This window comes from Chlorocebus sabaeus, chromosome 20, assembly GCF_047675955.1.
Source record: "Chlorocebus sabaeus isolate Y175 chromosome 20, mChlSab1.0.hap1, whole genome shotgun sequence".
NCBI classification, from domain to species: Eukaryota; Metazoa; Chordata; class Mammalia; order Primates; family Cercopithecidae; genus Chlorocebus; species Chlorocebus sabaeus.
This window is the reverse complement of record NC_132923.1, coordinates 35918774-35990862: the sequence shown is the minus strand read 5'-3', so window position 1 is coordinate 35990862 and position 72089 is coordinate 35918774. Positions and strand designations below refer to the sequence as shown.

The 72089-nt window shown below is 39.0% G+C and overlaps 1 long non-coding RNA gene and 1 pseudogene across 2 annotated transcripts; one reads left to right on the top strand and one right to left on the bottom strand.

Annotated features, from left to right (window-relative positions):
- Positions 1-12628: 12628 nt before the first annotated feature.
- LOC119624315 (uncharacterized) lies at positions 12629-57549 on the bottom strand. Of its 2 annotated transcripts, XR_012090017.1 has the most exons (4): positions 57481-57549; positions 56705-56920; positions 22641-22773; positions 12629-14031 (listed from the first exon to the last, which is right to left on the bottom strand). It is a non-coding gene; the product is annotated as an uncharacterized lncRNA (long non-coding RNA). The 2 variants fall into 2 exon arrangements; XR_005240366.2 differs by lacking the exon at positions 22641-22773.
- Positions 50129-50497, top strand: LOC140709428 (large ribosomal subunit protein eL42-like; annotated as a pseudogene).
- Positions 57550-72089: the final 14540 nt, after the last annotated feature.

Here is a 72089-nt window from a genome sequence, read left to right as displayed (position 1 = left end):
GTCTACAGAGACAGGCAGGTTTCCTTGAGCTGCTGTGAGCTCCACCCAGTTCGAGCTTCCCAGCAGCTTTGTTTACCTACTTAAGCCTCAGCAATGGCAGGCGCCCCTCCCCCAGCCTCGCTGCTGCCTTGCTGGTAGATCACAGACTGCTGTGCTAGCAATGAGGGAGGCTCCGTGGGTGTGGGACCCTCCCGGCCAGGTGTGGGATATGATCTCCTGGTGTGCCTGTTTGCTTAAAGCGCAGTATTGGGGTGGGAGTTACCTGATTTTCCAGGTGTTGTGTGTCTCAGTTCCCCTGGCTAGGAAAAGGGATTCCCTTCCCCCTTGCACTTTCCAGGTGAGGCAATGCCTCGCCCTGCTTCAGCTCTCACTGGTGGGGCTGCAGCAGCTGACCAGCACCGATCGTCTGGCACTCCCCAGTGAGATGAACCCAGTACCTCAGTTGAAAATGCAGAAATCACCGGTCTTCTGTGTCGCTCACGCTGGGAGTTGGAGACTGGAGCTGTTCCTATTCAGCCATCTTCCACTGTTGGTTTTATTAGGTCCATCAAGAAAATGAAAGTGAAGCATAAGGAAGACAGGGACTAATAATGGGGAGAGCTCAAAACCTGGTTCTTATTAGTCAATAGTCAAGGACTTTGGGAATTTCTCCCTCTTTTTCTACCCTCTTCCCTAGTTCTTTTCTGAAAATTGAATATTTTTTGTATCTTTTTGAACTATGAAAAATAGTTTTAAAGCCAAAATAACAGCTTTTGCTTCAGTTCTTTATATTGTGCTTCTCACAAACTAATTACAGTTACAAGAGGCTGATTCCTTAAAGTTCAGTGGTGGGACAATCCTACCATTGTTATAAAAAAAGGAAGGTAAATTTGAATTATTAATTTATGTGATTCAGTAATTTATCTTCCTTTCTCATTTGGATGCCATTTATTTCTTTTTCTTGCCTAATTTCTCTGGCTGGAACTTCTAGTACTTTGTTAAATAGAAGTGGCAAGAGTGAATATTCTTGCCTTGTCTCTGATCTTAGAGAAAAAGCTTTCAGTTTTTCGCCATGGAGTATGATGTTAGCTGTGGGGGGTGTGTGTGTATATATATATATGTGTGTGTGTGTGTGTGTGTGTGTGTGTATGCTTTATTATTTTGAGATACTTTCCTTTTATTCCTAGTTTGTTGAGAGTTTTCATCAAGAAAGGGTGGTGAATTTTGTCCAAGGCTTTTCTGCATCAATTGATGTGATCACGTGTTTTTTATTCTTTATTCTGTCGATGTGGTGTATCACCTTATTTGATTTTCATTTGTTGACCATCTTCACATTCTGGGGATAAATCCCACTTGGTCACAGTGTATGAACTTTTTAATGTGCTACTGATTTCAGTTTCCTTGTTTTTTAAGGATTTTTGCATCTATATTCCTCAGGGACATTGGTTTGTAGTTTTCTTTTCTTGTGGTGTCCTTGTCTGGCTTTGGTATCAGGGTGATATTGGCCTTGTAAAATGAGTTTGGAAATGTTCTCTCTTCTTAAATTCTCTGGAAAAGTTTGAGAAGTATTTGTGTTAATTCTCAGTTCAATGTTTGGTAGAATTCACCAGTGAAGGCATTTGGTCCTGGTCTTTTCTTTATTGGGAAGGTTTTGATCACTGATTCAATCTTCATACTACTTACAGTTCTGTTCAGATTTTCTATTTCTTCACAGCCTACTTTTGCCAGGTTGTATGTTTGTAAGAATTTATCCATTTCTTCTAGATTATTCAGTTTGTTGGCGTATAGTTGTTCATAGTAGTCTCATAATCTTTTTTATTTCTGTGGGATCAGCTGCAATGTCTCCTTTCTCAGTTTTGATTTTATTTATTTGGGCCTTCTCTATATTTTTCTTAATTAGTTTAGCTAAGGGTTTGTCATTTTTGTTTATGTTTTAAAAAAACCCAACTCTTAGAGTCATTTTTTTTCTGTTGTTTTTCTACTTTCGATTTAATTTATTTTTGTACTAATCTTTGTTATATCTTTCCTTCTGCTAACTTTGGAATTAGTTTACTTTTTTCCTAGTTTCTTGAGGTGTAAAGTTTGGTTGTATATTTGAGATCTTTCTCCTTTTAAGGGAGGCACTTATTGTGATAAAATTCCTTCCTTGTTACTACTTTTGCTGTATCTCATGAGATTTGGTATGTTGTGTTTTGTTTATCACCAGATTTTGAGGTATTTTCTGATTTTCTTTTTTTTTCACAATTTGTAGGTCTTGTTCACCTTTAAAAAATTGTTTTATTTTTAGCTTTTGTGGGTACATAGTGAGTTTATGTATTTAAGGGGTGCACGAGATATTTTGGTAGAGGCATGAATGCATCATAATCATACCATGGAGAATGGGGTATTCATCCCCTCAAGCATGCATCCTTTGTGTTACAAACAATCCAATTATACACTTTTAGTTATTTTAAAATGTACATTTAAATTATTATTTACTATAGTTTCCATTTTGTACTATCAAATACTGTATCTTATTTATTCTTTTTTAAAAACTATTTTAATTTTTGTAGGTACATAGTAGGTGTATATATTTATGAGGTACCTGAGCTGTTTTGATACAGGCATACAATGTGTATGTCATATAAAAAGGGTATATCCCCTAAAGTATTAAATCTTTGTGTAATAAAGAATCCAATTATACTCTTTTAGTTATTTTAAAATGTAGAATTCAATTATTATTGACCAGAGTCACCCTGTTTTGCTATCAAATACAAGATTTTTATTCATTTTTTCTAACTACATTTTTGTACCCATTAACCATCCCCACCTCCTCCTTACCCTCCTGACTACTTTTCCTAGCCTATGGTAACCATCCTTTTGCTCTCTCTCTCCATGAGTTCAATTGTTTTGATTTTTATATCCCACAAATAAGTGAGAACATGCAAAGTTTATATTTCTGTGTCTCACTTACGTCATTTAACATAATAACCTCTAGTCCCATCCATGTTGTTGCAAATGACAGAATCTTATTCTTTTTTAATGACTGGATGGTACTCCATTGTGTAAAAGTACCACATATTCCTTATCCATTCATCTGTTGAGAGGCACTTAGGTTGCTTCCAAATCTTGGCTACTGGGAACAGTGCTGCAACAAACATGAGAGTGCAGCTATCTCTTTGCTATACTGATTTCCCTTTTTTGATATATACTCAACAGTGGGATTGCTGGATCATGTATTTATTTTTAGTGTTTTTGCGGATTCTTCAAACTGTTTTGCATAGTGGTTGTACTCATTTACATTCCCACCAGCAGTGTATGAAGGCTCCCTTTTCTCTACATCCTCACCAGCATTTGCTATTGTCTGACTTGTGGATAAAAGCCATTTAAACTCAGTGAGGTGATATCTCATTAGTTTTGATCAACATTTCTCTGATGATTGAGATGACCTTGAGCACTTTTCATATGCCTGTTTGCCATTTGCACGTCTTCTTTTGAGAAATGTCTCTTTAGAGAAACTCTTGTTCTTTTTCCTTACTTTCTCCCAAACAGAGTCTCTCTCTCTCTCTCTCTCTCTCTCTTTCTGCTGAGCCATCTGGAACTAGGGGTGTGGGGGTCAAGCACCGCTGTGGCCGCTAGCGCTAGGACTGGGCTGGGTCAGGCCAAAGCCAGCAGAGCAAAGACCCTTCCCTTCAGCATGGTGAGTTCTCACAGGCCCCAGGTGTGTCCAGAGATACTATCTGGTGGCCAGGGATTAGAATTTAAAAAATAGCCTTTTACCCAATATTCTATTTTATTGTGGCTAAGTTGACACTCAAACCACAATACGATGTCCTTTCTGCTCTTGCCTTTCCTTTCCACAGGCAGAGTAGCCTGTCCCTGATGCCACCATCATCACTGGTCCATGGAAGTTTCTGTCAGACAGACCAGTGCTGATGCTTGTTTAAAGTCCATTGTCTCTTCTGTCAGCCTGCAGTAAATGATGCCAAGCCTGGGACTTACCCTTCCGGCCCAAAACATGTCTGGAAATGCTGACCAAGAGCCTAGGTCTCAACTTGGGGGCCCCAAGTGCCTGCTTGTTTGCTCTTCCTTACTGTGGCCAAGATGGTACCTGATTTTTGGTTCTTGTGATAGTGCTTTTCTATGTGCAGATAGTTGTTAAAATTTGGTGTTCCAGTGGGGGATGAATGGTGTAGGCTTCTATTCTATCATCTTTCTTTGCCCCCGATTTTCATTTTTATTTCTTCTTTGACCCCAGTGAAGTTCAAGATGTGTGTTTGTTTGATTTCCACATATTTGTGAAATTTTCAGGTCTTCTTTCCACTATCGATAGCTAGTTTCAATCTAGTGTGGTTAGTAAACATACTTGGTATTATTTCAACCTTCTTAAAAATTTTAAGATCTAATTTGTAACCTAACATGTGATCTATGCTGGAGAAAGTTCCATGTGACTTGAGAAGAATGTGCATTATACTGCTGTTAGGTGGTCTGAACTGTATGTATCTGTTAGGTGCATTTAGCCTACAGTGTTGTTCAAATCTTTTGTTTCCTTATTGATCTTCTATCTAGATGTTTTATCCATTATTGAAAGTGGGATTTTGAAGTATCCTATTATTTTATTACTATTTCTCCTTTCAGCTCAGTCAATGTTAGCTTTATATATTTAGGTTCTCTGATGTTGACTGCATATATGTTTATAATTGTTATATATTCCTGGTAGATTGACCCTTTTATCATTATGTAATGTCCTTTTTTTTCTCTCCTGACAGTTTTTGGCTTAATATCTGTTTTTTTTTTTTTTTCTTTCTGGTATGACAATGCTTGCTCTCTTTGGTTACCATTTATAAGAAATATCTTTTTTTCTTCCTTTCACTTTCAGCCTATGTAGGTCCTTAAATCTAAAGTGAGTTTCTTGTAGACAGCATATAGTTTGTTTTGATTTTTAATCCACTCAGCCACTCTGTATGTCTTTTGATTGTATGTCTGCCTCAACTCACTAGACTCTGCCAGTCCTGTCATAAATCTAAGACTAGAAAGACACAAACCAGGCCTCTTGGAAGCCCCCTCAGAAAGTTAGGGGTACTGGAAATGCATTAACTCATTCCTTCCCTTGGAAGAAGCTGGGAACTAGGGGGAATCTTCCTGATTATATGTTGTTGTGCTAGGAGCAGGGATCTGGTAAGAGGGTGTCTTGACTCTCCGTCCTAGCTTCAATGAGTCTGGTTTCATGTTTTCCCAGGTTTCAAGAAACTTTCAATTAGTTTCTTAATTTCTCATGAAGGGAATTTGCGAATTGTTGCCAAATTAGTTGCTAGTGGGAGGGGAAATATTCAGGGCTTCCTACTGTGCCATCTTGCTAAAGTTACTTTCTATAATGTTTTAAAATAGGTTAAGAAAAATATTTTGAAATAATCAATAATATGAGATAATATATATAATGTGCTTAATAGAATGACTAGTACATAATATGTGCTGAATTCTATCTACTAATACTACTGGTAATGATAGTAATTCAAATATTCAATAACATGAGATAATATATATTACATTCTTAATCAAATAACTGGTACATAATATGTGCTGAGTGTGATCTAATAGTACTACTGGTAATGATAGCAATAATGATAATAATGATATTAACTTGCCCAATGTCACAAAAGCAATGATGCTAAAATTTAACCCAGGAATTCTGATAATTTTATGAGAAAAGCAGTTTGTCAAAGTGATTCTGTATTTATTTTATTTATTAGACAAAAATGTTCTTACACAGGAAGCTTGGTAAGGAAAAACAAGTCAGTCTCCTATAATTCTACCCTTTCAATATAATAGGTATCGTCATTCAATGTAATTTTAGATTTGTAAAATTTGCTTTAGAAAGTATTGCTGGCCAGGTGTGGTGACTCACGCCTATAATACCAGCACTTTGGGAGGCTGAGGAGGGTTGATCACCTGAGGTCAAGAGTTCAAGACCAGTCTGACGAACATCGTGAAATCATGTCTCTACTAAAAATACAAAAAATTAGCTGGGTGTGGTGATGGGGACCTGTAATCCCAGCTACTTGGAGGCTGAGGCAGGAGAATTGCTTGAACCTGAAAGGCTGAGATTGCAGTGAGCCAAAATCACACTATTGCACTCCAGCCTGGGTGACAGTGTAAGATTCCATCTCAAAAAAAAAAAAAAAAAAGTATTGCTGATTCTTTAATTTGTCCTCTACTTTCTAGGAACCTTCTGTTGTTTTTGTTTTTGTTTTTGTTCAGGGCAGAAAATAAACAAGCACACTGTTTTTTCTTGCTCCTTTTCTTCCATAACCTTAAAATATCTAGACTGTACTTCTGGTTATTGTAATTTAAAATTATGATGGATCAGCAATGATTCAGGTAAAAGAAAAGTTTATAACTACAAAGAGAAAAATTGGAAAATGTTGATAGTTGTGGCTGTGGAAATACCTAATGATTTATTTAATTGAAACATATTAATTTATCTGATGGAGTTAAATACAGTATTATGATGAGCAATCCATCCCTTCTCATCTATTCTTTGATTAAAGTTATATTATCACAAAGGATATTGAAGAAGTGTTCATCATTTTCTTCTCTTTTACACACACTATCAATGTGGGAATTCACGTATGCCCCTTATTCTGTTCCCCCTGCCCACTCTACCCCCAGTAATCTCTTAGCAGTGATTAAAAAATAGTTTTATTCCTTTATATCAACTTGTAGTTTTTAATGATAAGTAATAGAAATCCAATTAGAAACATAATTAAAATATGACTTTGCTAACCTCTCTATGAGATGGATCTCCGACCTCAGTAGTATTAGAGTCTTCAGCTCATCAAAGACAGCAAATATGTTCATGATACTTTTCAGAGAGAAGAAAGAACTTAACAAGCACTATGTAACTACTGCTTTAGTCTTGGCTTCCATTCACCAACGTTTCTTCTTGTACTTCTGCAATGGTTTCCTATCTAATCATCTTGTCTCCATTTTCTGTATCCCAAATTTACCCCCTATATAACCATAAGAATTATATTATTTTAATAACAGACATTTGATCGTATTGTCCTTCGACTTTTTTCCCTTAATATCTTTCAGTGCCTCCCCCAATACCTTTAGGATGAGTCTAAACTTTTTGTCATGGTATACAGGGTCTTTCATGATCCAGATTCTTCTTATCTCCCCAACCTTATGCCTTTTAATTTCACATTATACATTCAGCCATATCTACAATGGAAGTTCCTTACCTATGTTATTATTTTTTTGTGCCTTTTTGCTTTTGTATCTGTCTTTTCCTTCCCTTAGAACACTTATCCTCCTTTTCCAGGGTAACTTTTTCATCCTTTATAAATCAGCTTTTGCATCATCTAATGGTCATGTTTCATGACAAACACCGTATGCTATGTGTTCACCAAGCCCCACTTCCTCTTTCCCCTGAAATTACAATTAGGCTGCTTTCCTAGCCTCCCTCAAAGTTAGATGTGGCCTAGTGACTCAGTTCTGGTGAATGTGAGTGAAAGTGATTTATATCACTTCCAGACCTGACTCTGAAAACATTCCATATGATCCTCTATGTCCTCTTCTGTTCCTCATCTTCTGGCCAGATGTAATGGATCCTGGTGGACTTTAAGATCCCAGTGGGTGGTAAAGCCACTAGACTGAAGAGCCTGGTAACCCCTTGGGCCCTCTGACTAGGCACATCCACACTGGACTACAGCATGAGCAAGGAGTAAACTTACATTGTGTTAAGTCTCCTGGACTTTACAGTTTGTTGTAGCAGTTATCCCACAATGACTAATACACTTCTTTTGGTGTCCCCTTTCCTCCAAAGTCCCTACCACTCTGACAAAGTTATATGTGAATAAAGCACACTTCTTCTCAGGCCCAGATCTAGGACTGGTTTATTTATCTAAATGAAAAAGTGAAAGTTTCCTTCCTCCTAAAATTCACATTCTGGTGGTCAAGACAGCTAATAAATAATAAAACCATAAAATGTAACTTTAACCAATGATAAGTGCTGTCAAGTGAGATAAGGCTGGATAAGGGGATGGAGGATGGAGGGTGAGGGGTATATTTTTTATAACATATCAGAGAAGGCTCTTCTGATGATGTTATATTGAACAGGCTCTGAATGTGAAGTGAGGGATAAGCCATATGTAGTTTGAGAACTAGGCAGGGAATAGAGTTAAGAAACAGGTGCAGAAAATAGTGTCACTGTTTTATATTAGGAGTATTAGTAGTATGAAGAAGCACAAGAACACTGATATGGCAGGAGTACAGCGAATGAGAAAGGGAGAGGCAAGAGGGAGTTCAGGGAAGTAGTCTCAGGTCATGGAAAAACTTGAAGTACCTGGGATTTTACTCTTTCGGAAGTTGGGGGAGAGGAACTGGAAGATTGTGAGCAGTTGAGTGACATTTTGAAATAATTGCTCTGGCTAATGTGTAGAGAATAGTCTGGGTCATGGATTTATGTAGGCAGATTCTCACCTGTCTACAATGCCTTTGGCCCACCAAAGGCTTTATCTCCAGTTCCTCCTGATCAAGGAAGCCAAAGCTATGTGCTTCAGCACATTTGTCTGTTGGTCTCATGTCTGACCTCAGGTGATTTCTCTAATTTTTGTCTCTCAATCATGTTTCCAGAAACTCTGGTTGCTTCTGTTTTCCATTGAAATAATAAGTAAGCCTTTAGTTAGATAAGAATGGGAGTGTCGATGGGAAGAAAGAGGAAACTGGTTGGCTTTGAGAGTGGGAGAGTAAATTCACTAGGGAAATGTAGGTTTTAAAATTTTTGCTTTTTTATGAAGTAAAAAGGGATCAGGCAGGGATCAGCAATTGTGTCCAAGATGAGCAAGAGAAAGATGAAAAGATACAGTCTTTTCCCAAGAAATGTCAACTAACTGGAGAAACAGTGAGTACCATATGAAATAATTACATGGCTATATTTCATTCATTCAAGCATTACTAATTAAACAACAATTTATTAATGCTTATTCTAAAGCAGAAGACTAAAACACAGGCCCTACTCTAAGTTTAACAGAGAAAAAATAAAAGCAAGTTCTTTAAAATGCAAATCAAAACTACAATGACATATCATTTCACCCCAGTTAAAATGGCATATATCCAAAAGACAAGCAATTACAAATGCTGGTGAGGATATGAAGAAAAGGAAACCCTCATACACCATTGGTGGGAATGTAAATTTATGTAACCACTATGGAGAACAGTTTGGAGGTTTCTCAAAATACTAAAAATAGAGCTATGGCTATGTATATACCCAAAAGAAAGGAAATCAGTGTATTGAAGAGATATCCGCACTCCCATGTTTGTTCAGCTCTGCTCACAACTGCAAAGATTTGGAAGTAACCTGAGTGTCCATCAACAAATAAAGTGAAAAAGAAAATGTGGTACAGATACACAATGGAGTACTATTTGGTCATAAAACAGGATGAGGCCCAGTTATTTGCAACAACATGGATGGAACTGGAGGTCATTATGTTAAGTGAAATAAGCCAGGAACAGAAAGACAAAGTTTACATATTCTCACTTATTTGTGGAATCTAAAAATTAAAACAATTTAACCCATGAAGATAGAGAATAGAGGAATGGTTACCAGAGGCTGGGAAGGGTAGTGAGAGAGGGACTGGGGGAGGTGGAGATGGTTAATGGGTACAAAAAAAATAGGATTAATTAATAAGAGCTAGTATTTGATAGCACAACAGGGTGAGTATAGTGAATAATAATTTAATTCTACATTTTAAAATGACTAAAAGAATATAACTGGGCTGGGCGTGGTGGCTCACGCTTGTAATCCCAGCACTTTGGGAGGCCGAGGCGCGCGGATCATGAGGTCAGGAGGATCACGAGGTCAGGAGATTGAGACCATCCTGGCTAACACGGTGAAACCCTGTCTCTACCAAAAATGCAAAAAATTAGCCAGGCATGGTGGCGGGTGCCTGTAGTCCCAGCTACTCAGGAGGCTGAGGCAGGAGAATGACATGAACCTGGGAGGCGGAGCTTGCAGTGAGTCGAGATCGCGCCATTGCACTCCAACCTGGGCGACAGAGCGAGACTCCGTCTCAAAAACAAAACAAAACAAAACAAAAAAAGAATGTAACTGGATTGTAACACAAAGGATAAATGCTTGAGGGGATAGAAACCCCATTTTACATGATGTGCTTATTAGATATTGCAGGCCTGTATCAAAAATCTAATACACCCCATTAATACATTAATATGTACTTACTATGTACTTACAAAAGTTAAAATAAAATTGTATTTTAAAAAATTAAAGATAAAAATGAGTTCTCTGTTAGAGGTGTGTACACAACACTATGAGAGCACCAAACAGGCAACTACTCAGTTTGTTTGGTGGAGGGAATGCATGTGATCAAGAACAGCTGTAGATAGGTGAGCTGAGTCTTGAAGGATAATTAGGACAGTCTAGATACATGGGTGGAATAGACAGAGTAGTAAAAGACTCAGTAGAGAATTGAAAATACAATGTAATTCAAAGGTGAGATTATCACTGGGGTTTGATGTAGTCAGGGAAGGCTGCATAAAGGAATTGGGACTGGAAAGGACTTGAAAGAGAACAAATAGGTATAGATTTTAGGCTGGGAAAAGTGTATATAATAGAGGCAGGAATATTCATGGCATATGCTGTGGATGATTAGGGGAAATATATGATATGAGCAGTCTTAATCATAAGCACTGTACACGTACAAGCTGCCTTCTTCTGCAGAGTTGTAAGGGTGATGGGGTGGAGAGAGGCTAGATGGAGTGATCGGACTAGATTGTGGAGGATCGTGCCTAACTCCAGGGTATATATCTGACGTGTAATTGTCTTTGGATGAATATGAAAGAAGATATTTTCCTCTTTGTCTATTTCTGCCTCAGATAGTCCTAGCACAGTGTTGCCTCTACTCTGGTTCCTTCAGTTATGGAGAACAACTGGTGATGGACTACCATCCCGCAGGAGAGAAGCTAGGTGGCACTGCATTACTGCCCAGCCACTGCTCCTTCAGGTCCCTTTGGTTTTAAATCAATGTTGATGAATATAAAACCATGCAGCGAGAAAAATGGCCTGGAAACCTTCTAGAGAAAGGAATTTTGTTTCTTTTGTAAATTGTGATGTAATGAACTATTGTTATTTGGCCCAAAATTAGCTAGCTGATTTGTCTGAATTCTGCTGTCAAGGACATAATTGTATCAGCAGATGAAGATGACATTGTATTTTGCTATTTGGGAAATTCTTTATTATATTCTGTAAGGAAAGTGTTGAAGTGATTGAAGATATGTCACTATCTCTTTCTAAGCTTCCATAAGGGGAAAACTGTCCTTTTTTTGTTTTTCAGCTAGAATTCAAAAGACAGAAATAAAGCTGCCCTTTCCCCCACGCCACTTGGTGATAGAATTAGGAATCCCACTGAGGGCTAATGATAGCTAAGTAAGTGTTTGCCTGGATAAACTGCTGCTGTTTTGATTTTCTTGAATTTTTTTTTTTTTTTCCTGAGGAAAGTAACATTAGGAACTCAGGTAATTTAATAGAACCCTGTACCTGATGTAGACAGTCAGCAGGCTTCAAAAAAATCAGGTGCTTGCCTCTACAGGAGAGTGAGCTGGGGGAAGTTGTCTAGACACTCTCTACTGATAGAACATGCTGGTCTAGACATAAATCTGCTTAAGAAGTCAAATGCAATGGAGAAGATAAAGCAGACTTACTTAACAGGAAACCTATTTTAGAGAGGCATTTGGTCGACTAAAATCTTCCCTTCCTCATTTTTCTCCTGACTTCTAGTTATTATGGTATGAATTTACATTACCTAAATTAATAAAGTTACACAAAGCATCTAACCACAATTTTACTTAAAATGTCAATTTCTAATAATAATAATAATAATAATAATAATAATAAGAAGAAGAAGAAGAAGAAGAAGAAGAAGGGGCTATATGGGCCACTGACCAAGGATGAGAGTTTATTTGGGGTCAGTAAGGGTCAGCTGAGGAGAGATGTAAACTCTCCAGGATTGTACAATGTACAGAGAGTGGGAACGTGACTCTATGCTAATCTTTGAAGTGCTGCAGAGAGTAGAGGAGCTTGAGAGGTCAGCTGCAACCCCAGTCCATAAGGCAGGATAAGGCTGTAATAGATGAACAGAGTCAAGAGCCTGATTGTAATAAATGGAAGTAGAAGCAGGGACGGGATCAGATAGGAGAGCCTGCAGGGGACTGGCTTAGTGGTACCAGATTGATTACTGAAAACCATTTTGTTTTCTAGGGTCCTTCCTAGTTGCATGCTGACATATTTTTTACGCAGCTGAAATGATCACTCATGTTTAATGAGCCTTAATTCTCTTCTCCGTGAAAGTGAAAGAATGATTGGAATCAACATGTTTTTGGACTTGCCCTGAATCACATTTTTACTATCCTCATGCATAGTTGCACAGTTTTATATTTCCAGCATTGTGTTGAAACACATACCCTTGGGTCCTAGTACTGTAAATAAGGTGGAACTGTCTTGTCCAAAAGTAACAGTAAAAGGGGCCATTCAAAACTCAATAAGATGTCAGGACACACTGAAAAATTACAGTTAGTGAAATAAGCATCATAAGCAAATATTCTGTAAGATAACCAGGTTTTTAAGAACCTGATTTTGATTAACTGAAAAGTCAAGGGAAAAAAAAGACGTAGAATATTTCCTATTGTGATTTTGTTTGTATATTCTGATTATCTTAGGTTGGAATCAATCAATTGTGGTTTTAAAAAGTCCTGAATATTTCTCCACAGAACATGTACACCAATTTGAAAAACAATAATCCAAGTAAACAAAAAACAAACTAGGTTCTTGGTAAAAAGTTTAATTTTCTGTTTAGTAAAACTTTTATTGTCAAAATATTTCTTTTCCCCTCAATCACAATCTTTCTGTATTTTATACAATTTGGGAAACATATTTCTTTACTTCAGAAAGTCATGAAAGTCACAGATAGCTGAACCAGCTTGTAAACCCTGTGGCTTTAACATAGGACCAAATCATTATAATTATTCATACTAATAATAGGAAACACTTATGAAGCAGTTATTGAATGCTACAGTCTATATTATGCTCTTTATATATATTAATCAGTTTAATTATAATAATAATTCTATAAAGTAAATTGTTGATTTAGTAAAATTAAAAGGACTTTTCTGATATTATGCAAGGATTACTGGAATCTTCTGAATGTTGTGAAGTTTTTCTTAATCTAAAGTATTCCTTTCAGATTTCCCTTGAAGAAAATGTTCTAAGGATCTTTGTTCCTCCCTAACGTCCCAATTTTCTAAAGCAGAAAGCGGATTGGGGACTTGAGAAGAGCATCTAATTTCTTAATTTCCAGCTTAGACATATTATTTCAGCAAAACTAGAATTTATTATCCTTCTCAGCTGAAAAACACATCACATTCCACTGGCTAGAAAAAGATGGTTTGTTCTGTTCTCTTAAAAAATGCGTAATTGTGCATTTCATTACAGCAAAAGTTAAGACATTTTTCTCTTTCTCAGCAGGCCAAAGGTAGGCAATGCTCTGGCCATAACTTTCTGTTGTCCCAAGTGTCTCGTTGGAAGCGTGGACTGTAACTGGGAATTTTGCTCCTGACATGCTCCTGGGAGTCAAGGACAGTGTCCAATGCCAATCAGTCTCTTCATCTTCAAAAATAGGGGCAATGCCAACATCTCATTTATTTCGTTTTCAAAAGTATCCTCATTCAGCATGTCCCTGGTTTCCATTTTGATAACCCATGACAGTATGCTGCTTTCAATTAGGCATAAGTGGTACAAGGTTGATGTCAGTCAGCTTTGTTGGATGCCTATATCCTTTTGAGGCTTGTTTTTGTATTTACTTTCAACATGAGGATCATGAGTTTGAGACTGGCTGAAAATGTTCAATCTCTGTAAATGTCTCAGGGCACACTCAGTCTGGTGTCATGAGAGAGCCTGGAAGCCCGGGGTCTAGGGGCTACATCCCAGCTTCATTGATCATTAGCTCTGGGATCATGGGACAGTGACAATCTCTTGGAGCCTCAGTTTCTTTAACTGTAAATCTGGAGGGTTAGATAAAACAATAGATTATAACAATATTAATATTATTAATAATAACTGAAATTTTTGGGTGTTTTGACAGGAACTTTACATGGCTTCTCTCACTTTATCATCAAAGCAGCATTATGAGGCAGGAACTATTATTACCCCCACTTCACAGAGGAGTCAACTGAGTTCGTTTACTTGTTTAACATAATGTAAGTGAAGACAATACTGAGGCCAGGGCACCTGACTTTATCTATTCGCAAAGTGTGAACTGTAGACCAGCAGCATAAACAACACCTGGGAACTTATCAAAAAGGCAGGTTCTTGGGTGCACTCTAGACTGACTGAAAACCTTTTGGGTAATGTTCAGGACTCTGTTTTAACAAGTTCTATGGGTGATTTAACACTGAAGGTGGAAGCTTTTGTTCTAGGACCTATGCTTTCAATCCTAGATTGTGGTTTTCTATGTTCAATGAATTTTTCAGTGTCAGGAACATAGTCCAATTGACTCCTGTTGATTCTGTGTTGGTCTCCTTCCTCCATCACTGCTTTGAGTCTGCCTATCCCTCCTGTAGCTGTGTGCTTGACCCAGAGAACGGCCTCTGTGTAGAGAAGCAGCACAGGGCATGTGAAAATCGTATTCGTGCTGGGACTGCCAGTGTTCTTTCCTTGGCTCATACATCGTCAAAGTCAATGCATATTATAGTTTTGCAGCCAGAAACCCTCCTATTTAACAATTCAAAAAAAAAAAAAAAAAAAGCTCAAACTGTTGGAAACTCTTGAATATGAGAACTTATAACTTATGCCTATTAAATGCATAAACTTCTCCGCATTACTACCAAAGGAACTTGGATAGATTCTATCTGTTCCAGGAGATTTTGAGGCTTTTAGTTCTGTGAGTTAACCAAGAAACACTGCACACTTCTCTTTCTCTTGGAAAAACATCAAGCTATGTTTGATACCATCAATGATAACATATGCTATAAATACAACAATTTGGTATATACCCAGATTGTTACATAAATCTTTAGAGGCCTTTAAAATTTTTTCCAGGTAAAAAATACCAATGGAATTTTCCTTTTTTTCCTGTGGCCTCTAGTCAATCCTAGTAATCATCAGATACCATATCATCAATATATCTTGTCAAGGAATTTAAATTTTTTTCCACTTGGTTGCAACTAGGGAAGGGTATGATAGTAAAGGTCACATTTGTAGAGTGTTACGAGAAGTATGAATACAAAATGGAAAGAAAATCCCAATAGGAAAGAGAAAAAACATGTTGATTTACATATTTTAAAAATGTTTTAAAAATTGTTATAGAAATTCATGAAGTATAATAAAGTACAAGAGGAAACTAAAAATAAGTCGCACTCCCACTATTCAGCACTAACCAGTAACATTTAGTGTATAAATATTTTTAGACTTTTTTGCTGGCATACAGAGACATTTATACTTTAGATTTCTGTTTTGCCAAAAACTAAATCCTACTTCGCATGCTGTTTTTCAAATGTAATGGTTGTGGTTCTCACTTCATATCAACACGTATAGAGGTGCATAGCTTTCAAGGGTGACTCTTCTTGCAGAAAGAATGGATAAGTAGTCACTCGTGTACTTCGGTGGTGTTGGCTCAACATGCCAGACATGTGTCTGCCTGAGTTATCTTCCAGTGTCACCTGTGTACATGTGGGGAAATCATCAGGCAGACATGATCTGCCTCTCATAGACTGTCACTTCAAAACCAAATAAAATGGCTAATGTGACACTCACTCAGTCTATTGCCCACGGCTTTTTGTGCTTTTAATTTACTAAGTACTATGCAAGTCTGCCTTAGAAAGTTCAACTTTAAGGCACATTTTCGTTGATTAATAGTTCCTTTTCCTTACCAATACACACATTCCAAAATAAAGTCTGAGTTCATTTCTTTTGTTCCTTTTTTTCCCTTAGGGAAATTCTACCCCAGGGAAAGCACTTTTAGGGGGATTCCAGGGATCAAATTCAGGTCAGTTGAGGTGTGTCCTAGCTATTTAATTATTAGGAGAACTTAGAGATAAAAAGTTTACTATACATTTAAAACGATATAAATTTAGGCTGTATCTACACATAAATTAGCTTGGGAAAAAAGGCAGCTGAATTCAGTGGAACGACTAGTGATGAACTAGTTACCACCTGAGTGTGATTTGCTGCATTTTTTAAAGCTGATTTCTGTTGGGGACAAAAACAAGACACTTTTTTTTTTTTTTGTGATGAGTTTTTCTGCCTTTCAAACAGAAAGGTCTTACAAACACAGTATGGTTTGCCAAGAGATGTTTAACCTAAAGACTTGCCAATTCAAGAATAGAATAATTTGCCTGAATCTGACAACAGGCAATGACAAATTCTTTAGTTGGTAAAGCATATTAACTGGAGAACATGCATTGCAGGCACTCACAGAAGAAAGCCACCTCTTTCTGCTCAGATCATGATTCTCTGGTTATAACATACTGGAGAGAGACTTTAGGAGTATAAGAACAAATTCTTGAAAGTGCACTGAATTGTAGTTTAATGGTCAGAAAGCATTTGTACAACTTTAAGAATAAATTCTTTTTTCTAACAGATCAGAATTCCTCTGCTGCTTCTTTTTAGAAGGATATATGTAAAGCAGAAGGAGTATGGCTTGTCAGTTTTCATTTTCTGCTAAACTAAATCATTAACATTTCAAGACTTTTGTTTCTCTTATTTCTAAAGAATAGACACGAAGTTTGCATTATCTGTAAAGGTTATAAAGAAAGAAAGATTAGGAGAAATAAATAAAAATGATAAGTTATATATTAAAAATGTAGCAAGTAATTCTGGTTGATAGCATAAGCCCCAGAAAAGAAATTTAAAAACTGAACGATGTATCTACCTTTTACCCTAATTATGACTACCCAAAGTCAAAACAATCCACTGATAATAAGACAAATGTGATATTAGGAATAGGTGAGTAAACATAGGTATTTAAGAGAACCAAATGTTTTAAAAATCTCATCTGATAATCTATATGGATGCTCCCCTCTTCAAGGAGGTGGAACATATTTTCCATCCCTTACGTATGAGCTGGAATAGTGTTCTCCTTCCAAAGAGTACAGTGTGGAAGCTTGGGGGAGGAGAATAACTTTACCATAGAGAAAACTAGCACACGCTATCTCAGCCAGGTGATGAAGGTTAACAGGAACAGTGATAAGACAGGTTGATATCATTTATCCTTGATATTAGGCAAAAGGAATGGCCCTTTGCCTCTAAGGTCTTCTTCCCCTAATCCCATACTCCTGTGTAATCATTATAAAAACACCAGATGAATTTCAATAGCAGGGTGATATAGTTTAGTTATTTATCCCTTCCAAATCTCGTGTTGAAATTTGATCCCCAATGGTGGTGGTGGGACCTAGTGGGAGGTGTTTGGGTCATAGGGACAGATCCCTCATAAGTGGCTTGGTGCCCTCCCCGTGCGGATGAGTTCTGCTCCATTAGTTCCCAGGTGAGCTGGTTATTAAAAAGAGCCTAGCATCTCCTCCCTCCAGCCCCTGCGCTCTCTTGCTTCTGTTCTTGCCACATGTTTTCTGCACACCCTCTCCCCTTCAGCTTCTGCCACGAGTGGAAGCAGGATGAGGCTCTCACCAGAAGCCAAGCAGATGCTGGCACCATGCTTCTTGTACAGCCTGCGGAACCGTGAGCTGAATAAACTTTCTTTCTTTATAAATCACCCAGCCTCAGGTAATTTATAGCAACGTAAATGGACTAGGACAACGAGCATCCCGCACGACCCTGACCATTATCTGTGGTGGAAGGAAGAGAATGTGCAGAGGCACCAAGGGAGAAAGCACATAGTGAATATGACCCCTGGACATGGCTGTGCACAGAGCAGAAAGGAGGGAGTGGTAGGAGATGATGCTGGCCAGGGCAATTTGGGGCCACTCACAGATGGTCTCATTTTCTATGTTAAAAATGTTGTCCTTTCCATGGTCAGTGAGAAGCATCAGAGGCTTTGAAGAAAGGAAGTGGCACGGTCTGGTCCTGCCATAGAGAGATGACTCTTACTGGGTAAGGAGACTGGAGGCAGAAAAGAACGCATCTGGCCCCTCAACTTGAATGAAGAAGGCCAGAGACTACATTAAGGCAATGAAGCGGATGTAGGGAGGAAAGATTGTTGGGAAAAAGTTATTTCCCCTCTATCTATATGTTGTTTACCCATTCAGTAGGTCAGTCAACAAATCTGGGGGGCCATGTGTACAAGCCTGCATGAAGCACACCACCTGTGAGGCTTATAAAGCAGCAGCATATGCCGCAAATGGTACTCTCTGGAGCTGAGCAATGGCATGCCTCTAGGGTATGCATTTTGGCTGGGCACTGAGCTAGATGCTGAATGAGCAGTCATGAACAGAACAGGTACAGCCCTTGTCCACATGGAGCTCTTTCTCTAATCAGGGCCACACCAAGACGGGTGGCTACCCCGTGCAGGGGAATAATTTGGCATTCCTTTGGACTGAGAGTGAAATCTGAGTCTCGTTTTATGGGAGTTCTCTGTCCCTACTCTCCAGTATAGACCAATAATAGCTCTGGCCTGAAATCTGCAAATTTCACACAGCAAAGCTAAGAAGGCAATTTAACTGATCTGTTTGGATCAGTTAAATATAGGAGGTATTTCGTTCTTTATTGGGTGACCACGTTCCTTTCATTCAGTCGGTATTCTTAAAGTGGTTACGTTCCTTTCATCTTATCACATCCTGGTGAAGTTCTAAACAGTAGGCGATTTTTGGCTCCCCTTTTAGACTGATGTTTGGAGTAGCTGTCTGACTGGATTGCCTCTTAATCCAGCCCCAGTTTAACGTGGAAGATAGACATTAAATAAACCTTTAAAAATATTTCATTGGAGTTAATTTGATTTTCTGATTCTAAATAAATGATAGAATTCTCCCATCTCACCCTAGGCAAATCTCTTCATTTTTGTTTCCCTGTTTATTCTTGAAACCTCTCCTGGGAATAAATAGCTCACAGCCGTGTGGAGCTCCTTGGAGAAGGTCTGAGAGAGACAAGTGGGGCAACACAGCCCATCTGCACTTTCTGTTCTTTACGTCGTGGGGGAGATGGCTGTTTCCTTGGTGCACAGCAGGGCGGGGTGAGAGCAAAAGCCCTAGAGAAGCAGTGATTTATACCAGCTATAGAGTTTTGCCAAGAAATAGATGGATTTCGCCAAATAACAAGCTTTTTAATATAAATGCAGACAAATGGCAGCAAGAAGGACAAGGGGCAAAGTGGAAGCTTGGTTTTGGTTTTGGTTTTGGTGCTACACTAGAAGTGCAAGGCTCCAAACTGGAAAGTATAGATTGGGGACCAGTGTATAACACCTTTAATACTTTTTGGAATGGGCTGATTGGCAATCAAAAATTTGTTACATTGGCTGTGCGTGGTGGCTCACGCCTGTACTCCTAGCACTTTGGGAGGCCGAGGCGGGTGGATCACCTGAGGTCAGGAGTTCGAGACCAGCCTGGCCAACATGGTGAAACCCTATCTCTACTAAAAATATACCAAAAATTAGTCTGGCGTAGTGGCGGGCACCTGTAATCCCAGCTACTCAGAAGGTTGAGACAGGAGAATTGCTTGAACCTGGGGGGCAGAGGTTGCAGTGAGCTGAGGTCGTGCCACTGCACTCCAGCCTGGGCAACAGGAGCAAAATACCGTCTCAAAAAAAAAATTTTTTTTTTGTTAGGTTAGGTTTGATTTCATGGCTTACATACTTATTTCTGAATATCTTCCTGATCCCCCCACACCTCTATAGAACTAGCTGCTCTTTCTCTTTTTCTCTCCAATCTCTGCTGCTAGCTAAATCTAATCTAGATGGATCACAATAAATGTTATCTATAGCTTAGTGTGAATTTAAGCCACTTTCACTATTTAAAAGGAGTACTTGTGCTCAGTTTCATCTGCATTGAGAGATGCAAAGGTTTGTGCCCGGTAAAAGCACTAAGGCATAAACTGGGAGTTAGGAGGTTTTGAAGGACTGTGTAGGAGGCCTTGCAAGGGGAGCCTCTGAATTCATACAAAGCAGGAGCTGCTAATTCAGTAGTGCACTGAGAGGCAGAACAAAAGGCGCGTAGCTTCATGGCTACTGCTGAAGGCTCAGGAGAATCCGTCAACCCTCTTCACCCTCCAGGCTCCTGATGTTCCATTAGTGATGCCGAGGACACGGTGGTTGGGAGATTTTCCTCTGCTAACCATCTGACTTCATTTTGAACTCCGGTTCCCTAACTTGCTAGTTGGGCAAATTAAATTACTTAACCTTGGAGCCTCAGACACTTCAGCTGTAAAATGTAGATAATAATAGATGCCACCTCATAGAACCGTTGCTATGAAGGTTGATCAAAATGATGCTGCATGGTGCTTAGCCTGGCACCTAGCACTTTGCCAAGCAGCCAAGTAAGTAAGCTATTAACTGTTAACTGTAGAAAGAGAAGCGAAACAGAGCGTGTGCTTGCTGCTATTTTCTACTGAGTTTGAACAAACACCGACCCCGCTTCCACTGAAAGGATAGGGGTGATAGATGGGGGAGAAAAGGTGAGAGTTTCAGCAAGCTCTGAGTGAGTGTGTCATGCAGCTGGTGACACTCGTGCAGCTCAGGCAATTGCAGAGATGTTCTGAGTGACACTTCTCCTACTCCCTGAAGGCTTAGTGCTGAAATAATGACACAGATGACAGGTTTTCATTTTCCCCCCAATTTTCCTGCCTACATGGTTAATCTAGGGGTTCTATCTGTGTGCTACACCTGATGGGAAACACAAAATTCTAACAAAGATGTCTAAAGTGTACCAAGTTTTTTATCTGGAAATATTGTATTGTAGATCTGTCAGGGACTCTACTATATCAGATAAACATAAACATGATCATACCATGTTTTAGGACTTTAAGAAGCTCCATTCTGAGCCAGTAATCTGAGTTCTCACTACATTTAGACAGTTTCCAATTGAAGAAAACAAGAGACTGCAGCAGTTATTAAACATTAGAATGAGTTATTTAATAGAGAAGAAATTCTCATTTCTCTGAGGTGATTTGGAAGTGACGTTGCCTGAGGGAAGGATGAGATAACAGGATTTACTGAGCTCTCTCTAAGCCCGAATTATTCAGGGAAGGCTCCAGTTCAAAGGCTTTATATTAATTGTTTCTCACAGCATCTCCAACATAAATATAGACTCGGGTCATTTCTTTTTAAATCCACTCTCAACATCACAATCACTAATGTCATTCTTTGTACTGACTCTACCTTTCGTTGTGGTCAATGTCATATCCTCCTCTCACCTTCCAATGTTCTTAGTTGCCCCTAAACACATTATGCTCAGAGAGGTCAGAGTAATCTTTTCCACCAATATTTCACTAAGAAAATCTTCAAATATAAAGCAAAATTGTAATTATTTTACTATGAACATTCATGTACCTACCAGCTAGGTTCTGCCATTAGCATTTTACTTACACTTGCTTTCTCACATTTCTGTCCATCCATATTTCTACCCCTTCATTCATCCACGAATCCATCTTAATTTTGGTGTGTTTCAAAGGAATTGAACATATCAGTAGTATTCTCTGTAAACACTCTGGCATGCATATAACTAAAGTTCAATGTTTATGTTTTTTTAAATGTAAAATTTGAATACCAAATTTACATTTTTTGAGTTTTCACCACTGTGTAACCTTAACTTTTTTTTTTTTTTTTTTTTTGAGATGGAGTTTTGCTCTTGTTGCCCAGGCTGGAGTGCAATGACTCAATCTCAGCTCACTGCAACCTCCATCTCCCTGGTTCAAGCGATTTTCCTGCTTTAGCCTCCCAAGTAACTGGGATTACAGGCATGTGCCACCACATCCAGCTAATTTTTTGTATTTAGTAGAGATGGGGTTTCACTATGTTGATCAGGCTGGTCTTGAACTGCTGACCTCATCTGCCTCGGCCTCCCAAAGTGCTGGAATTACAGGCGTGGGCCACTGTGCCCAGCCATTAACCTTAACTGTTATCAGGGATAGATTACTGTCACTCCAAACAGTTCCCAGAGGACACCAGTGTTCTAAGTTTTTCCCACTGTGTATTAATTTCTCCTGTTCTAGAATATCATATAAATGGAATCATATAAAATTTTCTTTCCTGTAGCAGCAAATTAATTCTTTTTTTTGCTGAGTAATAGTCCATTTATGAATATTCCACAGTATGTTTATTATTCTTTTATTAGTAGATTTTGGGGATGTTTCCTATTTGGGGCTATAATGAATAAATTTGCTATGAAATTATTGCATGAGTCTTTTCATGAACATATATTTCCATTTGTTTTGAATAAACACCTAGGAGTAGAATTGCTGGGGAGGTGTGTTTGTCTTTAAAACAGAGTGGCCTTTTAGAAATATGTTAAATAATATCCCTTCTCTATTTTCAATTCTCTAGTGACTTCCATTGTAATTAGGATGACATCTCACCATAGTAAAAGCTCAGAAAGATCAGGCTTCCGTCTCCCTTCCAGCTCAATCTCATATTGCTCCCATGACCATATCTTCCATCTGTCCTACCTGCCAACTTGTCATCATTTCCAGTCTATTCCTTAATGAGCTAAATGTGTCCCCAACTTGCCCATACCCTTGTTACCCCAGCCAAGACCATTATTCTTCCAATCCATTGCATGGCTTCCAAGACCATTATTCTTCCAATCCATTGCATGGCTGATTCATTCTTCAGGCATCAGCTTAAATGTTACCTCTTCAGAGAACATCTAGGTTAAAAGAGGTTAAATCACTTGAGCAATGTCACACAGCTGGTAGAGCCAACATGTAAATCCACGCAAACAGACAATCTGTGCCCAAAGCCCTCCCCTAAGCATCTTAAAACAACCTCCCTCCCTTCAAGACTGTGTCTTGTGATAGTTTTTTTCTTCTCTTTCTTAGCTACCATTCACTGCCCTTTTTGTTTGTCTCATTTTTTTCCTTTGCTTTTTCCCATTCCTTGGAATTGTTCCTTCTAAGGTTATCCATGATCAACTAATTGTTAAATTTGGTGAAAATACATTGTGGACCCTACATAACTTTGCCTCTCTTCGGCATTTGACTCTATTGACTATTTCCTTTTCTTGAAATGTTCCATTTGGCTTGTGTAAGCATAGTCATTCATGGTTTTCTCTGCCTCTATGGTCCCACATTCTTGGTATCTCTACTCAGTGTTCCATTGCTTTCCCTTCAGGTACTGTTGCTTCAGAAGTCTTCCCTGATCTTATTCTTGTAGCACTTCACACATTCTCCCTGGGAGATCTCATCTATGTCTATGGCATCAATCATGACCTACATATTGATTGTCTCTTCAGCTAAATCCCCAATCTAAATACATATTGAACCACCTTAATTGCATGTCCCAAAGGCATCATGTTAGTCTCCAAAGATGGTCCCCAATGAGCCATGTCTCCTAGTGTTTATACCCTCTGGAGTCCCCTGCCCTTGAATCCGGGCTGACCCTGTGACTCTCTCTTAACCAGTAAAATGCTGCAAAAGTGGCAGTGAGTTCCAAGGCTAGGTCACTAGAAGCCTTATAGCCTCTGCCTAGGCCTCTTGAAATGTGCATTGTTGGGATACTGTCTTTTGCAACCCAACTATCCTGCTGTGAGAAGCTCAAGCCACATGGAGAGGCCACGTGCAGGTGGACAAGCCCAGCAGAGCTTTTATCCAATAAACAGCATCAACTGCCACCCATGTGAGTGAACTGTCTTAGATAACCAGCCCACTTGAGCCTTCAGATGACTGTAGCCCAGCTGATGTCTGACAGAAACTACATGAGAGAACCCAAGCAAGAATGTCCAGATGACCATGGTCCACTCACAGAACCATGAGAAATAATCATGAATTATTCTTCCAAGCTACTACATTTTGGAGTAGTATATATGCAGCAATGGATAACTGGAACAGGCATCTCAAATGCAATATTCTCGAACTGAACAAACTGTCTTTCTCTTATACCAGGCCCTCCTCTAACCTTCATCATTCTGGTTAATGGCATGGCTACATACCTGATCCTAAACCTGGAAGTCATTCTTCTTTTATTTATTTTGAGACAAGGTTTTACTCTGTCGCCAAGGCTGGAGTGCAGTGGTGCCATTAGAGCTCACTGCAGCCACCCTGTGGGCTCAAGGGATTCTCCTGCCTCAGCCCCACAAGTAGCTGGGACTACAGATGTGTGCCACCAAGCCTGGCTAATTTTTGGTATTTTCAGTAGAGATGGAGTTTTGCCATGTTGCTCATGCTTGTCTCAAACTCCTGAGCTCAAGTGATCTGCCTGCTTTGATCTAGCTATTTTACCCAGACTGGTCTCAAACTCCTGAGGTCAAGTGATTCTTCTACTCTTATTGAATCAGCTTGCACCTCCAGTAAACTTCCCTTTCAGTCCTATAAATTCTATTATCTAAGCAGATCCTGTAGTCTCCCTTTGTCTGAGCCCTGGTCCTGCTCCTTTAGTTGTGCTTTGCTACGGCTTGAATGTGACTCCCCCAAAAGTATATGTTACAAGCATAACCACCATTGTAACTGTATGAAGAGGTGGGACCTTTTCGAGGTAATGAGGCCATAAGGGCTCTGTCCTTATCAGTGGATTAATGCCATTGTTGCAGGAATGGATTCCTTATAAAAGGATGAGTTCAGCCCCCTCCTGCTCTCTCTCTCCCACCCCTATTTGCCCTTCTGCCATGGGATAATGTAGCAAGAAGGCCCTCACCAGATGCTGACCCCTTGATCTTGGACTTCCCAGTCTCCAAAACTCTGAGAAGTAAATTTTTATACTTTATAAATTATCCAGTCTCAGGTATTCTCACATAGCAGCACAAAATAGACCAAGAGAGACCCTTTTTCATTTCTCATGTATGTAGTTAACATTACTGTCTTAACTGATCTGACCATTGGCCCTCTCAAAACCATTCTCTACACTTCTGTGAGTTATCTTCCTAAAACATGGGCCTGATCTTGGTTATAAAGCTGCTCATAGTTCCCAGCTGGCCTCAGAATTAAGGGCAGACTTTAGTAGGGTACATGGGTTCCTCATAATCTGGCCCATTAGCTCTTCATCATCATTTATGTCTGCTGCTCTCCCATGACTATTTGGTCTCATTCATATCCACTCCCATTTTTTCCCCAGAAAGTTCTGTTCTCTATTTCATCTCTGGATCTTTGCGTATATCTTTCTGTACTTGTATCCTGTAGTGATTAAGAGCTCTGGATCTTATTGTGACTTTGCCACTTTCTAGCTATATGACTTCAGCCAACTTACTTAGTCTCTCTGTGTATCAGTTGCCACAGTGGAAATAATAGTGGAGACTACCTCATGTTATTTTTGTATGGATTAAAAAAATTGACACAGGCAGGGTGCAGTGGATCAAGCCTGTAATCGCAGCACTTTGAGGGGCCAAAGCGGGTGGATCACCTGAGGTCAGGAGTTTCAGACCAGCCTGGCCAACATGGAGAAACCCCATTTCTACTAAAAATATGAAAAATTAGCTGGGCGTGGTGGTGGACACCTGTAGTCCCAGCTACTTGGGAGGCTGAGGCAGGAGAATCACTTGAACCCAGGAGGCAGAGGTTGCAGTGGGCTGAGATCACATCATTGCACCCCAGCCTGGGCAACAAGAGGGAAACTCTGTCTCAAAAAAAAAAAAAAAAATTAACACAGGTAAAAAGCTTAGATCAGTGCTGAGCACAATATAAACACATTAGTGGCTAAAGCATCAACAAGTGTTTTGAGCTGCTGCTATTTTTACTTTCCCTAGAATTCTATCTCTTACCTTCCACTCCTCTCACTGCCCTTATTTGCCCAGAAATCCCTTTATGTCCTACAAAACTCATATATTACTCATATATTACTTTTAGGAAATTATCAGTGACTGCTCTAACACAGTTCTTGATGTATGTTCTCTACTCCCTGACCTCTTGCTTTGTTGATACTTGATTATTGTACTTACTACTCCATACTTAAAAAATGTAATTGGTAAAAAAAAAAAAAATATGTAACTAGTAATAGGCAGAAAAGCTGGAACTGATTCCCAGTGCCTGTTACATGACAGGGGCTCATTATATACCTGCTGAGTGAATGATGGAAGGTCAAGTGAACAAATGAAAGAAATCGGGCAGAAAATATTTCCAGGTATTTGGGGAGGGGAGAATTGGAGAAGGAAAGAATGAAGGAGGTTGGGATTTGATGAAGAACATATTTGTGACAGTGAAACTCAGTCGTGGGATTCTGCTGTTTATATTGTTTTCTTTCCTTCTCCAATCAATGTGAGTTGTACAGACCATAATAAAAGTTTCATCTTGAGCCCGTTATTGCATCACCATTTGGCTGATGTTTTCAGTCTCATCACTGCTCCATCACTGTGGGAGGTTAACACTCCCTGAGGGGTGGCAGTACCCTCTGCATTTCTCTGGGAAACTCCAATGATTCATCCAAAAGTGTGAGAAGCCAAGCAGCTTTTATCACCCAGGAGACAGCTATAACCTGACCTCAATTCATGCCAAAGAAGCCTGCGGAAAGTGCCCTGGAAGTGAACAGCCTGCTCATGACTCAAGGAACTCGAAAGCCAGAGTTCTGACCAGTATTATTGGGGTGGGTAAAAGAACTTCACTCCTTCCGATCTGAGACTGTCCTTGCCTGAGGTGAGGGAGACTTTATTTCAAGGGTATTTGAATAAACATGACATACATAAACTTGATTTTCCAGGTTTTGGGGAAAGCATGCATTTGTCCTCTGCATCATGACATAATGTCCCTGGTGGCTCCTTTCAGGGCCTGTGCTGCACTCTCCTTGGTGACTGTTAGCATTGGAGTTGGACAATTTAAGGGCAGGAGTGGAGACCTGCTCCTTATAAAGGATGACTACACTTATTTAGGGATACTGCTCACGGTGACTCTCAGAGTAACTCTTTTGTTCCAACAGTTGTTCCCAGGGTAGGGTAATATTGGAACAGAGGCTTATGCTGCAGTCCCATGTGAGTGGGACTGAGGTCCCTTCAGTAGCTGAAAAATCCCCACTTCAGTGCCACGGCTTCAGCTACTGCAGCCCTTACTGTCTTCAAAAACAATGGTAAGGATTCCTTTAACCTCAGAGGAGGAATTAGCTTTTTGCAGAGACTACAAAAAACCCATAGGATACAAACATTTCTACAATCCAGGAAGGAGTCCCACATATAAAAACAAAACTGTAATACATTTTATAAGTGCTTTGCCTAAATATGTGAGGCCGTATTTACTCAGTTTCTCAGAAAACAGTTCTCGAGAAGCTACTGTGTGCCAGAGCCTCCTTAGGGGGCAGGAACTACTTATTTATCTTCATGTCAACATCCCTAGGTAAGTGCCTAGCCCATGGTATGGTCTACAGACTATGCAATGCTATTTCCCTTAGCCCGGCCAGAGTTCAGGGTGAGACTATGACTAGATCTTCTTTCTCTCCGTGAAGGTAACTAACCTTCCACGGGACTTAAGGCTTCACATTTTGGCCTTAACCAAGTCAACTAACTCAAGTTAGAGGGGCAGTGATTATTTGAATTGCCAAGGTACTACTTAATGAGAATCTTTGTGACTAAGCTCTTAAAGTTGAAACTTAAGAAAGTAACATTGGCTGAAAAAACTTGTTGGATAAACATTGCTACTCCCTTGAAAATTCTGGAAGTTCCAGCTTGGTTGCTGACCATTTCTTACCATTTATCTATTTGTTTAGCACTAACATTTCTTAAGCTTCCAATATATACAGAATGCTACGCCGGGTTCTGGGAAATACAGTGAGCTATGCTCCCTGTCTGCAAGTTGGTCACATCTTAAGTGGGGGTGCAATAAATGACAGATTCAAACCACTGAACAATTATAAACAGAGAAAAACAACTTTTATGAGCAAAGGCTTTCAGCAACTCCAGGCACAGTCTTGCCCAAGGCCTTGGCTGTGACACTGCCTCTGTTACAGAGAAGAAGAGTGAAATGTTATAAGACTATTGAAACATTTATAAATGTTAGAAGACTGTGGAGTTAATGCTATGTTCCTCTTCATCTTTAGGTCTTTGTACATGCTGGTTCCTTGTCTTCCCACCACTACCCCTATATCATTTATCTAATTAAAACTCAGAAACATGAATGAGAAGTCCTTTTTGATCACCAGCCTACACACACACACATACACATAGACACACACACTGCGTTGTCCTTCCATTGGGGTACCACTAGCACAGTACAATTCCTCCAATATGATAGCATTTATTACAAGGTATTATGATTTCTGCTCAACTTCTCTCTATCCCTTCTGCCTGCTACATTGTAACTTCTGTGACGGCAGGAATATATCTGTTTTGTTCACCATTATATTGGCTGGCATGTAGCAGCTATTCAATAAGTATTTGCTGAATGCATGAATGAATGGATGAATGGCAGAACCAACATTCAAGTAAAATTTTCACGTATTGTTTACTTTGTGCCATAGCTTCCTAGGTATTTTATGGATCTTGTTTCTGTGGGGTTACAGATAGCATAAATTTGTTGCAGTATTATTATATTGTTTATTAAATGCCTTAGTCACTTGTTAGATTTAGTGCTGGTTGCAGAAGGGTATAATGTTATTGATAGGAAAGCTATAGTCTTGATCCCTATATCAAGACCAAATGGCTTCTTATCTGGAAATCTCTACCTTAAATTGAGCAGTATCTAGATTAGATGTTTTGAAACTGTGTACCACTCACTATGGTGGGCAAATAGTTCAGACAGACTAGGAGATGGGATATGAGCAACTTAGAATAAACTACAAAAAGAATTCTAAAGACACATGACCCATTAAATTCCTTTTCCATTGAAAATCAGACCAAAATCTGTGGCAAAATCAGAGAATGTATTCCAGAAATATGGCTGTAGATGTGAAGACTAAATAGCAAGCAGTGTTTAATCTGAAGTAAATGAATGTTATTTCAAGGAGCAAAGTAGCTAACATTTGCAATAAATCTTTGTTTTGAAGTATCTTTCTCAAAGGTCATCAAAATAGGTTTTAATTTAGATTCCTAAATCCAGTTTCTGCTCTGTTAGTTATTGGGGATTTTTTGAATAAATAATCTACACAGAACTGTGGACTCTGCCCTGCTTTCTCAACCTCACGGTGTGGTCATCCAGAAAGGATTTCTTCTCCGCACTGAAGGCTGGAGGCTTAGACATGGGGTACCTCCTGCCTGATGTATCATACGCTTCCCAGAACCTTAAAGGTTAAGATGAGTCATTATAAGTGAAATGACCCTAGACAGAGAACAAAGAGGGCTGGCACATGCTGGCTGTAACATTCTGGGAGAGCTCTTCATCCCGTTTACATGTTCTTGAGAGGGTGCCTTCCGTGCTGTGATGAATGAGCCACCCGGACCTCCCGCTACCACACAGCAGTTGTTTAGTCAGAGATCCTGTGCATCTGGGTCTGTTTTTAATCAGCAGGTTCTAGAACAAACAAACAAACAAAAAACAAAAACAAGCCCACGCTCTCTGAATATGACTCTCTGACTCTCTTGTGTTTCTTGTTTCCATTTTATTGTGCTAATGTGATACTGCTTCTTAGCCTAGTGCATTTGGATTGGTTGTTCACATTGAGCATAAATTGCCAAACACTCAACTTTAATCTAATTGTACATACTATAGACAGAAAATGTTGAAGTTAAAAACACTTCCATAATCACAGATTGGGTGTATGGATGAGCAAGTGGATGAGTTAGGCCTTTTGTCATCTCAGTCCATAGCTTGATCCTTCAGGTATTCAAAGGGAAACTGGGACTGTCTTCCACTGATGACCTCACTGACAATGACGTTCATCTGCCACCATTTATAGTGAGTGAAACCTTATGGTGTAGTTGCTAAGTCTCAAATTCAGAGAGACCTAGGATCAAATCTCATTCTGCTACTTTCTAGCTATGTAACCTTGGGCAAGCCACATGGTGCCTTTAAGACTTAGCCTCCTTAACTATATTATAAGAATAATAACATTCCCTATGCCAAAGGGATCCTGTGAGATAATAACATCTTAATTGAGTTAAATTATTTAAGAGTTAAATGAGATAATGGATAAAAATCCTGGCACATTTTGAGCGCTTCATAAATATTAATGATGAAGATCCTTATTTAAACGTGCCCTGCATTCTAAAAATGAGAAGTAACTTTCTGGCTGAAACCAACCCCTGAACGGTAACAGAGAAACCTGTTTCAACAGGGTTGAAAAAAAAAGCTGGGGGATAATGTTTCTAATCTTAGAGTTTAAGAGAAAATACATTTTAATACATTTTAAATTCACTTGGCAAATCTTTTTAGGGACACCAGAAGAAGGTACTTTCTGAAAGAGTTAAAATGTTTTCCTTAAAATAAACAAATCTCCCTCATAGAATTTTTGCTTAGACTAAGTTGATGGGACATTCATTAAGAAATCAACTTTTCGGCCGGGCGCGGTGGCTCAAGCCTGTAATCCCAGCACTTTGGGAGGCTGAGGTGGGTGGATCACGAGGTCAGGAGATCGAGACCATCCTGGCTAACAGGGTGAAACCCCGTCTCTACTAAAAATACAAAAAACTAGCCAGGCATGGTGGCGGGCGCCTGTAGTCCCAGCTACTCGGAGGCTGAGGCGGGAGAATGGCGTGAACCCAGGAAGCTGAGCTTGCAGTGAGCCAAGATGGCGCCACTGCACTCCAGCCTGGGCGACACAGTGAGACTCCGTCTCAAAAAAAAAAAAAAGGAAATCAACTTTTCATCCTCGCTTGGATAATGCAACCAGGGAACCAGTAAATATCCTGGGAAAGCCAGCTTGCTAAATGCAGCTACCGTTTCTTAAAAATGTTATTTTTATCTATCAAAAAATTTTATTGTTATTAAGTATCATTGAAGTTCAATCCTGTGATAGAAACTGTGCTTAGATACAGGGAATCAGATAGGAATGTGACATAGTTCTGCCCTCAGGGGTTTTAAGTGGGAAGATAGAATATGCCATTAAAAAAAAAGCCATCCTTGGCATGGAAGGTTAAATGCCTTATAACTAACTGATGATTGATAGCAGAAGAGTGACTAATTCTCATCTAGAAAGAGAAGACCTGGGCTCTAGTTTTGGTCCCACCACTTGTCAAGTTTGTAACCTGGGGAAATTCACTCAAATCCTTAGAACTTTCAGTTTTTCAAAGGAAACGGAGATGACAATATTTGCCCTACCATTCCCATAAGGCTACTGTGAGGTTTGAATGAGCTAAGGTTTATGAAAGCACATAATAAATTACAGCACTTCGGTGCTGTTCCTCAGTGTGATCATTTTCCTTCCTCTGTCTCCTCATAGACTGAGACTCTCACAAACTTTTTCTTTGTTATTTTCTGTCTCTGCTTATGAAATATTTGCAAGTTATATCATTGTATGTGTGTGTATTGTGTACACATTATCAAGTCTTATCAAGCAAAAGCAGCAGAACTAAACACAGACATCCGTACTCCTAAAAGTCCACCACTTAATCCTGAAGACAACATTGTTAGAGAAGAAAAGATATTCTCTAAGGTTGGACCTATATCAGAAACGAGTAGTGTCACCCTTGCTTTACAGTGGAGAAAACTGAGTATTGATTTATTGAACACTTATTCAATAAAGGTTTATGAAGAGCCCACCCTGCACCAGGGGCCCAGGTATCAACTTAAAGAATACGAGTGAGAAAAAACAGGGAACTCAGTCCTGAGATTGACCTTTGCTGTAATTTCTGGGCATTGTAGGAATCAGCCAACTTCCTGTCCTTTAGTTTCCTCTTCTGTAAACTGAAGGTTAGTTAGTTGTAGAGCATACAGTCAGTGTTATGTCTGAAGATATTGAAATACAGAGACAAAGTGAAAAAGAAGGGTATGAAACCCCTTTCCATTCAACTGTAAGAGAGATGACGATTGTTATTCTTGGCAGTTCTGAGAGTGGGCAGTGGAGAGAGTGGTTTGTTTGAGGATGCCATGCTGAGCATTGGGTGGATATGGAATTTGTGTGGGCTGGGAAGTAGAGAAGGGAGTTGGGGCAAGCTAAGACTGCCAGCATCCAGACTCGGAGCTTCTGGGGTAGTTACGGGGAATGAGTCAGGAAATAGTTCTGTGTAAATAGGAAATTTTAAAGCTAATGTCGTCATAGGCCAAAGGAATTTTGGGGAGATGATGAGAGATGTCAACTTTTGTGGATGAGCCTACATGTAGGTGATGGTTCTACACTGAAAGATTTGCCACTTTTCTTCACCCTAGAATGTTCATATTGTGTGTGTATGTGTGTGTGTCTGTCTGTCTGTATGGTTGCTTAGTGGACTGTGAGATATACTAAACATAGATAAAAGGAATATTTAACTAAAAGATGAAGCAACAGAAAGTTAATCAAATAGTATCCAAGACAGGACGGAAATGGGCTTTAGGGGAGTCCTGAGAGAAAGAGAACTCACATTCATTCACATTCATTGAGTTCATGTGAATTTTTTCTTGGCCCTGGGCACTGTCATATCCATGAAATAACCTTATTATTGTCTTGAAAAGCTGTTCTTACATAGATCTGAAACCTAAGGCCCAAAGACAGTAAGCAGCTTCTGGGAACGACTATGTTGTTGAGCTCAGGTTTGAGCTGTGGAGGGTATGAAGTTATTTCCTCTTGGAAACTCCATCACAGACTCAACATGCTGGGCAAACTCACTTTATCTTTAAAGAACAGTCTCTATTTGCAAAGGAGAGAACTTGCTTCCAGACACTTGGTACTGTTAGAATTGTCAGTCGACGTTACCAAAGCAAAGGCACTTGAACTTAGGCCAAGGTATATGTTTCTGTAGTCACCCTGTGGTAACTACTGGGGTCAGCATTTCACAAAAACCTACTTACCCTTTTTAGTTAGGAAAACCCTAGAGGTTGGGGAGTAGGAGTGAGGGTCCCTAATTCCACTGTCATTTGGAAAAATGTCCAGATGAGAGTAGGCTATCCACTTCCTAGAGGCAAATCTTTCTGAATCTACATAGTCTCACAGACTCACAGAACTTCAGAGCTGAAGAGACCTTCAGATAGATATTTTTCAGATAGACCTTCAGATAGACATTTTGCCCCACTGCTCAGTCTAGATTAGCGGAAAGGGCAAGAGTTCACTTATGGCCCTCCCATCTTCCTGTATTCAGTATTTTCCTGTCTGAAACATTGGGTGCATGATTAAGCTATTTAACCAGTTTCTGAATTTGTAATTTATGTAGCCAGGAAAAGGGCATTTATCACTTGAATCACCCCAGCAGTCTGTGTCAGAGTTAAGGAGAGATTTTTTATTTTTCTAAAAATTCTGTTCTAGGCTATTTAAGGTCACTCTGCTTGCCTGCTTTGGAGAGACTTGTACATGCGTTGCTGATCCCTGGGCTGAGTTCTCCCAGCCCTAGTGAACTCAGAAGTACAGATCCAGAAGATTCGGCTTGATGGTTCCCATCAAGGGTAAAACTGAAAATAGGAAGCCGTTGGTTGCTGATTGTAAGATAAATTTGTTTCAACAGTCTGTCAAAAGCAGTGGGTCATATGAAAAGCCACATGACTAACCCAAAATAATTGGAGCTTAAAAGATGCTAGGGTCTATGAGTAACATTTCTTTCACCATGGGATCTAGGTAAGGCAAACTCACTCCCTCACTAGTTCTTAAGTCCCATTTTCTTTTTGTCCTGGAACATTTCACCTGTCCTGATGTGGCAAACTAAGTGATTGAATTAATACAGAAATGTCAGCCTTTACTGATGACAATTAGGTGTTCATTTATTTCTGCTTTATTAATAATTTACCTGTTCAACAAATCTTTAAAGCCTACTGTGTGCTAGGTGTGGAGGAAGAAACAAGTAACACTTCCTCCACGACACCTTTTCTAATCCCTCCAGTGTAAATTCTCTCTTCCTTTCCGGAAACTTAGTAGTTCTTTGTTTATAGTTCTCCAATAGATTTATGCCATGTTGCCTTGTATTGCAGCAGCCTGAGAACATGTCTTACTATTCAGAACTAAGAAATTCCTTTACAAATATTTGTCTGTTCCATGGTATTTAAAGCAGTGCTGGTACAGAGTATGTTGTCAATGTTGTGGAACAAATGACTGAGTGAATATTTGTTGAATTAGGTAAGAAGTTTCTTCAGCTTTGGCTGTTACACTGCTGTTAACAAACAACTCCCAAATTTCAGTAGCTCAGAACACAATGATTTATTTCTCATCTATGTTAATGTCTATTGTGAGTTAGGTGCATCTCTGCTCCCCATCTTCTGGATTTGGGGATCTGGGTAGAAATAGCCATTAGTTGGAATTTTCTTGTGTTGGGGGACAAGAGAGATGGCAGATACACATGACAGATCAGAAGTGGCATTCATTGGCTGGGCACGGTGGCTCACACCTGTAATCCCAACACTTTGGGAGGCATAGGCAGGCAGATCACCTGAGCTCAGGAGCCCGAGACCATCCTGGCCAACATGGTGAAACCCTGTCTCTACTAAAAATACAAAAATTAACCAGGCATGGTAGCAGGTGCCTGTATCTCAGCTACTTGGGAGCTTGAGGCAGCAGAATCGCTTGAACCCAGGAGGCGGAGGTTGCAGTGAGCTGAGATCGTGCTACCACCCTCTAGCCTGCGCAACAAAGCGAGACACCGACCAAAAAAAAAAAAAAAAAAAAAAAAGAGACATCCATCACTTCTGCTCATATTTTGTTGTCACAAACTACTCATGTAGCCATACCTGCCTTGGAGGGCAGACAAGGATAATTTTCCCATGAGGAAGGCCATGAATATTTGGGAATAATAATATAATTTACCAGAGAAGTCATCCTTATTTTTTAAAGAACTTAAAATTTAGTTGAGGAAGTAAGCTATACACAAAGCAATACAATTAAAAAAAAATAAGGTGCAAGCAACATGTTATAGAGGTGTTAGAGAGGTGAGAGGAGGAGAGATTTCTTTGGACTGAGATTAGTATAGAGGACTTACTAGAAGATGTGTTCTTTAAATTGGGCATAAAAAGCAAGATTTTGCCAGGTGGAACTGGACAAAAGGTGAATAGAAGAGTATTTAAAAATACATGAAGGTACTCAAACAAAAGATGTACTAAAAAAAAAAAAAAAGTGAAAAGTACACTTTTGGTGGAGAATTAAGTACCACATTTCAAAGTCGGGAATTTAGAGTCTATTAAGCAGGAAATTACAAGCCACTAGAGTTTTGGAAAGCTAAAAAAGGATGGATTAGAGAGAAGCTGAAGACATTTTTGAGGCTACACAAAGAGTCAAGGAAGAAGAGAAAAAGACGGAACCAGAACAGTGCAAAATATCAACAGGACAGAACATACAGAGGCCAAATACAAAGGAAATGTACAAAGGTTGAAAACGGATTCGTTTGGAAAGCAAAGGACAGAGACAGTGAAAGAAGTTGCAGATGATTCCTTTAATGGTGGTGCCATTAATGGAATTCAAAAAATAAGAAGAGGATTGACTCATCGGAGGAGAAAATAAGTTTTATTTGAGGTATTCTGACTTCGAGGAATTTCAGATAGAAATGTTTAGTAGGCGTATGGAACTCTGGGAACAGAGTTAGGCTTGTGGTTGCGATTGAAGATGTAGTCCCGAGGGACCCCTTAAGAGCTGACAGTTGAAGCCGTGAATGCAGATGAGAATCCCAAAGGAAACTAGTGGCCAAAAGGCAGAATCTTGGAGGGTTGCCAACATGTAGGATGTGGGAAGATGAAGACAAACCAGGGAGGGAGGCTGAAGAACACTGACAGGGCAGAGAGGAGAACAGTATAGTGTGGGATCGCGTGAGCTGAGGCAGGCGAGAGGCCGAGGAGCAGGGGGAGGTCAGCAGTGTCAAATGCTTTAGAAAGTGCTAAGAAGATGAGAATGTAGAAAGTGGTATTGAGGTTAGAGTAGGAGATCATTGGTGACGAGTAAGGAAACAACTTCAGTGAGGACTGGAGATGTTCTTGCGAGATATTTGATAACAAAAACTACAGAGATTACATAATGGAGGAGTAGTTGGAAGTGGTGGAACTGAGTGTACGGTTAGTGCAGTAACCTCTGAAAAGAAGAGGGACCTATTCCATTCGGGAAAGGCAGGAGAAAACTATGCACTGAGAGAGAACTTGTCCGTGAGAAGGAGTGATTTTTCAGGTGCTTCTTAACAAAGTAGAGTTTAGGGAATGTATTCACTCTTTGAAATTAAAAAGGAATTGCTTATTATTGAAAACTCAGGTCAGCTATTTAAAAAAAAAAAAAAAACAGAGAAAAATAAGACAAAAGAAGAAGAGAAAAAACAAAAACAAAAACAAAACATGCACATACAACCAGTCAGGAGACTTTCCAAACAACTGTATTGTATTCATTTGCATATATTCCATGTCTGGCACTGGGCAGTCAAATATTCACAGGTAATAAATAGATATTAGAGAATGTATTATTGGGCCTTAGGGCTGATAATTTTAGAAAAATGTTTTTGTGGCTGGGTGTGGTGGCTCACTCCTGTAATCCCAGCACTTTGGGAGGCCAAGGCGGATGGATCACAAGGTCAAGAGATCGAGACCATCCTGGCTAACATGGTGAAACCCCATCTCCACTAAAAATATAAAAATTAGCCGGGCATGGTGGCACACACCTGTAGTCCCAGCTACTAGGGAGGCTGAGGCAGGAGAATCGCTTGAACCTGGGAGGTGGAGATTCCAGTGAGCTGAGATCACGCCACTGCACTCTAGACTGGCAACAGCATGAGACTCCGTCTCAAAAAAAAAAAAAGAAAAAAAAGAAAAAAGAAAAAAAAAAAAGAAAAATTTGTTTGTGACTTGGAGCGTGTTAATCAAAGTGTCACTTCAGTAAGAGGAGGGCAGTTTAGGCCTTTTTTGGGGTGTAGTGAAGACCTTTTCTTTCCATAAGATTGAGGTTGCTGGAGTCTCTTCAAAGTGACTAGGATATGTGCAACCCACAAAACTCTGCAGGGAAATAAGACCCAACTATAGTATAATTATGTTATGTTAGGTTGCTGTCTATGATATGAGGAGAGTGTCCTGGGAAAGGAAGAGCTGGTGAACTTAGTAAAAAGCTGATGTTTACTGACATTTATTCATTTGTTTCTTCATTAATCATTCACATTCATTCAACATTCTGCATATTTACTGAGCACATGCCAGCTACTATTCTAAGCACTAGAGACAGACAGAGCCTCTCCACTCATGGAGATCACATTGAGATGAACAAATAAGAATGGGAGGTCATATAGTGATGAGTGCTATTAAAAAAAAAAAAGCAGATTAAAGGGATCAAGAACAAATGAGGGGGCGGACTTCTCTTTCATACAGAATGGTCTTGAAAGGTCTCCGATGAAAAAAACACTAAACAGAGGTCTGAATGATCTGGAGGAAGAGTGGCCCAGACAGAGAGAACAGCCAATGCTAAGCTTATTCATTACCAAGGCAGGAATGAACTTGACACATTTTAAGAAGTGCAAGAAGGTCAGTGTGGTGGGAATAAAAGGAGCAAATGGAGAGATATGGAGATAGATATGAACTCAGAAAGAGAGGCCAGATCATGTGGGACCTTGAAGGCTTTTATTTTCACTGTGGTGGAAACTCCTTGGGTGGGTTTTGAGGAAGAGAAGAACATGCTAGGGATTATGTTTTTAGAAGATCACTCTGACTACTATGTGGAAATAGACCATAAGAGGGCAGGACCTGAGACAGGGAGACCAGTTAGGAAGCTGGTGCAGTAATCCAGGCAAGAGAAGAACAGAAGTTTGAATGAGGATGCAGCAATGGTGATGAGGAGAGGTGGAAAGATTCTAGATATATTTAAATGTTTTTAATAGCAGTTTTATTGAGATATAATTTACATAGCATAACATTTTATTTAATTGTTTTCATTAAAAGTACACAATTAAGTGGCTTTAGGAATACGACAGGACTCCATGATAGGGTAGATACAAAGTGTGAGAGGAAGAGAGAGGCATCAAGGTTGTCACCTGGATTATGGATTAAGAAACTGAGTGGCATTTGCTGAGCTGTAGAGCACTGGGGAGAAGAAAAGAACCTATATCACTTGACTAGGAGATGACCTGTAAGCACACAGGAAGATGTCTAGTGTGTTGTAAATGTAAAATATATTTCTGGCTATTCTTTTCCCTATATTACACTTCCTCTCTATTTTTAAACACAATGAGTAAGTCAGAGGTATAGTTATTGAAATCAGGATATATAGTCAGAGGGTTTAATGTCTGGATTTGATTTGATGTTCAGAAACCATGCTATGGATCTAGGAAGTTTTCTATCTCTCCTTCCTTGGTGCTGACTCTGTCTCAGTTGTGGCCAAAGATAAATTTCTCCTGTAAGGCATATAGCAAATTGCCGTGCAAGGTATTTTCTCTAGGAAGCCAGAGAACAGATTATCATGTTGAATATTTTTAGTGGGCCATAGAATGACCTCTGTTAGTGTCCTCTTATGGAAAAATAATGAGTATATACCAGATGGTGATCCTTCTTGCCCAATAAATCATTGATATGTAAAATTTGGTGATCTCCATTGGGATTCCCCACCATTAATTCCACAAGCCTGATGTTACGTGCCAATTGCTTTTCTGAATTGTGTGTATTTGTATAGTAAACTTACAAACAAACTTTATGATTTATATATACAGACACTCACATATATAAGACTCATGCTTAACAGTAATATTTCATATTCATTACTAAAGCTACAGATAAAATAACTGGAGAAAAGCCAAGTAAGTTGAACATGGACAGGGAAATCCATAGACAATATTTACTAATGGGAAGTACTTGGTCTGGATTCTTGCCTTATTCTGAACCTTGGGACTCATTTGTCTGAGTTATCTACTGCTGTGTAACTGACCATGCCAATTCTTAGTGGCCTGAGGCAACACTTCATTATTATTAACTCTCCTAGTTTTGCAGGGTAAATGAAATCATCTGGGCAGCCTTCATTTGGGGTCTCTCATGCAGTTGTGGTCATATAGCTGCTGAGGCTGGAGCCATGTGAAGTCTCAAGAGGGCTGAGTATCCACAATGGCTTCTTCATCACATCTGACATCATGCTTTTTCACGTGGTCTTTCTTCCAAGAAAAGTAGCCTAGACTTCTGACATGGAAGCAGGAACTTCCTATACTCACAAATGCAAGGCCTGGAATTGATATAATGTTACTTTCACCATATTCTATTGGTTGAAGTCTTCAGAGGTCAGCCTAGATTCACAGTTGGTGGAGGAATAAAATCCATCTCCAGATGGGAGTGTGGCATGTACATAGAAGGAGGGAAGGAATTAATCACAGTCATTTGAAAGATGAACTACATTTAATAAGCACGTAACCATTCTCATCTCACACAGAAATTACCATGCCTTTTACAAAAAACTATTTTTTAAACATGAATCTTCTGATCACCTATTAGGATGGTTATTGTCAAAAACATAAGAAAGAAACAACAGAAAATAACAACTGTTCATGAGGACGTGGAGTAATTGGAACCCTTGTGGTACCCAATTGGTGGGAATGTTCAATGGACAGTCACCGTGGAAAACAGTATAGTGGCCCACAAAAAAATTAAAAATTACCATATGATTCAACAATTCCACTACTGAGTATATGCCCAAAAGAATTGAATTTGGGTTTCAAAGAGATATTTGTATACCCAAGTTCATAGCAGCTCTGTTAGATTATGCATAATAGTTAAAATATGAAAGCAACCCAAGTGTCCATTGATGGATGAATAATACACAAAATGTGGTATATAAATTACATGGAATATTATTCAGCCCTGAAAAGGAAGAAGAATCTAACAAAAGTTATAACATGGATGAACTGTGAGGATACTATGCTAAGTGAAATAAGCCAGGCACAAAAAGACACATATTATATGATTTCACTTAATATGACTACTTAGAGTAGCCAAATTCATAGAGACAGGAAGTAGAATGGTAGTTGAAAGGGCCTTGGTGGGAGGAATGGGGAGTTCTTGTTTAGTGGGTATAGAGTTTTACTTGAGGAAGATGAAAAGAGTTCTGAATATGGATGGTGGTGATGGTTGTACAACACTATGGATGTATTTAACAACTGAACTGGAGACTCAAAAATGGTTAAAATGGTAAATTTTATGCTATGTGTGTCTTATTTCATCTTTTGAATAATTAAATAAATATAAACTAAATATCTGATAACTGGCACTATATTAAGTTCATTCTATATTTATAAAATCAGAGGCTTACAATTGTTTTGTATCTTACAAAACTTATCCAACATCAGAAAAAGATGCTGACATATAGATCCTTACTTCATAGATGTTAGCAAATCATTAGATGCTGTTCTTCAAAAAAATAGATAAGCAGATCTAGATTCTTCTGCAACTTTTTGTTGGTTTTCAGATGAGCTATTTGAATACCATTTGATTTTGTTTTTAAGCCTAGATCTATAAGCTAATAGAAACAATAATTGCGGAATCATTTTGGTGATAACTTTTGGTTAACGCGACCCATTTCATTTAACTGCACACAAGTGTAGTAGGTATGGACAATCCTATGAGCCCTAATCGATCATGTCCTATGTCTCAGACGCAGAGTGAGGTTACACAAGAATCTAAGCCAAATAAGGTGGTACAAGTCCAGAACTGACTGGGAGTCAAGTGATATATGGGAGGAATCAGCAAAAAAGTTGGCAGGTATAAAATCTGGAGGCAACCAAGCATATTGCTAGGAGTTTCTTGAAAAGTGGGAAGATCAGGCAGTCCAAGCAGGATATAAGAACTGATCAGTAACCCAGGAGAAACCCCATCCAGAGAATAGCAAATACACAGCAATATGAAAGCAGATAAGCACGTTATTAATACGTGGCTTTAAATACTTAATGAGCCAGAGATATGCAAGGCCAAAGTGTGCAGAAAGCAGCAATTGAGAAAATACGTTCATGAGTTGAGCCAATAATTATTCAAGACAGGAAAGTCTTTAAACTTAACTGCTCAGCTCCTTCTAGTCATCCCTAAAGAAACCTCCTTCAGCTTGGACAAGGATCTGTCAAATTCATAACACCCATCGGTTAAGGAATTCCCCATTCTTGGTAGGAAAAGTTATATCACTACTCTCCTGTGGTCATAAATTTTCAGTTAACCCATGTAATGTGTCTGCAGAGTGTTTGGCATGTGGCATTCTCAGTGAACATTAGTTCCTTCCCTTCTAGTTTCAAGATATGCAAAAAGCCATTTAGCAAGAAGCGACTCCTGCCCCCATCTCGTGAAGGTGGAGCTGACCTGGCTTTGTCATCAACATGTGATGACTCTCAACTCATTTGGGTTCCTCATGTAGCCACATGCTACTAATTAATTTGAAGAAAATTAATAGTCATCACCATTTTCTAAATTGTGCATGTAAATTCCAACTTAGGAACAAAGTTGATAGTCACTGAAGAGTAGTTGCCTACATAGTGTATATAAAATAGTCTGCTCTAATCCAAGTTCCTTTGAAACAAAGTTAAATTGGTGCAACAGAAGTTAAGTTCATCAGAAAGGAAAAGATCTGAGGGCTACACTGGTCACTATGATAAGGACTTGATAGAGTTTTGCAGAAAAAGTCTAATGATTGACTCATTTATAAGAATTCTAAATAAAGATATATAAACGAAGGTAAAATGACCTCAGAATGAACAATGCCATGAGAATCCAAGCTGTTACATCCGGTATTAGCAGAAACTTTCAGCAGCACACCCTAGTATGAAGGGCCAATAACAAATACTGTAATTCAAGTGAGGAACAGCCTTACTTTCCAGAACTGCCCAGTTAATCAAAAAGTCTGGAACTATTCCCAGGATTTTTTTTTTTTTTTTTTTTTTTTTTTTTTTTTTTTTTTTAAGATCTAGAAAAAAACTTCAAGATAACCCTTGTAAAATTGATCTAACATCAATGGGATGTGAGAAGGTAGTTATAGGTTTGCATTATCAAAGGGGTTTTACAAAAAATAAAGTGATTTGCAAAATGAGACTAAGGTAGAAAAAGTAAACACATATCATTTGTGTGTGGTGATTGGAGGAGAGTGGGGGAGGGCAGGAGAGCATTCAAGGGAAAGAAGCAACAGTTCTACAATGTGAAGGAAGTTGATCAGACTTCAGCTTCCCTAGAGGATAAGCAAAATTTAATTATTAACTTGTTCTTGGCACCAGATTTATTCCCCACACAAAGACTTTAAATCAAACCTAGGAAAAACTCTAAGAGAGAAGAGGAGACATTTTATTCGAAGGTGGGTGCTGTAAATGAAATAGTAAGTGGAAATCTTATTCTCACTGATTAGTTCCATGTGGAAGTTTCAAATCCTACAGTGGCCAATGGAAAAGGTAAAGTTAGATGAGAGCATCACTTACTTCTTTGTGAAAAAGTGTCCCTCAATAATTACTGGGGATTCACAGGTGGCTTTGTGTTGTTTCACAGGTCTTGAAGTGGACTCTAATTAAAACCCTCCCATCTTTCCAAGAATTCTTAATGACCATAATCTTTGGAACTTTAGCATTTCCCCAGAGGGTCAAATAGGATACGAAAAATTATCATTGGCCCAAATTCAATATATTAGTGTTGTAGTTCAGATGCCCTCTGACCTTATTCACTCACTCCTTGAGATTTTACCTAGAAATGTTTCTGTTCAAATTCACCAACTTCAGTTATAACTACTCTCCCAGAATATCAAGTATACAATAGACATCAGCAGAAGATAATTTTCCTTCCTCCCACCACTACTTAAAAAAAAATTAGCTATAGATAAAGATTCCAAACATAGCCTCCTCTATAATCCATAAATTCCACTTTTAAGTATATACCCAGGAGAAATATGTCATCCTCAAACCTGTATAGGAATGTTCATAGTTGCTTTGTTCATAATAACCGAAGACTAAAATCAACCCGAATATTATCAGAAACAGTAGAATATTTCACAACAGTGAAAAAGAGCAAGCTATCGCTACGTGCAACAAGATACATGTCACAGACATAATGTTGAATGAAAAGAAGCTAGACACAAAAGAATACCACTATGAATCCATTTATATGAAGTTCAAGGATAATTAAAACTAATCTATGGTGATAGAAGAATAGTGGCTATCTTCGGAGGATACTAACTCAGGGTGGTCATCAGGAAGCCTTCTAGGAGGCTAGAAGTACCCACTGTTTTATCTGTGTGGTAGTTCTATGGGTGTATATATATGTAAAGAGTGATTAAGCTGTGCACTTAAGATTTGAGTACTTTACTGAATGTATATTATATCCCAATTTTTTAAAACAGAAGAAAAAAATCCTGTTCAGAAGTTTATATTTGGAAATTCAAAATTTAAGCTTATGGCCAAGATGCCAGCTCTTCATTGGTAATACGTTAGTGATCTGATAATGACTGTAGCCAATAATTCCCTGCAAATATCGTTTTTGGCACACAATTTTAGAAAAATGATCATAACAGGAAATTCTAATCAAAACAACTTTTCCATACTTACTGGTATCAATAGTAATAATATAAGCTACTGTTCATTATATACATGATATACAGTATACAATATGGTTTCATTTACTTTCAACAAATATTTTTGTCTTTTCTTATTGTCCTGAGTTAAAGAATCTCCTTCAAGTACAGTAACCTGAACAAGGCAAATAACCCATTATGAGACTATCATAACAAAGTTTATTTCAGTCTGGATATTCCAAGTGCATTACCAAGGGAGATTAAAGAAAAGGGAGAATAAGCCTTTCTACTATAACAGTTTTACTTCAATTTTTAAAAAGTAGAGTGGTTTCCCATTATTGCGTCTTTGCTTCTGGTAACCAGTCTTCAGGAGTAATTAGTTTGAGATGTCATTTATAAGGAAGCAATTTTTAATGGACTAACTTGGAAAGAATCTTTTATCTTATACTGGCAGATTTTTCTTAATGAATTAAATAAACCATTTCTATGCCTACAGAAAACAAACAGACCCATTCCCAAAAGGATAAACTCTCTTGCCATCTAGGGAGTTTCAGATCTGTTTAGGGAACCAAGATAGTGAAACAATAGCACTGAGGAGGCTACTGATAGGGAATGTGTCACTGGAGTATTGTAGACATTAATCATGAATGCTGAAGAAATTCAAGAGGTGAAGTCTGTTGGGGGCAATTTCATTTTCAAATGAATATCATTTCGTTGGAGGAAGGTTCTTCATAGGATAAAACTCGACTTCTTTAAAGCTGTACCCTATTAATCCACAGTACAACCCAAAGACTGGAACAGCAAAGTGAAAGGCCTCAGGTTCATAACCTTTGTCCCTGATTTAGTTTCAAAACCATTTCTTGGCTGCTGTTTGGTACTATGAGAAAGCGTCAATTGTCTCAGCAGTAGTCATGGAGAAATCACAACTTAACCCAAAACACTGAAAAAGAGCTTCAGTATCTTAAAGGACCCCGAAAAGCCAAAGCTTTTAGAAGTCCCAGCTCCTAAGGCTTGATGGGGGTGGATGGAAGTCATCAAGGGAGATCTGTCTAACAGCTATTTAGAGTGTACTCTTGATTGCTGTTTCCTGAAAAAGGAGTCTTGTACCAGCTACTTATGGAGATTAGTGGGTAAATTTTCTAGTCAGCATTATTTATAAGCTTCTAGAGAATTTATGAATATTAATATGATGTTGGGGAAAAAAGTTGTGAATGTTATAATGTAAAATTGGGGGCGGGGAAGGGTCCAGGATGGCTGAGTAGAAGCAACTGTGGTGTGCAGCTCTCAAGGACAGGAATGAAAGGGCCGAGTGAATACAGCACCTTCAGTTGAAATATCCAGGTACTCGCATTGGTACTGATGAGGAAAACAACTCAACTTACTGAGAAGAAAGAAAAGCAGGGTAGGATGATGACCCACCTGGGAGTGACATAGAGCCAAGGGAATCCCTACCCCTAGCCAAGAGAAGCAGTGAGTAAATGTGTGACCCGAGGGAACCACGCTCCTTCCACAGATCTTTGCAACCCTCCAATCAGGATCCCCTCGTGAGCCCACACCACCAGGGCTTTCGGTCCAACACACAGAACTGTGTGAAATTTTAGCAGAGTAGTTGCTCAGGCACACACAGAGACCCAGGAGCTTTACATACTTTGACTTGGGATCCTCAGCAAGATGGGAGGTCCGTACATACCCCAGGAAGGGGGCTTAATCCAGGGGGCTGAGAAACATTGGTCTGTGGGCCCCATTTCCATGGCACCTCATAAGATAAGACCCACTGGCTTGGAATTCCAGCTAGCCACCAGCAACAGGGTGGAGCCTGCCTGAGACAGAATGGAGGCCCTGGGGGTAGAGGTGGGCCACCATCTCTGCTGTTTGATAGACTCAGCCATTACAGGCTGCAGGCTTTAGAGAGTGCAAATGGTCCTGATGAGGAAGGGTGCCAGTGTAGCAGAGAATGTGACAAGACTGCTTCTTTGATCAGAACCCTGATTCGTTCCTCCTCACTGGGCGGGACTTCCCAGTTGGGACCTTCAGCTACCCCTGCCTGCCCTTATTCTATGGGCAGAGCTCTTCTCTCTCCCTGGGATGGAGTGCTAGGGTGGGGAGCTGCACCCTTGTTTGTTTGGATGACTCAGTCATTCCTGCCTGGGCTTAGTTCAAGCCAACAATGGGACAGAGGCAGTTCTCCAGCACAGCATGGCTATGTTGCCAAGGCATGGCCAAACTGAATCTACAAACAGGATCTGGGTTCATTCCTTCTCACTGGGTGGGTCCTCCCAGTCAGGGCACCCCCAGCAACCACTGCCTGTGTTCTACCACTGACAGAGTTCTAATTTCCCCCTGGGATAGAGGGCCTGGGGGGTGGGGCAGGCCACCACCTTGGCTGTTTGGGCATCTCAGCCAGTCCAGCTTGCAGACCATGGAGAGCACAAACGAGTCAGGGGCTGAAGAGATCCTCAACACAGCATAGCTACTCTACCAAAATGCAGCCAGACTGAGACTGCTTCCTCTTGATGGGGTGAGACCTTCCAACTGGGGTCTCCAGCCACCTCCTACAGGTACATTCAGGCAAGCAACAAGTCAGTACCCTCCTGGGACGGAGCATTCAGAGGAAGGGGCAGGCTAATATCTTTACTGTTTCACAGTCTTCACTGGTGATACCTCCAGGTACTGGGAAAACTGAAACAATTAGGGTCTGGAGCAGATGCTTAGCAAAATCATAGCATTCCTACAGAAGAGTAGCCAGACTGTTAAAAGAAAAAAGCCAAAACAATAACAAACCCCACAAAAAGCCCATCCTAAGTCAGCAACCTCAAAAATTGAAGGTAGATAAACCCACACAGATGAGAAAAAGTCAGCATAAAACCACTGAAAACTCAAAAAACCAGAGTTCCCCCTTTCCTCCAAATGATCACAAGAGTTCTCCAGCAGGGGCTCAGAACTGGGTGATGCTGAGATGGCTGAAATGACAGAAGTAGGCTTCAGAATGTGGATAAAAATAAACTTTGCTGAGCTAAAGAGCATGTTGTAACCCAAGGCAAAGAAACTAAGAAACATGATAAAACAATGCAGGAGCTGACAGCCAAAATAGTCAGTATAGTAAGGAACATAACTGACATGACAGAGCTGAAAAACATGCTACTAGAACTTTACAATGCAATCACAAGTATTAATAGCAGAACAGACCAAGCAGAGGAAAGAATCTCAGAGCTTGAAGACAATCTTTCTGAAATAAGACAGGCAGATAAGAATAGAGAGAAAAGAATAAAAAGGAATTAATAAAACCTCCAAGAAATATGGGATTATATACAGAGACTAAATCTATGACTGATTGGGCTACCTGAAAGAGATGGGGAGAATGGAACCAATTTGGAAAACATATTTCAGGATATCATCTGGGAGAACTTCGCCAACTTAACTAGACAGGCCAACATTCAAACTCAGGAAGTGCAGAGAACCCCAGTAAGATATTCCACAAGATCATCCCCAAGACACTTAATCCTTAGATTCTCCAAGGTCAAAATGAAAAAAAAAATGTTAAGGGCAGCCAGAGAGAAAGGCAAGTCACCTACAAAGGGAAGCCCATCAGACTAACAGTGGAAACCCTACAAGCCTGAAGACATTGGGGGCCAGTATTCAAAATTCTTAAAGAGAAAGAATTTCGAACCTGGAATTTCATATCTGGCTGAAGTAATTCATAAGCCATGGAGAAATAAGACCCTTTTCAAACAAGCATATGCTGAGGGAATTTGCTACCACCAGACCTCCCTTACAAGAGCTCCTGAAGGAAGCACTAAATATGGGAAGGAAAAACCATTACTAGACACTATGAAAACACACAGACCAGTGATGATATGCACCCTGGTCTATACAAAAAGTACACAGACCAGTGACAATACAAAGCAACCACATAAGTAAGTCTGTAAAATAATCAGCTAATATCATGACGACAGAATCAAATTGACACATAACAATACTAACCTTAAATATAAATGGGCTAAATACACCAATTAAAAGACACAGAATGGCAAGCTGGATTAAGAACCAAGACCCGCTGATATGCTGTCTTTAAGAGAGCCATCTCATATGCAAAGAAAAACATAGGCTCAAAATAAAAGGACGGAAGAAAATTTATCCAGCAAATGGAAAACAGAAAAAAGCAGGGGTTGCAATCTTAGTTTCTGACAAAACAGACTTTAAACCAAAAAAAAAAAAAAAAAAAAAAAAAAGAAAAAGACAAAAAAGGGTGTTACCTGATGGTAAAGGGTTCAGTTCAACAAGAAGAGCTAACTATCCTAAATATACCTAAATATAAGCACTCAATACAGAGGCACCCAGATTCATAAAGCAAGTTCTTAGAGACCTTCAAAGAGACAGACTCCCACACAATAATAGTGGGAGACTTTAACACCCCACTAACAATAGTAGACAGATCATAAAGACAGAAAATTAACAAAGATATTTAGGACCTGAACTCCACTCTGGATCAAGTGGACCTGATAGATATCTACAGAATTCTCCACCAAATAACCACAGAATATACATTTTCATTGCCATGTGACCCTTACTCTAGAATTGATTTCATAATCAGAAGTAAAATACTCCTTAGCAAATGCAAAATAACTGAAATCATAACAAACAATCTCTTGGACCACAGCACAATCAAATTAGAACTCAATATTAAGAAATTCACTCAAAACCACACAACTACATGGAAATTGAACAACCTGATCCTGAATGACTTTTGGGTAAATAATGAAATTAAGGCAAAAATCAAGAAGTTCTTTGAAACTAATGAGAACGAAAACACAACATACCAGAATCTCTGGGATACAGCTAAAGCAGTGTTAAGACAGAAATTTATAGCACTAAATGCCCACAGCAAAAAGCTAGAAAGATATCAAGTTAACAACCTAATATTACAACCAAGAGAACTAGAGAATCAAGAGCAAACAAACCCCAAAGCTAGCAGAAGGCAAGAAATAACCAAGACCGGAACTAAATTGAAGGAGATAGAGACATGAAAAATCTGTCCAAAGATCAATGAATACAGGAAGTGTTTTTTTTTTGAAAAAATTAATAAAATAAATAGACCGCTAGGTAGAAAAATAAAGAAGAAAAGAGAGAAAATTCAAATAAACACAATCAGAAATGATAAGGGGGATATTACTACTGACTCTGCAGAAATACAAACAACCATCAGAGAATACTGTGAACACCTCTATGCACACAAACTAGAAAATCTAGAAAAAAAGAATGAATTCCTGGACACATACAACCTTCCAAGACTGAACTAGGAAGAAATTGAATCCCTGAATGGACCAATAATAAGTTTTGAAACTGAGGCATAGTAAATAGCCTATCAACCAAAAAAGCCAAGGACCAGACAGATTCACAACTGAATTTTACCAGAGGTAAAGAGGAGACCTGGTACCATTTCTACTAAACCTATCCCTAAAGATTGAAAAGGAGGGACTCCTCCCTAACTCATTCTGAGACCAGCATCACCCTGATACCAAAACCTGGCAGAGATACAACAACAACAAAATTTCAGGCCAATATCCTTAATTAACATCAATGCAAAAATCCTGAACAAAATATTGGCAAATTGAATTCAGCAGCATATCAAAAAGCTTATCTACCAGAATCAAGTAGGCTTCATCCCCTGGATGCAAGACAGGTTTAATACGTGCAACTCAATAAATGTGGTTCCTCACATAAACAGTGCTAAAGACAAAAACCACTTGATTATCTCAATAGGTGCAGTAAAAGCCTTCAATAAAATTCAATATCCTTCATCTTAAAAACTCTCAAAAATTTAAGGAATATACCCCAAATTAATAAGAGCCATCTATGACAACCCCACAGCCAATATCATACCAAATGGGCAAAAGCTGGAGGCATTCCCCTTGAAAACTGGCACAAGATAAGTTTGCCTCTCTCACCTATTCAACATAGTACTGGAAGTTCTGGTCAGGGAAAGCAGGCAAGAGAAATAAATAAAGCGTATTAAAACAGGAAGAGAGGAAGTCAAACTATCTTTGTTTGCAGATGACATCCTGTATCTAGAAAATCACATCATCTCAGCCTAAAAGTTTCTTAAGCTGATAAGCAACATCAGCAGTATCCAGATATAAAGTCAATGTGTGAAAATTGTTAGCATTCCTACACAACAACAACAGGTAAGCCAAGAACCAAATTATGAATGAACTCCCATTCACAATTGCCACAAAAAAGAATAAAATACCCAGGAATACAGCTAACAAGGGAAGTGATGGACCTCTATAAGAAGAACTACAAACCAATGCTCAAAGAAATCAGAAGACACACAAAAAACTGGAAAAACATTCCATGCTCATGGATGGAAAGAATCAGTATTGTGAAAATGGCCATACTGCCCAAAGCAATTTATAGATTCAATGCTATCCCCATTAAACTACCATTGACATTCTTCACAGAATTAAAAAAAAAAAAAAAAACTGTTTCAAAATTCACATGGAACCCTATGGATAGTCAAGGCAATCCCAGGTAAAAACACCAAGGCTGGAGGCATTACACTACCTGGCTTCAAATTATACTACACGTATATACTTCCATTTCTGGCCCATCCTCTTTCTCTCTGTGGTGATAGTGCTCGTGCAAACATGGTGAACGTTTCTAAGACCCACTGGACTTCCTGTAAAAAGTGTGGCAAGCACCAATCCCATAAAGTGACACAGAGTAAGAAGGGCAAGGACTTTCAGTATGCCCAGTAAAAGTGATATTATGATAGGAAGCAGAGTGGCCATGGTGGGCAAACTAAGCTGATTTTCCAGAAAAAGGCTAAAACTACAAAGAAGATTGTGCTAAGGCTTGAATGTGTTCAGCCCAACTGCAGATCTAAGAGAATACTGGCTAATAAAAGATGCAAACATTTTGAACTATGAGGAGATAAAAAGAGAAAGGACCAAGTGATCCAGTTGTATCATCTTTTGCTTTATTATGAAGACAATAAAATCTTAAGTTTATGTTAAAAACAAAACAAAACAAAACAAAACAAACCCTATACTACAGGGCTACAGTAGCCAAAACAGCAGAATACTGGTACAAGAACAGACACATAGACCAATGGAACAGAATAGAGAACTGAAATATAGGACTACACACTTGTAACCATCTGATATTTGACAAACCTGAGGAAACAAGCAATGGGGAAATGATTCCCTATTTAATAAATGGTGCTGGAACAACTGGCTAGTCATATGAAGAAAATTTGAGCTGGACCCCTTCCTAACATCATCCATGACAAAAATCAAGTCAAGATGAATTAAAGATTTACATGTAAAACCTCAGACAATAACAACTCTAGAAGAAAACCTAGGCAATACCCTTCAGGACTTAGGCATGGGCAAAGATTTCATGATAAAGATGCCAATAGCAATTGTAACAAAAGTAAACATTGACAAATGATCTAATTAAACTAAAGAGGCCAGGTGTGGTGACTGACACCTGTAATCCCAGCACTGTGGGAGACCAAGGCAGGCAGATCATCTGAGGTCTGAGTTCAAGATCATGTGAGTTCAAGATCAGCCTGGCCAGCATGGTGAAACCCCATCTCTACCAAAAATACAAAAATTAGACAGGCATGGTGGCAGGCGCCTGTAGTCCCAGATACTTGGGCGGCTCAGATGTGAGAATTGCTTGAACACAGGAGGCAGAGGTTGCAGTGAGCCAAGATCGTGCCACTACACTTCAGCCTGCGCAGCAGAGCAAGACTACATCTAAATAAATAAATAAATAAACTAAAGAGCTTCTGCACAGCAAAATAAACTATCAACAGAGTAAACAGACAACCTACAGAATGGGAGAACATTTCTGCAGTCTATTCATCTGACAAATGTCTAATATCGAGCAACTATAAGGAACTTAAACAAATTTACAAGAAAAAACCAAACAACTCCATTAGAAAATGGACAAAGGACATGAACAGATACTTCTACAAAGAAGACATACATGCGGCCAACAAACATATGAGGAAAAGCTCAACATCACTGATCATTAAAGAAATACAAATCAAAACCACAATGAGATACCATTTTACACCAGTCAGAATGGTTACTGTTAAAAGTCAAAAAACAACAAGTGCTGGCGAGGTTGGGAGAAAAATGAATGTTTTTAGATTGCTGATGAGGGTGCAAATTAGTTCAGCCATTGTGGAAGACAGTGTGGCAATTCCTCAAAGACCTAGAGGCAGAAATACCATTTGACCCAACAATCCCATTACTAGGTATATACCCAAAGGAATATAAATCATTCTATTATAAAGACACATGTACATGTATGTTCACTGCAGCATCATTCACAACAGCAAATACATGGAATCAACTTAAATGTTCATCAGTGACAGGCTGGACACAGAGAATGTGATACATATACACCATGGAATACTATTAGCAGCCAGAAAAAGGAACAACATCATGTCCTTTGCAGGGACATGGATGGAGCTGGAGGCCATTATCCTTAGCAAACTAACACAGGAAGAGAAAACCAAATATGACATGTTCTCACTTATAAGTGGGAGCTAAATGATGAGAACACATGGATACATGGCAGAAAACAACACACACTGGAGCCTACTGGAGGGCCCTCCCTTGGGGGGTGAAAGGGGAGAGGATCAGGAAGAATAGTTAATGGATGCTGGGCTTAATAATTGGGTGATGGGATGATCTGTGCAGTAAACCATCATGGCACCTATTTACCTACGTAACAAACCTGCACATCCTGCACGTGTATTCCTAAACTTAAAATAAAAATTGGAAATAAAAATAAGAATATAGCAAGCAGTTATTTTGGTATTTTACAATTAATGTATTTAATATCTACATATGTTGAACATCTACCAAGTGCCAGTATTGGGTATAAAAGGCAGACCCTACCCTCATGGAGCTTACAGGCTAGTGAGTGATTCAGACAAATGAATGGGTAAGTGTTATGTACTAAGATAAGTACCAGGCATTTGATAAATGGTGTGTTACTGTGCACAAACGACAACTGATCTTAGCCTAAGTGTCTTCATCTAAGATAATAACCATCTCATATGATTGCTGTGAGGATTGTGTAGAAAGTAGCAAGCCCTCAATTTGTAAGTAGTCACAGATGTAGACAGAGGCTAATGTAGCACACGATGTTGTGAGAGTACATAGAAGGGTTGCATTGGTCAACTTGAGGGCAGAGCCTCAGAAAAGTCCTCTTTGAGGAGGTGGCTGCTCATGTAAGACCTAAATGATGACTGGGAAACAGCCAGGAGAGAGCGGAGAAGATTCCCCCCAGAGAAAGTGGTGGTATAAGGGTGCAGAAGTGAGAGACGATTGACAGTAGTTCAGTCTGGCTGAACAGCAGAATTCCAGCAGGGGAGCGTTAAGAGGTGAGGCTGGGTAGATGAAGAATACTAGTTAACTAGCACCGGGGATATCTGCTGATTTCTGTGGTACGAATTTCAGCCACCAGCAATTTAACAACTGGCTCACAAAATTCCTCAATTTTTAAAAATCACCTCTGTGGCAGGTGCAAGTGACCTCCAAGATACCCTAGTTACTGGGTTAAGAATTTGGATAGACTCTGGGGCAATGGATAGTCATTAACATGCTTTCAGCCAGGGAGACAGGGAATCCAATCAGTTTTAGAAGGATCACTCTGGCTTTAGTGAGGAGGAGACAGGGCAAGTCTGGAGACAGTGATCTAGGCCAGAAATTAAAATAAACGTAGTGAAGATAGTGGCGGTTGTTGGACAAGAAATTCGATTGAGAAGATATTAGAGCCAATAGATGATTAGTAAGCTGTGGAGACTTAGGTAGGGGGCACATCCAATAAGTGAGTCTGGGTTGCAAACTTGGGCAACAGGATGGATGCTGGCACCATTCTCTAAGAGCAGGAATTCAGACAGTAGGAAATGTTTGGAAGGAGGCACACTAATGTACACATTTGAACTTACTGAGTTTAGTGCCTCATCCAAGTGCTGATCTCCAAGAGGCAACTGGCTGGATAGATACAGAGATTTGAAAAGCAACTGCATATAGATGGCAAGCCTGAGATCACAGGAAGAACCTAGAAGAGAAGCCTAAGTACACTCCTGTTTAAGGGATTTTGCCAACAAAAGGAACATAAAAGGGAGTAAGAGGAGTGGCTGTATTGCTGGGTTGAGAAATAGAAGAGATGGTGGCATGGAGCTAGTCTTCTAGCTCTAGCGAGCCTTTAAAGGAGGGAATAATTGGTGACACTAAACAGCTATGACAAGTGAATGAAGACTAAAAAGTGACTATGGATTCAAGTAGGAGGTTGCAAGTCGTGCCCTTGGTAAGATCGGATTTAGTGAATTCCAATTGCAGGAGGTCAACTGGAAGTTGGGTTATAAACATAAAGTGACAAAGTGGTGAAATAAATGTAGGAGACTCAAAAAGTACAGCTGGCTGGTCCAGGGAAGGAAAGACAATAGGGTGGTGGGTGCAGAAGACACGGGGAACTAGGAAGAGCGTATTGTTTGTGTGTTTGATTCATGTGTAAAGGGAGAGACATCTTAAAATGCTGAATTACTTAACAAATGCTTGCATAATACCTGTGAATGGGCTGCTACTGTTCTAAAAGCTTTGCACGTGTTCACTGATTTAATCTGCATAAGGAGAGGTATTCTTATTGTCTCCATTTTACAGATAAAAAAAGTAGCTTATAGCCATGCAGCTGCGAAAGAGTGGTGTCAGCATCTGTCACTAGGCTACCTGGCTCCGGAGTCTGTGCTGTTAACCATTACCCACTGGGTCCACTCATATTGTTCTGCCAACTGTACTGATGGGAAGGGGTCATCCATGGAGAAGTAGAGGTTGAAGGTACAAGACGGGGAGAAAAACCAGTAGGATAAGTTCCTTCATGTGGTGGGAGGGGAATAAGATCAAGAGAACAGGTGGAGAGGTTAACCCTGGACAGGCAGGAATATTGAAATGGGAGGAAAAGAGGATTGAAAGAAAAGGTCAAACTATAGGTAAATTTGTAAGTTTAGTGGCAAGAAATAGGAAAAAATTTCACAAGTGGTAAGGGAGAAATGGCCTGGAAGCAGAAGCAGGGAGTAAAGAAGATCATGATCTAACCTTTTGATTCCAAGGTTTTATATGGAATGTGGGAAAGAGAGCAACTTTCGCTTGAGACAGAGCTGCTGAGTGTTTCTGGTGGAGCCAGGTTTCAATCAAGTCAAGGAGGGAAGGCTCAATGAAGAGGTCCAGGCTGTAGGGGGCTGAATCATGGGATGGGAGTTACAGAGGGCTCAGAGGGAAGATCTGGAAGGGAGGTGAGGAATGGGGATTGGGTTGAGAAGGAAGAGAATGGGATACCAGTTGGGCTTATGTCTTGGGGTGGGGATCAAGGATAACAATGTTGTTTCTACAGTGCTTGGTGAGTTTCCCTGGCTGACAGTGTACCAAGAAGTTGATCTCCTGGTGGGGGAGCAGGTAAGTAAGTGGGTGAGGAGAGAAGACAAGGAAGTGGTGGGAGGTGGGGGTGGTTCAGTAGTCAGGGCCTCCTGGAGGGATTGCACTTCCAAATGAGCCATCAGTCTGCAAAATGGGAAGTCTTCAGCCTCTGACAGCAGTCACTGTGTTCTGGATCCATCTGTGGAAGCTCTCGGGAAAGGCTTGTAGGAAGGTTTATAATTCTTTGCGGGCTCAGAAAAGTTTTTCCCCTCTGGTGTTCTTGGTCTCAATTATGACAAATCTTATTACATTATCTACCAATAGTATATTTCAATGGAGTAGGATGGCCATATTGTCACAGTTGAAACCAAGACATAGTTACAAGTATTCAGGCAGCTGGTCCTCTGGCTCTAGAGGGTCACTCTCAACCACACCACTATACTGCACCCCACATATCTGCAACACACATCAGACAAAAGAAAAATTGCCTTGTTATTAGAGACATATTACAAAAAAAAGGAAAAAAATCCCCCAAAAATCCCTAAAAGAGAAATGAGCAAAAGACCCAAATGGGCAATTAACAAAAAAAGAAATGTGAATGACCAATAAACATATGAAAAAAAGACTGAACCTCACTTAGAGTTAATGAAATACTTCTTCACCTATTATATTTGCAAAGATGTAAATAAAAGTTAATACTACAGACTGTTATCTACTTCTGATGGAATACTAAACAGCCATTAAAGGAATGAAGTAGAACTACATATTCTGCCATGGAAAATCTCATTATATTGTAAAGAAGGAAAACCTCAAGGTACAGAATAATATACTTTGTAAAATACTATTTACAAAAAGTATGGGCTCCGTATATGCATAAGTGAGCTTGTAAATGGTCAGAAAATTTGGGGAAGAATATAGAAGGAATCACTATCATATCTAACTGGAGAGTGGGATAGGGAGTCTAAGGGAATACAGATCATGAGGAGGAATGGTAACTCTTTTTTAAATGCTTTATTATGGAAAATTACAAACATACACAAGGTGGAAAGACTGATATATTGACCTTCCTCCCATTTACTTATCACTTAAGTTCAACAGTAACTAATATTACTTGATTATGCTATCCTTTTATTCTGTCTGAAAAAGCATTTACCACTTATATGTCTTATTTTTATACTTTAAAAAACCCGACATCATGAAAGTAAGATTCCTGCATGCCCTTACAACCACAGTTTGCTAGCTTAACCTTTAGTGCCCACAAGCAGGAGAAAGCTTCAGGGATGAGGGGTCTGGAGAGTGTTAGCCACTTTGCTCTTGAACTCACGTCACCTGTGTAGCTAGAGGGACAGCGAACCTTATCCAGCTACAATCAACAATACTTAAGGAGCAACTTCAAAGGCAGATTGCCCACTCTGTAAGGGAGAGTTTAATATGCTTACCATTCACACCCACAGCCCCTAGTCCATGTTTTTATAAAGGGACAACTTGATTTATCCTGCAGGAATGTTTTTGTCTCTGTATTTAGGTTCACTCCATTTCCCAGCAGAGCTCAAAGCTAAGAAAACAGTGTCTTCCTCCACTTCCAACTGATGAGTCTTGGGCAGCTGCAGTTGTTGCCAAATGTTACCCTTGGTCACAGAGGCATGACGGATGCCTCATGCTAGAAGTTAGGGGAGTTTGGAAAAATACGGAAATTCCCAGGCACTATCTGGGGGCACGGTGCCAAAGTCTGAGGACTGAAAATGAGAATACCTGCCTCCCAGATGCATCCATTGATTTACTCACCCATCATTCATTCCAATATCATACCCTTGGCCATGCTTTATGCTAGAGTCAGGATTACCAAGTTGAGCAGCACATACCCCCTGACCTTCTGGAGCTTATGAAATCTGGAATGGAGCTTAGCAGTTTGCTTTGCTTCCTCTGCCGGAATTGTTCTTTCCTGTCTTGTCCACCTAGTCTTACTCATCCTTCAGAATTTAGCTCACGAGGCACCATCTCCTATGAAAGACATTTACAATTTAGTGTTTCCTCTGCTAAGAACACCCCTTCTATCTTGTCCACCTGTGATTACTCACCCTGCAAAGCCAGTCTTCATCCCTCTAGCCCTGCCCGACCCCTCAGATCCAAGTTAGTTACTGTGCTTAGCAGATTGCATTACTTATCCTGACATGTTTGCCTCCTTTTAAAGCCCAGCCTTTGGTTCGCCGTTTCCCATGCAGCATGTGGCACATATTTGTATTTGTTGAATTAATGTGTAAAGTAGTGTAACACCATAATTTATCCCGATTTTGTGCCACTTAGACTCTCGTAAGTGCCTCCAAAGATAATCTCTTTGGCCATTAGCCCTTCCACAGCTGCCCCTCCTTCCTTCTGTATTCTACAAAAGCACAGATCATTTTATCTGAGGCTCTAAATAACAAAAGCAGATGAATGTGAGTCCCAGCCCTAAGCAACTTTTATTGCTCGTCCTTTTGAATATATATTGGTATTAATTTTGAAACCCTTGCTTGATCCCTTCCACTTTAAATATTGTAAGTATAAAAAGAATTAGAACTTACAACTAAGATGATTATATCACTGTCCTGCTGCAAAGTCTGGATGGCATGAAGGTCATTGGAAGGCTTTTGTATAACTGTAGAACTTTAAAAACAACTGACTAACACATCAGACAAAAGATCATATTATAATGAATAAACATTAGACAAGAACCAGGGGACCTGGCTTCTACTTCCTTTTGAGGCCTTCACTTTTGCAACAACAAAAAAGGAATAAATTAATGTTTGAGTGATTTTGTGATTTCTAGGGTCCCTCTTGGCTTTAAGCTTACATGAGTCTATAATCCAGGAGGCAAATATTTTTCTGTAAATTGAAACAAAAAGTAATTCTCTTATCCAGTCTCATCTTCTCTCATCAGCCAAAGGAGAATCTTTCCTATAAATAGTCATTAAGACATTGGGGAATGTTGTAACATTTTTCTTTGTGTTATTAATCCTTTCTGTGAATTGAGACACTTACAGGTAACAAACAAGGAAAAAAAAATTCCCTTTGGGAAACTGACTTCAAAAGAAAATTCCAACATCTATTGTTTCTCTTGATATCTTTTTGGCAAAGATATCTTAATTCTCACTGCCATTGCAAATTTTGAATTTAATCCAATGGGTGAGGAGACTCCATCCTTATTTACAATTCCCCTGCTGATGGCTCCCATATGGGTGGGAGACCAGGCTCTCTGGAGCCAGTCTTGGCACTTAAGTTTTTGGATGTGGCAGTCCAAAAGGCTCCTGTCACCTTTCCTGTCTGTATTACTTCCTTCTCCAGCTACAGGATTGCCACAGGACTTCTTCAGAGTACACCTTGTTTAATATGCAGTTCAAATTTCCATTTAACATCAATGATTCTGAAAAAAGAAATCTAGTAATTTTGATTGAAAATTATCCTCCCAATTCAAATTTCCATCAAATAACAGAGGGAGAGAGGTAAGAAGTGGCTCCAACCAAAAGAAAATTAGAACGGTAACTGCTAATAGTGATCATGTGCTTACTTTATACTAAGTTTTATCTCATTTATTCCTCACATAATAGTAGGTATTATTATGTGCCCCATCTTTGTAGAAGAAGTAATTGAGGTTTAGGGAAGTTAGTATCTAGTGTAAGATTTCACATTCTGCCGAACTGAAATTCAGATGTGGAATATCTGACTCCATAGTCTGCACATATAATCCCTCTGTGATCCTGCTTCTCAAGAACTGTGTATGTATGCTTTTAGAATGGGAGATATATAAGGTTTTTAATGGATTCCAAAATGGTAATAGAAGCTAATTGTTGGCTTGCCTCCTGAGTTATCCACAAAAGAAGTTTTGGAAAATTCATAGATTTAAGTCTTTACAACATAAAGGAAAAGCTTAAGAAATATCCACTGAGTAATATTTCAGGAGAGATTAATGAGTTGCATTCCTTAGGGTAAGTGACATCAGCTGCTATAGCAAGTGCACTCATATCTCAGTGGCTTAGCACAACAAACATTTGTTTCTCACAGTTCAATGTGGTCAATTGGTGGACTCTGCTCTAATATCATTCAAGACTAGTGGGACTAGTGTGACATAAGTCAGGCAAAATTTAAGGGGGTGCCAAAGATATCAGTGATCAAGACAAATAATATTTTATGTATGTATGTATGTATGTTTGAGACGGAGTCTCGCTCTGTCTCCTAGGCTGGAGTGCAGTGGCCTGATCTCAGCTCACTGCAAGCTCCACCTCCCAGGTTCACGTCATTCTCCTGCCTCAGCCTCCCAAGTAACTGCGATCACAGGCACCCGCCACCACGTCTGGCTAATTTTTTATATTTTTAGTAGAGACGGGGTTTCACCATGTCAGCTGGGATGGTCTCCTGACCTCGTGATCCACCCGCCTCGGCCTCCCAAAGTGCTGGGATTACAGGTGTGAGCCACCGCGCCCTGCTGACAAATAATATTTTAATACAGTATTTTGAGACTTCAAGTGAATGCAAAAAATCCATACTGAACAAAGTATCAAAATTTTAAACAAAGACAAGATCCAGCAGGACTGGATTAAGAGTGAGGTAGGTGAGACTGAGTTATGTTGACTAATTACAGACTAATTTTAAAAACCTAACTAAAAGTAGAATGACTTGTACTCAGAAAATGTGCAAAACAAAAGCATGAATTATTGTCCTCTCCCACCGTGCCTAGACCCATGGTAAAGGGGAAGAAAAGGAGGGTTCCTAGACCAGCAGGGGAGCAAATGTTACATTTTCCCATCATTCCAAGAGAAGGAGCACAAGGATGTAGGGATTAAATTAGCTTTGCTTTGGCAATCATTGGATCCTAAGGAACTGAGTTTACTCATTCAGACATAGAGAAACAGTTTTTCCATTAGCAGTCCTCAGTCAGCGACTGCCCTGGAAAAATAACCACAGTCTTTTGTTTTAAGGGGCTACCTGAGATAGTTGTTCTCATGGAAGTCAGCCAGACTGGTTGTGTATGAGGTATCTTTTAACTATTTTAAATTGTATTGCCTAAAACCAACTGTTATCTTACATTTTGAATCATATTTATACCTAATTATAAACGCTTACATTACAGACGAGTTGCATAAAGCTACTTTTAATACAACACCAACAGACTTCAATGAATACAAACCATTGTCTTGTGGTCATAGAGAGAAAACTTTATTATATAGTGGCAGGTGCTGATGAGCTCTGAACTCAAGAGCGAATCGTTCTGGGCACCGTATCAGTACACATTTACTTAGACAGGTCTTGCCTGGCAATCCTGACTAAAGTAGCATCCCCACCAGTCACTACCACATATCTTTATTTTTTATATTTTTATATTCTTCATGGCTCTTATTCACATTCTGGCATTTTCTTATTTGTTCACTTGTTTATTATCTGTTCCTCACCCCAAACCCATCGCATTGTAAATACCATGAAATCAGGGACCTTGTCTTTTTTGCTTGTCCCAGTACATAGAACAGTGCCTGGCACACAGAAGGTGCTCAAAAAAATGTTGGAATGAATACACAAATAAGTTGAAGTCAATCTATTGGTTCCATGTGAACTATTCTTTCTTCACAAAATTTCTGAAGTGGTTAGCACATTAATACCCTCAGTTGATAGCTGTGTTTATTGTTATTGTGAGGGGTTACAAAATATCCCTGGACTAGTGAATAGTAAGGAGGAATAATTACAGTACGACATTCAGGCTTTAGATACAAGAAATACTTTTTTATCCGATAAGAGAAACCCAATTGAGCTTGTTCCACTGTAACAAGTTACATATACATAGCTCCAGGTCAATAAATCCTCATGTTTCAAAATGATCACATTTTCTAGGCCTTTCTATGATTCTTGATAGACAATGAATGTGAAAAGAGTTCTGGAAAAGTGGCCTTGTGATGGCAGCTTTTGTAGATGTTAAACATTCAACATTAATGACTCATTTCATACACAAAAACACACACACTTAGGATAGATAGATAGATAGATAGACGCACACATGTATAGATATATGGGCATAGGTATAGATAGATCTGTGTAAGTTTCCTGATAATAACTAGAATGAACTAGCACAACATAACTCAACACATGGCATTAACATTCACAACAGAATTCTTGCCCATCAATTACTACATCATCAAGCAGCACGTATCAACTAAATAGAGTAATTTATGATCCAAGGTCAAGTAACTGCCACTGATTCAACATCTTATGAGCTATATTAAAATTCATGCATTTTATCAAACTGGGTACACTTTTAGATATTGGGTCGTATTACTGTCTTTAGTAGCAATACTTATCACATGATCCAATCAATTATAAGAATCCATAATAAAATCATGCTGTATCTATTCAGAGCCAACTCTACATTTTAACATTCTTCATATTTTAATATTGTAGCATTATATGCATTTTAACATCGCTAAGATCTATGTCTTATAATCAACAGCTTATGAATATTTCTTTTTTTAATTTTCTTTTTTTAAAAAGTTGTTATAAAAGTAATGTTTTCTCATCAGTTCAACTTCCCATCAGTGTAACTTAGAATGAAGAAACTGGTATTTGCAAGAAGCATGATAGACAGGTATATAATTTTAATTTATTAATAACTCATACAAAGTGATTTTTTTAAAAGCAGCAAGACCTTGGGAGGTAAACAGGCAAAGGGCGTGAATCTTCCATTCACATAATAAAAATATAACAATCCAGTAAATATTAATGACCTCACTAGGACTCAAAGAAATGCAAATTAAAACAAAAAGAAAACTACATTTTTGTCTTTTAGATTAGCAGAGAACAATTTTTTTTTAAATCAAGTGCTAAGCAGAGTGAAACAGAATGAGCACCCTTATCAAATGGGTACAAAATTTCTGGAAAGCAATTTGTCTGTATACTTTTAAATCTTTCAAGTGTTTACACCCTATTTATTCTTCTAGGGATATATAATGAGAAAGCAATCAGAAACAGGTCTAAATATATTCTCAAAGATGGTAAGTGGAAAAATGTCAAGATACTAAATTTATATACTAGATTTCAGTTATATAAAGAACTTAAAAATAAAATATGGCAAGATATTAATGGGTAATTTTATTCCTGTTCTTTTACACTTACATGTACTTTATGAAAAAACGTATTATTTTAATAATTAGAAAATAATTAGAAACTGAAAGGAAAAAAATGACCATAGGATGTTTTGATAATTTCCATTTCTTACCAAAGAAAAAGATGAAAAATTACCACAAAAATCTGCCTTCATATGAGACTTACACACTAAAAATTATGTGTGTGGGAGCTTTTATATATTTGCATAGCGTGATGCACAAGGTAAAATATTTCATTTTGTTAGATGTAGGAAACTGAACATTCTTGAATTTTAGTTCTTGAATTTTACATTTTGGGGAAAATTGCTTTGAAGCTTATTATTAATTGTTATTATCATTTGACTCTTTTTTTAAAAAACACGGCACCTCATTGGTTAAATTTACCCTGTTAATCATTGTCTTTCTGGATGAGGAAGTTTTCAATGTCCTTGCTAAAGATGGTATTAATCAGCTCTTTATTATCTCTTGCAAATAATAGTTGGATTCACTTCACATCATGTAAACATTTATTTATTCAAAAATCCAACAGAGACTATATGTTGCTAATGAACAGTTGTGTAATAAAAACATTGCAAAATCTCCTTTTAATAGGACTCTTCCTCTGTCCAATGCAATAGTGCTTCAGCATGGAGCAGTTTTCTGAAGTCTTTGGCTGATTCTTTCTCCTGACCTCTCAATCTTATCTCCAGTCTTGACATTTTATTTTCTCTTACATTTTCTTAAAACAAACAAACAAAAACACAACAGGCCTTGGCTTGCGGCTTTGATATCAGAAAGAAAGTTAGTTAAAGTTGATAGTAAGTTTATATACTATATTTCTTATGTGTTTCAATAACTTCCTTATACTTATTGCTTCATGTATTTACACTTTTTGTATTTTACTTTGGTGTGCTAATATAAAGGATATCATTCAGGACCTTAAGCATCTTGCAGGCTCATTAGGGATGGCAGGGTGTGGGAGCAGATATATAATCAGCATTTACAGTTTAAGGTGAAGAGTGTCAACCCTTCTTTAATTTAGTGTAAGTTTATTGAGTGCGTGCCTTTGGCCAGAGAGAGTTCTGGGCATTGGATACAGTGTTGTACAAGGCATAGCCTCTGCCTCTGAATAACCTATTCAGGGTTGCTGGACTCTGAGACTGTGCAAGAGAGGTGAGCTTCCATTCACTGGCAATCCCACAAGCATTTCAGATCCTTTTCCACTTGTCCTCCATTCCTACTCCCAAACTCTAGCCAAATGAACTTCTCAGTCTGTAGATCTGGAGTAAGAACTGGAACTTGACTTTTTTTTTTAAAGCACTCCCTGGTAATTCCAATGCTCAGTCAAACTTGGAAACTACCATATCACCTAACAGCCTCAATGACCTCACACAGATATTATAGGATAAATTGCTAGAAGGCAGGAGGAAAATGTGTCTGTGAATCATTTTTCCTCACAGCATCTTGCTGCTATTAGAATTTTAAAACAAAGAATATAAAATCATTGATGATACTGTCTCTAACTCAATACAATTATATAGATAAGACAACTCTGTGCTCTTCTAGAGGATCCTTAGCTTTTGTAATTTATTGAATTAATATTCAAACAAAGTTATTTCTTTGCTCTCATTTTTAAATAGGCTTCTCATGAAAATAATGGTGCAGTCCACTTTCTTGTTGTTTGTTCGGTTGATACAAACCTGTTATTCTTCTCTTTCACCATTCCACAAATGTGCAACGCCTTCTTTCCTCTGGGCCTTTGCACATGCTATGCCCATTTCCATTCATTGGCTTATTCATACTCAGGTATCAAGTGTGGAAAGACAATTTATTTTTGTACACGCAAGAGCTCAAAAAAATGTAACTCCCATGCATCCTGTCACAGAAAGCTTTTGGGAAATATGTGAAACAAGGAAGAGAAAGGCAAGGCTTGGGAAACAGCTAGCTAAGGAACAGTAGCCAAGGAAAGGAAGTACCAGAGTGAAAACTGTGCTGCAGCATGCAGAAGCCCAGAAGGGAGCGCTCTAGGGGAAAGAAAGAAAAAGGCTCCTGAAAAATAATATAGAAAAACACATCACAGATGTGATGGAATAATTAGTCATGGAGAAAACTTTGAAAATGAAAACAAAAGCAAAACAGGTTGTTGAAAAAGGAAAGCATAATTCTTACATACTGTTTGGCTCAGCAGTGAATAATATTTACATCATTATTGTAGTATAACTATTGATTATTTACTTTACCATAAATCGTGATATGACTTTATTGGGATAAGGGGACAGGGGAACTGAGCGTGTGAGCAATTATGGGCATTAAATGCAAAAAATATCAATAGAGAAGATGTACATTTAATAAATCAAGAAATAACACACATATTGGAAAATAATATAGAAAGAAATACTAGAAGAAATGGCTATAAGAACTCAAAGTAGTTGCCTCAATCAAGGGTGGGTAGGGAATAGGGGATGGATGTTCCCAAGGAAGTGTGTTATTTTCCTACAAAAGTCTTTTAAGCTTTTAAAATATTTTTGGTTTTCGTTTATAAGCACATTTATTTCTTTGATTAAAAAACGAATTGGTATGTATGTATCAAGCAGCTACCGTGTACCTGGAAAAATGTTTAACTCTGACCATGATATAAGAAAAGTGATAAAACATGATTCTGCTCCTCCAGGACTGTAAAGTCACTTTGGAATATATAAGCTACCATGTTTATATAAGAATCAATGAAAGAAAAAGGTGTGATTAAATCCGATGAGAACCCAAAGACATTTTGTATTCAAATTATATGAACTTTAGTGTTTAAAAAATGTATAAAACAAAGAGCCTTTTTAAATTTATAATTTTTTCCCCTTACTCAAAGGATGATAATAAAAATGAATTACTCTGTTTCAGCTCCTCCTTAAAGGTCTACAAATTTGGCCCCACTGAAGCCTCTCTGAAAGAGGACTCTACTGAAACACACCTAATCTCTACATTGCTACTGTAATGGCTGCCTTTGTAGTCTTCAGTCTTGGCTCTGTTTCTTTTTTTAAAAAAAGAGTTATTAAGTGCTTACTTAATACCAGACACTTTTGTGTTTAGGAGAGGAGCACTGAGTTCATGTTCCCTTTTGCCCAATGACTGTCTGAAGAGATGCTGCAGAGATAGCTAAAGAAGAACAGACAAATAAGGAAATCAAAACAAAAGAGTCAGAGGAATGAAGGGCAAAAAAGTTGAAGAATACAAATATTGTGTTTGTCAGGACTTTGGGGGCAGTTTCATAAATGTATTTTTTTTTGCCATCGTTGCATATTTCACTTGGACATCCTATCACTTCCTCTGTCCCCTCTGTAACAGAAATATTTGTTAGGAAGGTTAAAATCACTAAAAAAGTTGTTTATGTGGCATATTTCTTAACAAGAGATTTATCTTCTGTTCCTCTGAAAAATGTTAAATTACAGTGATCAACTAAGCCTATAGAAGGATTAAGCAGGCTCAGGTTAGAAGGTGTCAAATATACTTAATTTTTTTTTTTTTTTTTTTTTTTTTTTTTTTAGATAGAAAATCTCTGAAGGAAAGATGTATCTCAGAGATCCACCCTTATGTATATGTTAAAGGTTTTTTTCCAGCATTAACAATACCAACAGTCTCAAAGCCTGAGCACTATATATTAGGTTGGTGCAAAAGTCATTTTGCGATTTTCACTATTGCTTTTAATGGCAAAACCCATAATTACTTTTGCACCAACCTAACAGCTTCTTAGACTAGTGGATTGGAAAGGCAATATATACGTATGAACTACATTTTGGAAATAGAAGGCAAATATGCAGAAGAAAGCAACCAGCTCTTGTAATCACACTGCTTACAGTAGATTACTGTTAACTTTTTAAGTGACATATTTATTAATATGTAAATATATATCATATATATGAGAAAAAGAAGTGTCATATTGTGTATATACGATCTGCTCTCATGCTTTTCTTCCTCTGACATTCTGATCTACTTTTTTTTGTGCTGGACCAACTTGTCAAGAATTTGGGGTATTTAATCCAGGCATGAAGGAACAAGGCAAAGCTTTAAAGAAATCCAGTTGTCTTTTACATCTAGACCTGAAAACCTGTGGTATTTAGTGTCCATGAGAGTTGAAAATCAAGTTGGAGAGAAATTATTCTGTGACTATTCATTTAGTCAAAGCAGATAACATATGAAAAAATTTAAAAATTAGGTGTCATCTATTTAGGTATGACCTTATCCTGGAAGGATTTATGGCCAATAAATATTAGAAATTAGATATTGTAACGCAGGGCTAAACATCTTCATAAAAAGTTTTAAAAAATTTATTATGATAAATATACATGTGAAGTTAACCATTTTTACCATCTTAATGTACAGTTCTGTGACATTAAGTGCATTCACTTGGTTGTGCAACCATCCCCACCATCCATCTCCAAAACTTTTTCATCTTCCTCAACTGAAACTCTGTACTCATTAAACAATAACTCCCTATTCCCTCACCCCCTTTCCCCTGTTGACCACCATTCTACTTTCTGTCTCCCTAAATTTGACTACTCTAGGTATGTTATATAAGCGAAGTCATACAATATTTGTCTTTTTGTGACTAGCTTGTTTCATTTAGCACAATTCTTCAAGATTCATCCATGTTTTAGTATGTGTCAGAATTTCCTTCCTTTTTAAGGCTGAATAATATTGCATATTATGTGTACACTGCATTGTGTTTATCCATTCATTTGTCGAATTATAAAATTTTACATGTATCAGTCACTCATGTGTTGGAACTTTCTCTTCCCTTGACTTTGTGACAGAGTCAGCTGGGTGATGACCAGATTTGTGATCCCCTCCATGGTGTAGAGTTGTTGGACAGCAGTGCCCAGACAGGGACTAACTTTCTGACTCACTCACATGTCTAGGTGGGTTTCATGACAAGTAGCTGCCCATGGAATGTGAGAGGAAGTGTGTGCATTGTACCTGAGTATGCATGATACTCTAAACATCTGCTGACACGCTGGTACCTGGACAACTTTGAAACCATGAGATGGCAGAGCCACAAGGTGGAAGGAGTCTTGGTCTATGAGCCATCACTTTGAGGGTAGCCTCTCGAGAAGCCCTTCCTGCTAGGAATTACATTGGATTTTGCATAAGTGAGAATTTTATGTGTTAAGCCACTGAGATTTGGGAGCCATTAATCAACCCCATCTAATGCAACTTTCAAGTCCATCTGTTTCAAGTTTCTTCTCCTACTTTCTAATTCTTGTTTCTCAGTGTCTATTGTTGACTTTGCTTTCCTCTGCCCTATCTCCTGCTTTGTAGTCACTGGGTCATATATATCACACTTTTTAAAATAGTGCCTGTATCAATTCTCTCCTACCTAAATGTGTGTGTGTGTGTGTGTTTATTGTAGTTGTTGTTGTTTGTTTTTGTTTTTGTTTTTAGACAGAATCTCACTCTGCCCCCAGGTTGGAGTGCAGTGGTGTAATCTCGGCTCACTGCACCTCCGCCTCCTGGGTTCAAGCGATTCTCCTGCCTTAGCCTCCTGAGTAGCTGGGACTATAGGCATGCACCACCATGCCCAGCTAATTTTTGTATTTTTTGTAGAGATAGGGTTTCACCATGTTGGCCAGGATGGCCTCAATCTCCTGACCTTGTGATCCACCCGCCTTGACCTCCCAAAGTGCTGGGATTACAGGTGTGAGCCACTGCGCCTAGCCAAATGTTCTTTATGCTTTAGTTCAAGCAAAGGTAGACCAAGGGGTAAGGCCATTCCAACTGGGAACTTGGGATACTAATCTATAGGTGATGCTTACAGACCATTGTAAATCCTGTATATATACCAATAGCCTTCAAAGGAGGATACTGCATTGCTGGAAAGAAGTACACTGAAAAGCCTTTGGCTGAGGGCTGAAACCTTCATGGGGCCTGCTTCAGTTGCAAGCAATAGTTATTAAACTGCATTAGGAAGCAAATGGGTTCTGGATAATGCAGGGCTCTCATTTTGTGAGTGGGGACTAGCAACCTGCTCCTTCTATGAACAAATGTTGAGCAAATATTTTAAAAACATCAGTTTGCAGGGAAGAGGAATAATCAGCCTACTCAAGTTCCCAACATAATCTTTGTTTAGACCACCAACTTTTCTTGCTAGTTTTGGGCTATTTCATCTCACTCCAAACTGTCGTTCTCCCCTTCATCCTCCTCACTGTTGCCAGAGTGATCTTTCTAAAGCACAACTCTGATCATGTTATGTCTTCTTTAAAACTCTGAGGCTACTCTTTGCTGAGGGTGGATATTCTTAGAATGGATCTGTCTCACCAGCCACTGGGAAGCAAGTAGGTGAGAAAACCCATTTAAATAAGGCAGGCTATAATGCCTTCATCCCAAATTATAAGCATATGCCAGAGAATGAGAATAATGTGGAAGATGTGAATCTTATGTGCCTGGCTGTTTCTCACCTCTGAATCTTTGCTCAGATTGTCCTTTCTCCCAAGCTTCCAGAAGAACATTTACTCACCTTGCAAGCCTCAGCTCAAGGGTTATCCCTTCTATGAAATCTTTCCCGACAAGTTTCCTACGTCTCATGATCTGTTTCTTTCTGTTTTTTCTTCCTCTCCAAATCTAGAAAGTGGTCAAGAGGCAGAAAAGTTCACAGTTTTCTAGCATTTGATAAAGACTCCATGACCATGTGAGAATGGTTATTATAGCACCATCATTTTAAAGGAAGGTGTATATGCCTGTTACACTGAAAGTGTTTGGCAGCTGCATGCTTCATGTCTAATACATATGGAGAGCATTGGCAACTGCTCCCTACTGGATTCCAAGACTGCGGTGTGTGTATAGAGGATGGGAAACAGGCCCATCCTGTGGGCTAAACTCAAGAGTTTAAATATCTCCTTTGGGCAGAGGAAGGCTCATTTATCTTTTCCTCTTCCTGAATTCCCTTGTTCATTTGGGTGCTATCAATCATCCTTTTGTTAGGAAAAAGAAATTAAATGTCTTACAGTGAGTTTACTTTGTAACTGGAATGATCTTAGAGGAAGAATAAACCAAGTTATTCTTGTCTCGGAAATCTCTTTGCCATTCAAAATTTTTGGTCCACACACTTGAGATGCATAATTATCTGCTGCCATTGCTATTGTTTTATTGACAGCCTTCAGGTGTCAGACGCTTTTGATTGAAGGTGAATACAATTTATAGCACCATGTTGAGATGCTTGAGTTTAATTCCACTAAACTTCCATTATAACACTATGGTCTTATTGAGGATTTATAACCAAAAGAAGATAGCTATGAATAAAACCTCTCTGGTTTTTACTCACTTAGGGTCCCACTACTAGCTCTGGTCTTCTAGCCATACTCCCTGGTTATCAAACAAACACCTGCGCAGGCGACACTTAGCCTTGGTCCTGTGGCTCACTACTGAACAGAAACGTTGACTCCCCTGTCTCAGGTTTTTCTTTTCTGGAGGTGGAGAGAAGAAGTGGTCAGACACTGAGATAGCATTGCCAAATGATTATTTATTTCTTCAGAGAAGTCCCCTAAACACACATTCTTACACTGCTAAAATTTTCTTCACATCCTTCCCTACCAAAAGCAAATTTATTCACTCTTCACTAAAGGGATGGTAAATTCTGCAGCCCCATCTTCCACCCTTTGCCCTCCATTCCATGGAAGACAGCACTAATAGATTGCAGCATTCTGTTCCTCTGAGCCTTGGAATTCTCAACACAGAATACCCCATAGTAACTATGAATAGACTATATAGTTGACAACCAAGTTAAAACCTTTGCACTATCCATGGGTCCCTATATGCCAAACACTGATTATACGAAGGTGAATAATACACAATCTTTGCATTCAAGGCCACTGCATGCTAGTAGGTAAAAAAAAGAGTCCCTTATCTCCCTCCCTACCCCTACTGCACTTTCTGTTCTTGAGGAATCCGTTAACCAGATAGTTTCTACTTTTATGGTTAAAAGTTTTAAAAAAAGGCACAGACTGTTTTTATTCTCAAGTCTTACCTTCTGCAGAAAGGTCTAAGGTTGAAATACTTTATTTAATTATAAAATCTCATAATTTGTGTTGGTTTTTCCTCTACTTCTGCTTTAATTACTTCTGGCCTAAAAATAGCATAGCTTCATGTTTCAGTGGCAACAGATTTTAATTTCTTTTTGTGGCTAGTAAAGCAACCCACCTACTTCAATGGGATTTTCTTTCCTCCACTGACCAGGTAGCCACAAAATTTCCTTCCTCAAAATCCTCAGCTAGTAAATGGTGCAATTTGGAGCTGACAGCTGACGAGCGAAAGGGGAATTTCTCACTTTGTCCTGCAGCCTGGGAGTAAGTGGCCTCAGCCCTGAGACTTCATAGACCTGAGAAGTACCCTCAGCGTCTTCTGCACAAATCTCCTCCTCTGTCTTCCCACAGTTGCCTTGAGGAGGTGACATGTGTCTCTCAGTCACCAATTAGAGATGACGCTTCAAAAGCAAGTGTACCCCAGAACAAAGGCTTTTGTTTTCACTCTGAGGTGTAAATGATTTAAAAAATATATGTAGCCAGAGCAAAGAGGAAGCAGGAGAAAGCTGGCCAGCAAGGGGAAGGGGAAATGGGACTTTCCCAGCGAGAAGAATCTGAAACATGGGATAAATGACACGCGGAGGATCTACAGTGGCTTACTTACAATTTTAACTAAGCCTTGCCTTTCGCTGACACTGAGTGAAAGTGCTTGACTGATGTCTTGGATATCTTTAAAGCAAGGGGACCACTGAGACTCTTCTGATCATCTTGTCTCCATTGCACATGGATTGATTACTCTTCCCTGCTGAGAAAGGCACAGGTTCCTGGATGCTCTTGATAAACCTAACGAAGAGAACCCAGGGCCCAAGAGATTCAGCTGGTTCCAGTCTTGCTGAGAAAGGCTGTTCCTTCATTTCAGCATCTGGCTTCATTTTGTGCTTTCTTAGAAATCTCCATGTGAGGAAGAAAAAGTTATCTGCATACATTTCTTCTGAAATAGATCACTGTATGGGATGGCTGACGGTATATGGGCTTTCTGTGCCATACTTAGTGACCACTAGCTGAGGACTCAGGGAACCAGATGCCTCATTACTGTTTAAGACTCTGCAGTTTCTCTCAGGCTCTGAGGTGCAATGAAAGCTGACTGCTTCTCTAATTACTTCCTTACACTCTACACTCCTCCTTAAGGACTAAGGGGCCATTTCCTTTGGTAGTTTTAACTCTTTTCAGTGTGTCTACTCACTATTTGGCTAGAATGTTTATTACATATATTTCACTTCGTGAATATAATGTTGATGTATTTTAGTATCAGTGTCAGGAATACATGAGTTCAACACTAGATCTAATTTTCAAACTGGGCACTCCTGGTGAAGTTCTGTGATCTCTATGAACCACAGCATCATTATCTTTAAACTGGAAATATTAATGGGATGTACGGAGTGTGTTTCCATTTCTTTGTGTCATCTATGATTTCTTTTGGCAGTGTTTTGTAGTTTTCCTGGTAGAAGGTTTTCACCTCCTTGGTTAGGTATAGTACTACTTTTTTTTTTTTTTTTTTGCAACTTTGTAAAAGGGGTTGAGTTCTTGATTTGATTCTCCACTTGGTCGCTGTTGGTGTATAGAAGGGCCACTAATTTGTGTACATTAATCTTGTATCCAAAAACTTTGCTGAATTCTTTTATCAGTTCTAGGAGTTTTCCGGAGGAGTCTTTAGGGTTTTCTAGGTAAACAATCATATCATCAGCCAACAGTGAGTTTGACTTTCTGTTTACCGATGTGGATGCCCTTTATTTCTTTATCCTGTCTGATTGCTCTAGCTAGGACTTCTAGTACTATGTCGAAAAGGAATGGTGAGAGTGGGTACCCTCGTCTTGTTCCAGTTCTCAGAGGGAATGCTTTCAACTTTTCCCCATTCAGTATTATGTTGGCTGTGGATTTGTCATAGATGACTTTTATTATATTGAGGTATGTCCCTTGTATGCTGATTCTTCTGAGAGTTTTAATCATAAAGTGTTTCTGGATTTTGTCAAATGCTTTCTCTGCATCTATTGAGATGATCCTGTGATT